At 30.3% G+C, this 72,089-nt stretch overlaps 5 protein-coding genes across 5 annotated transcripts; 1 reads left to right on the forward strand and 4 right to left on the reverse strand.

Annotated features, from left to right (window-relative positions):
* Positions 1-26,798: 26,798 nt before the first annotated feature.
* On the reverse strand, positions 26,799-28,109 carry ACET3X_007978 (uncharacterized protein). Its single transcript, XM_069454538.1, has 2 exons — positions 27,834-28,109; positions 26,799-27,773 (listed from the first exon to the last, which is right to left on the reverse strand). The coding sequence occupies exons 1-2, from the start codon at positions 28,045-28,047 to the stop codon at positions 26,860-26,862; spliced, it is 1,128 nt and encodes a 375-aa protein (XP_069303580.1). The 5' UTR covers positions 28,048-28,109; the 3' UTR covers positions 26,799-26,859.
* A 1,671-nt stretch (positions 28,110-29,780) lies between these two features.
* Positions 29,781-31,584, reverse strand: ACET3X_007979 (uncharacterized protein). The gene is made up of 2 exons (XM_069454649.1): positions 31,387-31,584; positions 29,781-31,331 (listed from the first exon to the last, which is right to left on the reverse strand). Exons 1-2 carry the CDS (start codon positions 31,574-31,576, stop codon positions 29,917-29,919), a joined length of 1,605 nt encoding a protein of 534 aa, XP_069303581.1. The 5' UTR covers positions 31,577-31,584; the 3' UTR covers positions 29,781-29,916.
* Positions 31,585-33,093: 1,509 nt separating this feature from the next.
* Positions 33,094-35,465, reverse strand: ACET3X_007980 (uncharacterized protein). Its single transcript, XM_069454760.1, has 6 exons — positions 35,242-35,465; positions 34,719-35,171; positions 34,286-34,663; positions 34,161-34,227; positions 33,564-34,111; positions 33,094-33,508 (listed from the first exon to the last, which is right to left on the reverse strand). The coding sequence occupies exons 1-6, from the start codon at positions 35,373-35,375 to the stop codon at positions 33,115-33,117; spliced, it is 1,974 nt and encodes a 657-aa protein (XP_069303582.1). The 5' UTR covers positions 35,376-35,465; the 3' UTR covers positions 33,094-33,114.
* Positions 35,466-40,631: 5,166 nt separating this feature from the next.
* On the reverse strand, positions 40,632-43,007 carry ACET3X_007981 (uncharacterized protein). Its single transcript, XM_069454871.1, has 9 exons — positions 42,738-43,007; positions 42,655-42,683; positions 42,397-42,600; positions 42,038-42,337; positions 41,669-41,989; positions 41,506-41,616; positions 41,279-41,439; positions 41,147-41,221; positions 40,632-41,069 (listed from the first exon to the last, which is right to left on the reverse strand). The coding sequence occupies exons 1-9, from the start codon at positions 42,967-42,969 to the stop codon at positions 40,982-40,984; spliced, it is 1,521 nt and encodes a 506-aa protein (XP_069303583.1). The 5' UTR covers positions 42,970-43,007; the 3' UTR covers positions 40,632-40,981.
* Positions 43,008-43,663: 656 nt separating this feature from the next.
* Positions 43,664-45,403, forward strand: ACET3X_007982 (uncharacterized protein). Its single transcript, XM_069454982.1, has 4 exons — positions 43,664-43,842; positions 43,892-44,416; positions 44,480-44,762; positions 44,810-45,403. Exons 1-4 carry the CDS (start codon positions 43,806-43,808, stop codon positions 45,231-45,233), a joined length of 1,269 nt encoding a protein of 422 aa, XP_069303584.1. The 5' UTR covers positions 43,664-43,805; the 3' UTR covers positions 45,234-45,403.
* The last annotated feature ends 26,686 nt before the right edge of the window (positions 45,404-72,089 follow it).

Raw genomic sequence — 72,089 nt, forward strand, 5'->3', positions numbered from 1 at the left:
TAGTAAAAAATATTAAGATAGGCTTTAGAGGTACTAGACTAATCTTATATAACTAAGAAGCTATTTTATTAAAGCTTAATATAAGGTTATAGATATTAGGCCTAGCTATTAATATATACTATCCTACACTATAATTAGTAGTTTACTAATTATATATACCTTTTTAGTTATATAGTATAGTAGTATAGGGCTACGTTCTAATAAAAGACTTTAGTACTATTATTACTAGTATAAGGTATATAGGAGGTATAGATACTATATAATATATATAAAATTAATATATAATCTATACTTATTTAATAAAGGATCTAAAACTATTAAAGGTCCTCTATAAGTTTATTAGATAAAAAGATTAAGTAGCTAAGTAAAGGTATATAATAGATTATAGATAATATAGTATTATTATAAAAGGGATAAGTATATATATAAAGTATAATTAATAACCTTATAGAGTATTAGTTAAGAATATATTAGTATATTTAAATAGAGGAGACCCTAATAGTTAGAGAAGTATAAGATATAATTACTAAGAGGGTAGATAGGGAGTATAATACTAGTAAAGGGCCTATAGGTAAGGTATATAGCGTAAGGTACTATAGATATTATAGTAAAAAAGGATATAACTCCTATACCTATAAGGTAGAAATAGATAATACTAAGGATAGTAATAAGTTTAAAGAATAAATTAGCTTACTAGGATTCTTAATAAGTACGTTACGTATTATAAGATAGTTACGCGTAGGTATTACGCTAGTTTAGTATTAGTAACTTACTTAGGGTAGTAACTTACTTATAAAATATATTATATCTTATCTCTAGTAGGTTTATAATACTATTATATATCTTTAGTATCTACTATTTATATTATACTATATATATACTAGTAGTACTAAATATAAGTATAAGCCTATAGCTACTTAGCTAGTACTTTATTTTAAAAAAGTTTTTAAAGATACTATAATAATAAAAAAAGTCTATAAAGGATAAAGTTAAGTACTACTAGTATAAGGTGTTAATATAAGATTAGTATAAGTAATAAGTTTACTTACTATACTAGCTACCTATCTATTATACTATAGTAGTTATACTTAGAATTTACTAGCACCTTTATAAATATATAGCTACTTAGTAGTATAGGAATTAAGAAAGGTAATTTATTTATTTCTTATACTAAAGGCTCTATTACGTAAGGCTACTTTTAATTTATTACTACTACTACTATATTCTACTCTTAGTTACCTTATAGACTAAAGGCTACTAGTTTTCTAAGTTAATACTACTTAGATTTATTTATAAAAGGTAGTTATAAGTAATAGTATTTACTTTATACTATAAGAGAATAGTAAAAGTTAGCTCTATATTCTAATAGTATACTAAAGAAAGTAATAAAAATAATTCTTACTATTCTTTTTATATATAAACTATAGGTTAAGAGTAAGTTCCTTATTAATAGTAATAATAAGAGAAGTAATTATATTAAGACCTTAGTACCCTTCTAGCTAAGCTATATCCTATATATTATACTTTACTAGTTATCTTATAAAGATTTTCTATAAGACTACTATATTTAAGTAATCCCTCTATATATAACTATTATATATATAGTATATATATATACTATCTTATTAATATAATTTTAATCTTTTACTATTTATCTAAGTTATAAGTTTATACCTTATACTATTTCTTTACTAAGTATTACTCTCCCCCTTAGGTCCTCTCTTTATACTTACTTTATCTACTATTCCTATTTTAATATTAGTATTATAGTCTTATTTAGGGGTTATTACTATACTTAAGTATCCCCCCTACTTTAGTTTAAAACCTATTTAAACCTTAGGAAGAAATTAGAAAAGGGCTTATTCTTACCTTATCTACGGGTATCTAGTACTACTTATACCTTCTTATAACTATAGTTATCCTTATAGTAGAATTAAAGGTAATCTAGAAAACTTATAAGGTTATATTTATAGTTAGGATTACCTTATTTATAAGTTAATACTACTTTCTACTTTACTTAAGTATTTAGGTTTACTTATATAAACTTATATTAATTTTTAATATTACTAATAAACTCTATATTAGATTTTACTTAAGAAATTATTACTATTAACTAAGCCTTAAAGGAGGCCTTATTACTATTAAAGCGTTTACTTATAAAGAGTAGTTTTTATTTCTTAGAATTTAGTTTAGGTTAGAATAAATTATAAAAAGTAAGCTTAAAAGATATAGTACTAAGTTAAGTTAGATTATAAGTAACTATATAAAGGGATTTAATTTCCTAAGTAAGGTTTTAGATTATTAGGTTTAGTAATACTAATATATATCCTTCTTACTCTATATACTTACCTAAGGTAGTATTATTATAACTTATATAAGGGAGTATTACTACCTAGAGGATACTAGGCCTAGTTAGGCCTAGCTCCTCTCTTAGCTCTCTCTCCTCTTACTATATTTTCCTCTCTTCCCTCTTCCTCTCTTTTAGAGGTTATCTACTATTCTCTATTCTAAATATAAGTTATATTTATAACTATCTTACCCTTCTATATATAATATCTACCTTATATAATAGTAAACCTTATAAGCTAAGAAGGCTTACTATAAGCTTTTAACTTAGATAAAAATAAGTAGTCCTTACTTACTCTTAGTTATTATATAGAAGAGTAGTCTTAGTAGCTAGCTCTTAGCTAAGTCTAGTACTTTTAGATAGTAAGAAACTAGGTTTCTTATTACTACTATAGGTTTAGATTTAAGACTCTATCTCTAGGAGATAGCTTACTATAAGATAGCTTTTTACTAACTAATAGCCTAGAGTATATAGCCTTTTACTATACTTACCTTAGAGTACTTTACTTAGAACCTTATATAAAGGAGTATAAACCTTAGATAGGACTTCCCCTCTAAAGAAGATAGTAGTTAAGAAGACTAATATTATAATTCTTTAGACTTACTTTATACTCTACCTAGAACCTTATATAATAAAGTATAACCTTATAGATAAGAACCTAACTCTAGAGAAGATAGTAATTAAGAGGACTAATATTATAATTTACTAGACTTACTTTAGGGACTAGTTTAGCCTATACCTAATAGCTAGTAACTAAGTTACTTAATAAGTAGTAAACTTTTACTACTACTATATAGAAACTCTTTCTACTATATTATTATTAAGTAATATAAAGGATCTTTCCTTAACGTAGGTTATAGGGTAAGAGACTATTAAGTAACTATATTAGAAGGTAATAATTAGTATAGGGCCCTAATTACGTAAACTAATATCCTACTAAGATAAGCTATCTAGGATAACTAAGGTAAGTAGGATAGTAAGCTATTATAACTATCTATAATTTATAAGATAGTAGTAATAGTAATAGATAAAGTAATAAGGATATAAGGATATAAAGGTTTTATTATTATACTTATTATAGTTAACTTAAATAGTTTATCTCTTATATAGATTATTAACTAGTTATTTTATTATTTATAGAATTAGTAGTAATTATTCTTTTAGTTATAATAATAACTCTTTTCTACTTAATTATTTTATATCCTACCTTATAGACTATTACTAATATCTATCTTACCTTAGTATAGACTAAGCTTAGAGAAGTATAGTAAACCCCTTATATAATATATATAGTTATAAAATTCTATATACTAAAGATTTCTCGTTTTCTTTTTACTATATATAACTTATTTACTTAACTTTACCTTTCCTTTAACTTAACTATACTAATAGTTAACTAAGATAATAAAGAGTCTAAGTAAGAATAAACTATAACTAAACCTAGGTCTAAGACCCCTTAATAACTTCCTTACTATCTTTTTATATACTTAGTTTTATATACCTTAAAAGCTACTAACTACTTAGAATTATACTTAACTAATATAAATAATAATATATTTAACCTTATAGCTAAAGACTTTAACTATAATAATATTATTACTTTATAAGAGGTATAACTAAGTTTTAGTATCTAATTTAGTAGTAGAAAAGTCTAGTAATATAATCCTAAAGCCTTACCCTTTATAATTAATAGTAAGAGCTTATTAGTAGTAGATAAAGTAGATAAAGCTAATATAACTATACTATTAATAAAATATAAACTTACTTTATTTACTTTAGTTAAAGTTTTAGTAACCCTATAAGTAAATAATAAGATAAAGAAGTAGTCTAACTAAGTAATAGCTTTTTTAGATTATAAATAAGTAAAAATATATAATAATCTTAACTTCTTCTAGCTAAAACTTAGTTTAGATAAATAAACTACTTTCTATTTCTTAGTTTAAGAGTTACTATCCTCTAACTACTTTACTAGTTTTAAGGCCCTTAATAAAGAAGCCTTTAGTAATCTAACTATAGCTATCTACTCTATATACTAGTATAATTATAAATTATAAATTAAAGTATATAAAGAGTAGTAAAGGGTATAAATATAACTTAAGGATAAAATTATAAAGAATAAAGAGACTAAGAACCTCTAGTAAATACTAGAATAAGAGTATATAAATTAGAATATATATACTAAGCTTATAGAAGAGTAAAGGTTATACTATACTAGCTATTAATAATAGTTTACTAATATTAAAAATAAGCTATATATAGCTTAGTATAATACCCTTCTTTAAAAAGATTAAGCTTAGGATACCTAGCTAAGCTTATATTAACTAGCTTATTAACTATCCCTAAACTAGCTTCTTTCTTCCCTTAACTATAATTAACTCTTATTAGTAAATAAGTTTAATTTATTTAGATACTAGTCTTATATCCTACTACTAATACTTATTAATAATAATATATTTTTTATAGCTAATAAGGAAGTAGTCCCTATTCTAGAACTTTTATAATTCTTTATTTTCTATAAGAGTATTTGTATTATTAAAAAATAACTAAAAAAAAATAAAAATTAACTATCCATCTACTTTTTATATACAAAAGTTAATAAAAAAGATAAAGTAATAATATAATTTAAATATAGGACTAATTAGTATTTTATAGTAAAGCTCTAACATCTATATATAAAAACTAAAGTTAAAATATTTTTACTAAAGGTAACTAAAAAAAGATACCTATTAAACCTTAAGAGGGTATAATAGGGATTACTAAATATTAGCTAGTAATATAATTATAATATATAATAAAGGGGAGAAAGAGGATATAGTATATTTACTATAACTAAAAGGAGGTTATGTAAAAACCTAGCTACTTCTAACCTTTACACTAATATTAACTTATAAGCTTTAATACTTTATATAATTATTTTATACTATATATAAATACTATAGTAATCCTTAATATATTATACTATAAGTATAATTATACCTTAGTAAAGGAGGTCTTACTTATACTATTTAATAATATAAAAGATCTAAGTATTATATATATTAGTAAGCTACCCCTAAAAGTCTTCTAAGAGTTAGAGGAGTATAAACCTAAGGTCCTTTAGTACTTTTACTATACTAAACCTAATAGAGGAGAGGGTAGAAAAGACTATAATAATAATCCTATAGAGGAAGGGGTTTAAGTTAATATTTATTATATATACTAATATATATTACTTTATTAAGCTTATTAGGTATAGCTACTTAATTATAGTAGCCTTAGGTATTAGTAAAGAGACTAAGGAGTAGCTATACTAATAAGTCTTAGAAAATAATAAGGTAGTTAAGGAGAGAGATCTAAGTATTATAAAGGGGGAGTTTAAATATATACTATATGGAGAGTAAAATAAGGTGTAGATAACTATACTACTAGTATTCTTTTAGCTAAAGTTAATTATCTAGTAGTAATAGTATTATAGATAGCTATATTTAAATAAGGCTATAACTATAACTATAAGGGTAGTAAAAGGCTCTAAAGTATATTAACTATACTTAGTATACTAGCTATATAGTTATTTAACTTATAAGTTATAGTTAGTAGTAATATAAGTATTATAAGGAAGAGATATAGTAAGGGTAAGAGTAAGAGTAGGAGTAAGAGTAGGAGTAGCTATAGAGGGTAGAAATAGTAAAGGATAATATATAAGTTAGAAAGTTATATCTTATCTCTAGTAGGTATAAAATACTATTATATATCTTTAGTATTTAGTATTTATAATATACTATATATATACTAGTAGTACTAAATATAAGCTTATATAAGCCTATAGTTACTTAGTTAGTACTTTATTTTAAAAAAAGTCTCTAAATATACTATAATAATAAAAAAAGTCTATAAAGGCTAAAGCTAACTAGAACTTCTATAAGGAGTAATAACTATTATTAACTTACTTTTATAGTTCTATAACTCTAAAGACTAAAATAGCCTTAAACTAGCTATTATTAAAAGTAGTACTTAATACTTATATAAATTTATTAGAAATATACTTTTATAGTAGTAAACTAATAGTAAGTATTACTAATATCTACTCTAGTATATCTAGTCTTATTTTTTATTAATAAGTAAAGAGGCTAAAGATACCTTAGTAAGAGGACTAATTAAAATAATAAATATACTAGTAAAAGATATAAGTATAATACTATTAAAAGATACTATAATAAATTATAGTAAAAGTATATTTCTTAAATACTTATTTTTACTATATATAGCTATATATAATTTAATAATAGATAGGTTAAAACTAAAGCCCTAAACTTTAAGTAGTTCTAAATAGTTATAGTAATATTAAGGAGAAGAGGAGTTAAAGTAAAAGAGGAGTTTTTTAGTTAATAACTATAGTTTATAGTTTACCTCTAGGCTTATAACTATAGTACTTAAGGCTATAAAAATATTTAAGTAACTACTAGCTCTTTAAATTTCTATTACTTAACTTTTACTTTAATACTCTATCCTAAAGCTTATTACTAAAGAGAAATACCTTCTTTAATACTATACGCCTTATAATATATAATTATATTATAAGTATTAAGTAGCTATTCCTAGAGTTATAGATAGTACTTAATATTAATACTAATATAGATATAAAGTACTAGTATACTAAGGATTAAATTAGCTTAAACTATAATAATCTTAAGCCTTATAGTATCTTAAGCCTTTTCCTAAATACCTACCTCTCCTCTCTTAACTTATTAGATAATACTACTAAGAACTAATATAAAATTCTCTTCTATATAGATAGCCTATTTACTATAACTCTTATTTACTTAAGTAGTATTACTTTACTAGCTAGTACTAAGATAAATATAGAAGTAAGGTTATCTATTACTATAGAGTAGAATATTTATATTAAGAAGCTAAGTAATATAATAATAACTAAAAGTATACTTATAATAAAGTAAGAGGTATATATTAAGATAGTTATAAGTAAAGACTATAATAGATAGCTATAGTAAGTCCTTAGCTAGCTTATTCTTATCTTATAATTATATTAAGTAGGTATAGCTAATAATTATATATATAGGGTAGGTATTAGTAAAGTAGTAGATAATTAATTTAATAATAATAATAATAATATAAGAGGCTTAGGATATAGTATAATAGGACTTAGGTATATAGTAGCTATAGAGGAGTTTAGGTAATAGTAATATATAGGCTTTATAGCTACTTAAAGGGAATTATAATTATAATTATAATTATAATTATAACTATAACTATTACTATAACTATAACTATAATTATAATAGTAGTAGTACTTATACTCTTAAAATATAATTACTATAATATAATAGAGCTTAATCTCTAGGTAGTATTAGTAGTAATTATAATAGTAGGGATATTAAGGTAGTATAAGGCGTAATATAAGGGATAGATAAAGAAGTATTATAAGTAAAAAGAGATTTCTAAATATACTAAGATAGTTTAGGCTTAGTTTTAAAATTTCTTAGTAATATAATATAAGATAATACTATAAACCTTATCCCTAAGGCCTAAAGGGGGTAAGAGGACTAATAAGCTTTATATATATTTATAAGATAGAAATTAAATACTTTATAGTACTTTTTAATAGTTAAGAAGACCTAAACTTCTTTATTATTAATAAAGCCTTTATAATAACTCTTACCTACCTACTTATACTAAAGGAATTTAAAATAGATAAAGAGGCCTAAGTATCCTTTAAAGTCTAATTTATATCCTTAGCTTAGAACTTAAATATTCCCTTTTAGTCTAGGAGAAGTTATATTTTCTAAAAGCTACTTATATACTATATCTAGAATATAGCTTTAATTAATTAAACTCTAGACTCTTAAGCCTTATATAATAAGATACTAATAGAAATTACTTAATATGTCTTAGAGTATAACTTTACTTAGCTTAAAGGCTTTATAGATCTAAAAGCTAACTAAAACTAATAAAGTAATATACTATACTTAAAAGGTTAATTTAGTACTAATAAAGGTACTAGAGCTCTTTATATAATAGGCTACCCTAAGGCTAATAACCTACTAAAGATAGATAATTTACTAAAAGCTAAAAAGCTATTAGCTTCTAAGGATCTAAGGACTTACTTTACTTATAGATTAGTAAACTACTTAGTTTATAATTACTTAAATAAACTTACTAATAAAAGCTTTACTAAAATTAAAGTAGAAACTATTACTTAATACTAGTTTTATACCTACTTAGATAATAGTTTTAACTTTCCTTTAGCTAAGGAATATAAGTTTAATAATACTAAATTAAAGCTTAATTTAGAAAACTAAAAACTCTAGGAGCTAAGCTACCCCTTAGAGTAGATAGATAGCTATAGCTAGAAGTGTTAGTAGACTCTTATATAAGTATTACTTTATAAGAATTTACTAAGCTTTTATAATAGGTCTCTACTTAAGAATCTTAAGTATTAACTTTAATATAAGATAAACTATCTAAATTTATATTTTATTCTTTTATTAGACGCTTCTATATAGTCTTATATATTTACTATATATTAGCTAATAATAGTACTAATTCTAATTTTATTTCCTAGAGATTTCTTTATTAAATCTACGCTTTTTAGCTAATTCCCTTTATTAAATATATTCTTGATAGTAGCTATAATAGTAAACTATTAGAATTTATTACTTAGCTTATTAAATTTATTCTATAGATAGATAATTATATTAAATAAATAATAGCCTGTATTATAAACTCTTCTAGGTTATTTAATTTAGTCCTTAGGTTTAAATAGTATAAACTCTATTACCGTTAGTTAAACTACTAAGATAGTATAATTAAGTTTATAAAAAATACTAATAACTAAACTACTAGCTTAAGAATAATTACTTATTATTTATTATAATAGCTATATAAATACTTAAGATAATAACTAAAGAGAAAAAACCCTTTATAATACTTACTATATTAGTACTATTAAATAGAATTTAGATATAATAACTATAAACCCTAAGGTAAGTAAATTAGATCTAGTATATAAAGGTCTAGATAATAAAGATATTCCTCCTAATATAGTATATCTAGAGAAACTAAAATAACTCCCTAAACCTAAAGTAGAAATTAAGAAGGTCTTACTTAAGGCTATTTAGATACTAGCTAAAAAGTATTAGATAGATCCTTACTTAATAATATAATACCTAAGAGAACTTACTTAATTCTAATATACTACTATAGAGAATAACTATAAAAAAATCTTTTTTAAGCCTTAAGATACTATATTAGAGGATATTCTTATACTAGAACTTTTTAAAGAATATATAAAGTTTATCCTTACCTTTAATAAAGTAGCTATATCTAAATTAGTTAACTATTTAGAGTATAACTATAAGATTAAATTAGAACTAGGGGCTATAATACTAAATTATAAGCCCTACCTATTCTTAGGTATCTAAGAAGAAGCTATTACTACTTATATTAAAGATATAGAAGAATATAAATATATTACCCTGTTTAAATTACCTATAAGGAATTTACTCCTTATTATTACTAAACTAGATAGGGGTTTATAGGTCTATATAGACTTTTATAACCTTAATAATACTACTATTAAAGATAGGTATCTAATTCTATTCTTCTATAAAACACTAGCTAAGCTAAATTAGGTAATAATCTTCTTTAAATTTAATATTATTTATATATTTTATTATATTAGAATAAAAGAGGATTCTTAGTAGCTTATAGCTTTTACTATATAGTATAAGATATATAAGTATAAAGTTATATTATATAGTCTTTATAATACTCTAGCTATATTTTAAAAAGTAATTAATAGTACCCTTATTAAATACTTTAATAAGTTCTATACTACTTACTTAGATAATATCTTAGTATACTCTAAGAATAAAAAGGACTATATTAAATAAGTTAAAAAGGTCCTCTAAAGACTTAAAGCCTAAGGATTTTATATTAACCTAAAGAAGTCTAAATTCTATAAAACCTACATTAAGTTCCTAGAGATAATTATTACTAGTTATAGTATAGAAATAGACCTAGCTAAAGTATCTACTATTAAGGAATAGGAGATACTAACTAATATAAAGGAACTACTTATATTCCTTAACTATACTAAATTCTACTAATAATTTATTAAAAATTACTTCACGATTAGCTTCCTCTTAGTAAAATATATTAAAGCTTATATAATACTTAGTAAAAAACCTAAGGGTAAGAGCTAAATAGTATATAAACTACTTATCTAGGATATAGAATATAAAGTAGCTTTTAATATACCTAAAGCTAGCTTCTTCCTTAGCCTTATCTTAATATACTTTAACCTTTCTAAACTTATCTATATCTTTTTAGACGCCTTAGCCTAGGCTATTAGAAGAGTTATAAAATAGATAAATATATAAGGTATACTTTAACTAATTACTTTCTTTTTAAAAAAGTACTTACTTATAGAATATAACTATTTAGCCTTAGCCTTTATAGACTTTTCTTTTATTATTATAGTATATTTAGGGGCTTTTTTAAGATAAAGTACTAACTAAGTAACTATAGGCTTATATAAGCTTATATTTAGTACTACTAGTATATAGATAGTATATTATAAATACTAAATACTAAAGATATATAATAATATTATATACTTACTAAAGATAAGACATAACCTTCTAACTTATACGCTATCTCCTACTATCCTCTACTATCCTTTACTATCCTTTACTATTTCTACCCTTTACTACTACTACTACCCCTTCTTAAGAATAATAAACTAGCTACCTATAGTATAGCTACTACTATCTAATAATTAGCTTTAGTTAGAGGAATATTAGTACTAGTATAGTTTATACCTTATTCTCTTATTCTTATAGTATTTCTTTAAATTCCCTCTCCTTAAGCTAAAGATACTAGTCTTTAAATACTTTTTTAATATTAATTACTTAGTTATATAGCTATCTCTTAGTCTCTTTACTCTACTTACTAAAGGTTAGGTAGGTAAGGTAGTTGAATAAAAGGAAATTAATAAAGTAGTAAGTATTAGTATAAATAATCTCTTTATACTTTATAACTCTCTTTAAATACTATATTCTAGTCTCCTTATAAGTTACTTTTATAATAATATTACTAAACTTAGACCTCTTAAGAAGGTATTAGCTAATAGATTTACTATTACTAAGGATTTAGAGTATTAGAGGTATTTACTCCTCTAGCTCTTTACTAACTACTAGATTTAGCTCTTAAATATATATAAGGCTTATATTATTTATTTTAATTAAGTTAAGGGGCTCCTTACCAGAGAGGGTATACTAGCCTAGCTAAATAGATATAATAAGTTACCTTAAGGGATATATATATTTATATATAATATAATCTAGTTAAATATAGTGCGATTTAGTTATATATAGTAGGATACTTTAAGTAAGTTAGTATTAGTATAAAGGTTAGAAGTAGCTAGGTTTTTATATAACCCTCTTTTAGTTATAGTTATATACTATATCCTCTCTCCTTTTTATAATATATTATAATTACGTCTCTAGCTAATACTAGTAATTCCTATTAGGCCTACTAAGGTTTAATAGGTATCTTTTTAGTTACCTTTAGTAAATTTTTTTTACTTTAGTTTTTATATATAGACGTTAGAGCTTTACTACTCTAAAACACTAATTAGTCTAGTATTTAAACTATATTATTACTTTATCTTCTTTCTTAACTTTTAAAACTAATAAGTAGAGGGATAATTACTTTTTACTTTTTTAAAGTTTTATTTTAATAATACCCCCTTACTTATTACGAAGTAAGCTTATAAGTAAAGTAATATATATACAGTTTAAAAATTAAAACTGTGAATAGGGGTCCTTTATTTTATCTAGCGTACATTTCCCCTTTTAGTGTCCTAATGTTCTACTAAAAATTAATCTTTCTTTAGCCTGTGCACTAGGCTAATACTAACTAATACCTACCTACCCCCTTTTTAGCCTAGTTACTACGTTACCTTCTTACTCTAAACTATAACTATTTATATACTTATTTTACCTATTATACCTCCTATAATACTACTACTTAAGTACTATAAGTATAGTAAAGTACTAAGCGCTATAATAGACGCGATTTAGTCTAGGAAATAGAAGTAAAACTATACTACTTACCTTCTACCTACACGTATATACTAACGTAATAATATATATATAACTTTAAAGCGTTAGAGCCTTATAATATATACCTTAGCCTCTACCTCTATTCTACTCTTACCCCTAATAGTAAATCTAGAAATTATATTACTTATACCTATCTACTTAAACCCTCTATTATTATTGCTTTATACCTAAACGCTTCTACCTATACCTCCTCTACTTTTATTTACTATAACTACGTCTATATCCTATCCTAATTTAATACTATAGCTTAATAGTATATTTAGAAGCGTAATATCTTTACTATTAGTTAACTCTATAGTAGCTAGTATAAGTAGTATAAGATATACGCCTATACTATCTATACCTATAAGGTCTATACCTAGTAATATAAGCTTATCTTATAGTACTACTTCTATCTTTATATCTTAGCTAGATTTAGAAATATAAGAGCGTAATAATAAGAGTAGTATTAGTAAAGGTATTAGCTAGGGTATTAGTCTTACTAAATTTAAATTATTAGAGCGCCTTATATATAATATACCTTAAATACTACTACCTATAAACTTAGAAGACTTAGTGTTCTTAGAAACTAATACTCTAATAAACTCTAAGAAGGTCTTAGTTACTAAGTTTTATTATAAGATTATAAAGAGTTATCTTAAGATATATAATACTTATAACTATACGTAGTTTAGGATAGATATTTTTAACTATAAATATTTAGCCTATTTAGAAGATTATATAAACTACTCTAGTATAGATAAGTTTATACTACTTTTTAGTTAACTTAATAATATTAATCCTAGGCCTATACTACTTAAGTTACTTACTCTAACTTATATTAAAGAGATACTTCTTATACGTATCTATATCTTTATAAAGGTTTACTAGTATTATAGTCTTTAATATAAGTACTATAGCTATATATATAACTTTATAGTTAATACTATAGAGGTCTTTAATTAACTACCTCTTCTTCTATCTTATCTTAATATTATTATTCTAAAACCTCTACCTTTAGTAGAGGATAATCCTAACGTAGTTAATTAATAATTCTAGAAGGACTATAAAGTCTAAAGAGTAATTATTATATAGTAGATATACTTTCTAAAGGATAACTACCTTAGTTGCTTTAATATTATTATTAATAAGTTTACGCTTAACGCTCTCCCTATTAATAATTATATTAATAACTAGTTTATAACTATTATCTAAGATCCTACTACCTAAGTTAACTAGACTATATAATCTTCTTCTATATTACTAATAAGTAACTAATATAATATAATAGAAAGGTATATATAAGAGTATAATTCTAGTCCTATAAGTAGCTATAGGGCCTCTATATAGGATAAGGTTAATAAAGATAAGGATCTTCTACCTAAGGTTATAGTAATTCCTAATATTATAGCTAATATTAGTAAGTTTAAAGTACTATAAGAGTAAATATAGTCTAATACTTAGGATATATTTTTATCTATAGGATTTATCTAATATATACTAATATTAGAGATTAATACTAAGGAAAAGTATCTATCTCTTACCTTCCTATCCTTATACCTAACTAGGTAGGTAGACTTTATATAGCCTTAACTATAGGAGATTAGCTATACCTTATATATTAAGCTTATAATCTACTATTAAGATAGAAGGTTTACTTACTACCTACGTTTCTAGTATACTATATTTAATACTTTAATACGCTACTAGTTAAGGGATAAGATAGGCTTTTTTATAAAGTATTAAGCTAGTAGTAACTAAATATTATTAGAGGATATCTAGGTAGCCTTTAATAGTAATAATAGAGGCTAGCGCCTTATAGACTTTATTATCTATTAGTTAGTAATAGTTTATAGGACTAGAGCCTTCTAGAATACTAAAGGAAATAAATTAGAAGTAATAGTAAGTAACTAATACTAACTAATACTATTACTAATACGTACTAATAGTATATAGGTCTACTAGTTAAAGGCTTTATATCTCTTTATTATACTCTCTACTATAGACTACTATTAGAATAACCTATTACGCTTTATACCCTAATATAAAGAGTAGAAGATAGTAATATCTATAAGATAAGCCTATCTAGTATAAGACTATATATAAGATAATCCTTATATTATTACTTATTACTTCTATTAGTAGTTTAAGTTATTTAAGAAGTATATTATTATTCTTAAGTTTAAGGTTACTAACTCTTAGGATTACTATAAGTAGTAGGCCTATAGTAGTACTTATAGTTATAGCCTCTACTATTATAATAGTATTCTTAACTTAGATAAAGAACTTAGTCTTAATAGTTCTATATTTAGTATTACTTATACTATAAGGTTCTAGGGGTACTATATTTTAGCTATATACCTAGACCCTAATCTATAGTCCTTACTTAATAAAGGGTTAGTCCTTATACTACTATTTAAGGAAATAAAGTAGATATTTAGAAAGTTATTATCTATCCTTACCTACTATAATAAGTACTTTTACCTTACGTTATACTATCTCTATAAAGATAAAACTACTAGTATAGAGGTTTACTACTTTAATATACCTTAGTCTATCTACTTAGAGCCTACCTTTAAATAACTACTAACTAAATTATTTTTATTCTTCTATACTATATATAATTATCCTTACCTTAATACCTATATATAACTATTACCTTTAGCTTAGTAGGCTAATACTAACGTCTAAGTTTATATAAGTATAGCTAGGGTTATATAGTATATAAGTATTTATACTATAAAAGGTAAGGTCTAGTCTTAATCCTTTAAAGATATTACCCTCTAAGTCTTACCTTATATTAAGCTAAATTATTCTCTACTTTCCTTTATATTATATATTATAAATAAGTTAATTAGTAAGTAAGATTATAGCGCTTAGGAGGTTATATATACGCTATTTAGTTTATTATTAATATATTACTCTTATACTATTATTAACGTTAACTACTACCTAGAAGATACTTAGTTAACTTTATATACTATCTATAGGGGTAATATAGAGAATCTAGACCTAAACTTAAAGAATATACTAACTATTATATAAGGTATATCTCTTTATATAAAGTATAAAGGTTAGCTAAGCTATATAGAGGACGTATATTATCTAGATTTCTTACTATACTTTATATATATTAGTAAAGATTATAAGCGCTAACTAAGAGCTAAGCCTTATATACTAAACTATATACTATAGTATAGCGCTATTATAGAGCTAGAAGAGTTTACTTAAGTAAAGTTAATATTATATTATTTATTTTAATATATCTAGGATATCTAAATCCTATATAGCTAAGTATTTAACTCTTATATAGCTACCTACTAGGCTTACTAGGAAGAATATAAATATAAGGAAAAGGACTTATATACTAATCCTAATCTTAGGGTTAAGGAAGAGGACCTTAATTTAGAGCCTATATAACCCCTAAATAAGTCCACTTTTAATAAGCTAGTAGGTAGGAGACTAGGCTTAGTAGAGGAATTAGTAGATAAGGATAGGATTAGTAAGTAACCTAGTAATAGGGTAAAAGACTAAGGTTCTACTAAATATATAGACTCCTTTAGGCTTAATATATAGACCTATTAACTAAATATAAAGAAGGACTACCTTATAGTAGGGCCTAATACTAGGCCTAATACTAGGCCTAATACTAGGCCTAATACTAAGCCTAATACTAGACCTAATACCCTAGCTAGTACCTTATAGGAGAAGTAGTATATACTATATAATTTAGTTATTAATTACTTCTAGGCTACTCTTAATAGCTACCTACTAGTATAGTTATTAGTTTAGTTAGATAGGTAAGGGGGTACTAAGAAGATATACTTAATTAAGTGCGTCTCTTATACCTTAGAGTACCTAGTATTATTAGCTAAGCTAGAGTCCCCTATTATATACTATACTCCTACTAGTAATACTACCTTCCTTATCTCTAGGTATACTATTAATACGCTCTTCTAAATACCTATAATATCTATATATAAGTAGTTAGATCTACTTAATACTACTAGGTAATAGTATATCTAAGTAGTATTTAAATATATTTACTACCTTATTATTAATAAGAAGTTAATAGTTAGTCTACCTATACTTAGCTTTATCTATAGCTATTATAGTTAGATTTAGCCTAGCTAGGCGTATATCTCCTTTACTAGTCTTAACGTTATTCTTTTAAGTAATTACTACTAGCTCCTACCTATTAGACGTTAGGCGCTATATAACTACTCCTTAAGGAAGGATCCTATTAAAGTTTATAGCTAATACTTATATTATATATTTAAGAGGACTATTATCTTAGACGCTATTATACGTTAATAGGGTATAGCGTAAGCCTAGTTTTATAATACTTTATAGTAACTTTAACTTAGCTATTCTACTTAGAATAATTAGGTATTATTTATAATATAATATAGGGTTAATCTCTTATATTCTAACTATACCTTATTTTAGGATACTATTTACTTATATAGCTACTACGTTAATATATCCTATATTAACTATAAAAGTATACGTAATTATAGTAGTTTAGTATTAGTTATATTAGCCTAATATAACTAAGCTATATAGGCCTCTATATCTATAGATAAAGCTAGTAATCTACTAAACTAACTCCCTTTATATATTAGCGTAAGAGTTATATTAATAACTAATATCTAGACTAAATAAGGACTAGTTAATAGTACTACTAGTATTATTAATAATATTCTATAAGATACTAGTATAGCTAATCTATAAGAGGAGATACCTAAGGCTATTTTTATTACTCTACTAGAATATACAAGTCTAAGCCTTTATATACGCGTTAATAGTTAGGCTATTATACCTATCTTTCCTATTTTATATAAGTTTTATTAGAATAAGATATCTTATTCTTAACTATTATTTCTATTATTACTTACTTAGGCTATTACTATTTATAAGTCTTAAGGTATAAGTCTTAGCTAAGTAGTAGTATAGTATAAAAGAGACTTTATCTTAGGTTTACTATACGTTACTATTTCTTAGGTTAAAAGTTTAGAGGGTCTAGTATTTAAGGAGCCTATATCCTTTAATTATTTATGTAGAAAGGAGGGTAAGGTAGTATAGTAGTAGAAGAAGGATAAAGAGTAGTAGGCTAAAGAAATTATTTCTTTATAAGAGATAAGCTTTTTTTAAGTTTATCCTTTATAGTAGGCCTAATACTAGCTATATTAATCCTCTATTATATCCCCTACATCTACTAACTTATTATAGTAGTTCTAAACACCCTATATTTAGTCTTCTCCCTCTCTATTAGAGTTATCCTTAGATTTCTTTTAGAATTTATAGTCCCTAAAGTTAAGCTCTTCTTTAACTACGTTAACGTCTAAGTCCTCTAGAATCTTAGTTAGTTTAACCTAATACTTAGCTAATACTCTACTTACTTAGCTTATCTATAATTTATTACTCTAGTATAGTTACGTTATTTATATTAATTACTTCTTCTTCCTCTTCTAAGTTCTAGTTAGTATTAAGGCTAGACTCTACTCTAGCTTATAAATTATCTATCTTTTATTAGTAATTATTAGCCTATACCTTCTATATAAACTTACTAAGATTAGGCTTAGGCTTATCCTCTATTAGTATATTATTATCCTTATTATCTATTACCTATATATTAGTTTATAAGCTAATACTTAGCTAATACTACTATACCTAGGCTATATCCTTACTTAAATTCTAGTCTTAGTTACTCTAACTTAAGCTAGTCGTTTATATTCTTAGGTAGCCCCCCTTTAGGCTCTCCTAATTCTAGTAGTATATATTTAGCTTCCTTACTATTAATACACCTATATAGAAACTTCTTACTAGAGAATACTTATTTATTAAATAGTAGAGGTAGGTAGTATAGGCTATACTAAGTAGTAAGGTAAAGGTAGCTATTTTCTTAAAAGTATCCTTATATCTATATAGTAATAACTATAGCTATAATAATCCTCTCCTAACGTTAGAAAAGTAGTATAAATAAGGGGATTAGTAGGCTAGTATTATTATTAATTTTAATTAAGGGCTTATAGCGTTTAATATAGTTCTAGTAGGCTTCCTTAATAAGGTTAACTTAATATTATTAGCTTTAGCTAATACTAGACTAATACTAGTATATCTAACGTACCTTATTATAGTAGGTAGGTAGCTTAGTATATAAAGAGCTTTCTAATAAATATAGGTAGGCTTAGGGAGTATAAGTTAGTATAACCTATATTATAGTAGGTAGTTATAAATATACTTTAAACTTAGCGCCTATTATCTACTTAGTATATACTCTAAAGTCTATATTATATAGTATATTAATCTTAGTAGTAGCGTTCTTAGCTATTTCTATCTAGAAATCTTTAATATATAACTAGTACTTAAAGTTATAGTCCTTATTATACTAGCTATTAATATAGTTAAGGTACACTCTAGCCTTATACTTAGGTATAACTATTACGTAGTATTAGTATAGGCTAATACCTACCTAATACTATACTTCTACTTAGCGTTATCTATGTCTCTTTCTATATCTAGTTCTTACTCTACTCCTATAAGGGTACTATTAGCTTCTATATAAACTACCCTTAATACTATATATATAATCTAATTAGGAGGTATTAGACTATCCTCTAGTTAGTAAATAGTTTCTTATTTTATAAAGTACTTATTCTTCTCTTTCTATATAGTAGTATTTCTAGTTTATACTCTACCCTTTTAGCTTAGGTACTTATTCTAACTAAACCTATAACCTTTTAGTAGGGCCTAATACCTACCTAATACTAATATACCTAATCTCTATAGTAATATTATTACTCTAGTAGTAGAAGCTATCTTTAAAACACTTTCTCTTAGTCTTATCTTTTTCTATATTTAGGGCGTTTTAGATAGTAAGCTTAAACTTTTTTAACTAGAATATTAATAAGGCCTAATTAATATAAGCCTATATTAGTTAGGGTAATATTATATACTTACCTTATTAGTAGTATTATTTAATAGGATCTCTATAAGCTTAATACCTATAGCCTTCTTATATTACTCTCTATTCTTAATAGTATATAGGTTTATAGAGTATATAGCCTTAGATAGATCTACTATAGTAGGTAGTTATAGTAGTATTAGTTTAGTATACCTAGTATTAGGCTCTATAGGTCTATAGGGCGTAAGTAGGGTATAAGAGGTAAGGAGGGAGTAGAGGAGACGTTATTAGTATAGGTAATATTAGCGTAGACTTACTATATTTAAGGCTTACTTTTAATCTAGGATAAGTATTCCTAATTAGCTATAATCTTACTATTATCTACGCTAGTAGGATTAGTAGTAAAGGTAAAGGTAAAGGTAAAGGTAAAGTTTAAATATATATTTTTTCTTCTATACTTTAATCCTCTTCCTCTTCTATCCTCTTCCTCTTATATCTATCTATTATTACCTAATACTATACTAATACTCTTATTAGTATATTATCTTACTTTCTACTTACTTATATACTATATAGTATTTATAATATCTATTAGCTTTAATATATTAAGTTTACCTTTACCTTTACTTTTACCTTTACCTTTACCTTCTACTCTTACTTATTATTATAGTTACCTAAAAGCGTTTACTATTAATATAGTATTATTTACTCTTATAGTTAACCTTTCTCTTACTTCTTACTTACCTCTTACACCTATAACCTAATAACCTTAATTACTACTACTATAATAATAATAATACTACTACTACTTCTCTTAATATAGTTAACTATACGTATTAGCTAGTATTAGCTAGTATTAGTCTATATCTTATACTTACTTAGGGTTTAGTACTACTTATCCTCTACCTAGTATAACTAACCCTAAGGGTACTTAAGGTTATCCTACTATCGCCTATAAACCCCCTCCCCTATTATCTTAATAATAAGCGCGTATATTCCTAACTACTACCTCTTACTTATTAATCTAGGTACCCTACTTAGTTTACCTACTTTAAGTTCCTTAATAGTATAGCTACCTAGTATTACTTTAGATACTCTACCTACTACTACTCCTACTAGTAGCGCTAGTAGTAGTAGTTAGGATCTAACTTATATAGTTATTAATGGCTATATTTATAAGAGTACTAGTAAGACTTTATATATATAGCCTAAAGTTAAGATCTAATACAACTATAAGGTAGAATAGGTTCTAGTCTTCTATAGTAATATAATAGGACCTAGGAAAATTACTTAATAGGGTTAGTCTAATACTACCTAATACTAACTAATACCTTACTTTACTAATAGTATTATATAGCCTATATAGTAGAGGAGATCTAGCACTACTAGTAATATTAGGGTTAGGTACTACTAAAGCTTATTATCCTATACTATATTAAAGAGTTTATAGCTATAGAGGTTAAGGCTCTATTCCCTAGCTACCTAAATCTACCTAGTAGGATAAGTATATCTACCTTTACTACTATTTATAAGGCTACTAAGGAAATATACCTTTAGCTCTAGGTTAGTATATATGTAGTTATAGTATTAACTTAGTATTAGATTAACTTTCTTAGCTATAAAGGTTATAGTTAATTATTAGGGTACTATTATTACTACTCTTAAGGATATAGCTAATACCTTTAAAGTAGCTAGGTTACTAAACGCCTACCTAAAGCTCTTAGAAAACTATATCTTCTAATTTCCTTAGGTTATTATAGGGCGTTATAGGTCCTTAGGTTTATAATATATAGTTCTTATAGGTATCTATACTATCTACTTTTAGTCTTATAGTCTAGCTCTTAGTTAGTAATAAGAATAAAAAAGATATTTTACAGCTTTAAATAATCTAGCTCGCTTCGTATTACTATTTTATTTTTTTTAAAATAGAAGGTTTATAGAAAATAAAAAATTATAGAATACAACTATAATATCTATAACTTAGAGCTAATAGGTATTATTTAAGTATTTAAGGAATAAGAACCTAAACTTATAAGCTTTAAATACTAAATATATATAATCTCTAATTATAAGAATTTAGAGATATTTATAACTACTAAGGTGCTTACCTATTACTAAGCCTATTAGTTACTATTCTTATCTTAGTTTAACTTTAAAATTATCTACTAACTAGGTGCCTCTAACTTTAAAGTAGACGCCCTTAGTAGAAGGCTATAAGATATTCTAGATAACCTTAAAAACCTTTACTATACTTAGAAATCTATTATTCTAGGTCTTAAGAACTTATCCCTAAGTATATAGCTAGCTATAGTAATAGTACTTTAAGCTTTAACTTTAGCTTCTAGTTACTATTCTAACTACTTTTACTTAGAATAAGAATATATCCTTAGAATAATAGTAACTAATATAGAGGATAATAATAATAGGGCTAAAGAGATAACTAAATTACTTCTACCTAATAGAGTTACTAATCCCTTACTTCTCCTTTATAAAGAAAATTTATAACTAATAGAGGAACTACTTAATTAAGTTTATACTAATAATAAAATAACTATAAGCGCTTTTAAAGCTATTAATATATACTAGACTAAGCTTTCTAAGTAGTTTTATAAATATAGATTTTACTTTAGTACTACTAATATCTCTTTAGTTAGAGATAGTCTAAGCTACTACTTATTTATTAATAAAATAAGGCTCTATATCTTTATAAATACTTACCTCTACTACTATATTTTTAACCTCTACTATAACTATAAGATTATAGGTTATAAAAGCCTATATTTAATACTATATTTAATATATAACTGTTACTACTAGCTAAAGATAAGCTAGTCTATTACTAAATACTATAATACTTATATAGTTTATACCTAAATAAAATTACTATAAGATAGTAAATATAAATACTTTAGACTATTACCTCTACCTTACTAACGCTAGTCTAACCTTATAGTAGACTTTATTTAAGACTTACCCCCCTCTAAACTAAATAGAAGAGAATTCTATAATATCTTAGAAGTAGTAGACTATCTTACTAAAAAGTACTATTTTTACCTAATATATAGAAAGACTATAGTAAAAGCTTTATACTACTTTATAGATATCTTTAAGTACTATAGACTCCCTCTTAGTATTATTTTAGACTATAGTATTAATTTTATTACCCCCCTTTAGAATTACGTTTATAAATATATTTATATAAAGTAAATCTTATTAACTACTTATTATATAAAAATAGATAACTAAATAGAATATATTAACTAATCTCTAAAAACCTAATTATACAAGTATATTAACTATAAATAAGAAAACTAAGTAGCTTAGCTTTATATAGCTAAATTCTAAGTTAATAATACTATTAATACTAGTACTAGTATAACCTTATTCTTTACTAACCTAAAATACTATCTAAGAAGTAGTATTTACTTATATAAGAATATAGAAGTAAATTTACTAAGACTAGTAAAGGATTAAGTAATCTATACTTAAGAGATAATAAACTTATACTTAGATTTAGTTATATACTTTAAAAAATAGCTCTAATAAGCTAGTTAAGAATAATTAGATTAAGTAAATACTATATAATATATAATTCTATACTATAGTCTAATTAATAAAGTTTAGATATCTACTATTAATTAAGGTATACTATAAAACTCTAAGAAGTTTACTAATTACTAAGTAAGACCTTTTAAAGTTAAGTAAATTATTTATAATAGATAAGTATATAAACTTAACCTCCCTAAGAAAATAATTAAGAATAAGACTTTTCTTATCTTTTACTCTAAGCTTCTCTAGCTAGTAGCTACTAAAGCCTTTCTAAACTAAGTACTTACTAGACTACTCTTAGTAGAAGTTATAATAAGTAATAGAGATACTTATACTAAGTAGCTAATAAATAAGTCTATTAATATAACCTCTTTATAAACTAGTAAAGTTAAAAGAAAATAAGTATATAAAATTAAATAGATTAACTATCTAAAGCTAACTTAGTATAAAGCTAGTAACTATCTTAACTATTATAATACTAAATTATTCTATTAGAAATACCCTAATAAGCTAAAACCCTTAGGACTTACTATACTAAATAATTAGAGACTACTCTTTAAAGATACTAGTAATCGCCTTAATAAATACCTTAGTAATAATAAGGTAATAGTATAAGCTACTAGTTTAGCCTAATAGCTTAGCTATTCTATAGGTATAGTATATACCTAACCTATAGTAACTAGTTAAATTAAACGTCCCTTATATAGTTTAGGAATACTAATTAGCTTAGTTTTTATATCCTAGAGTTAAGGTAGTAGGAAATAGCTTAAAGATATACTTTTTTATATAAGAAACTATATAGATATATATAGCCTTATATAAACTATACCTAGTTTTTAAAAAGTATAAGGTCTAGTAGTTTTTATACTTTTAGTATACTTTTTTAACTTTAAATTACTTTCTCTTCTTTATACTAGCTAGAGGACTAGCTAAATCTCTTTTTTTAGGGGGGGTACGTATAAGGGAGTATTACTACGTAGAGGATACTAGGCTTAGTTAGGCCTAGCTCTATTCTTAGCTCTCTCTCCTCTTATTATATCTTCCTCCTTTTCTTCTTCCTCTCTTCTAGAGGTTGTCTACTATTCTCTATTCTAAATATAAGCTACCTTTGCAACTAGCTCACCCTTCTATATATAATATTTACCTTATACTTATATAATATCTAATTATAAAGTTATATAAGTAGTTTATATTATTTATAGTAAGTAGAGAGGGGTTAACTAAAGGTATATAATTATTATAGAAGAGTAAGAGGGGAAGCCTCTATATATATATTTATTCTCTATCTATACCTACTTTAGGTTCTTAGATAGGTAAGGCCTTATCTATAAGACTATCCTAACTCTAGAGCTATTCTAACTCTAAGGCTAACTAGCTAAGGCTCCTACCTAGGCCTCTACCTATTATAAAATCTACTATTAAGAAGTAGTATAAAAAAAAACCTAACTTAATCCTTAAAAACTTTTTAATTATAGTAATCTTTTTGCTAAAATCTATATATATTATATAATAGATATAGGGGTATAGAGGGGTAATATAAAAAAAAGTAATTTTAAAAGTTACTCTTTTTAACACTTTATATCTCTAGAACTAGAGTAGCTAAAAAGAAAATTAATAAAGTTTTAGTAAGAAAAAAGCTAGGTCTATAATCTAGTAAGCTAAGATATTAGCTTAGTAAGTACTCTAGTACTAGTAAAAGGTAGTAAAACTAGGGGTTAAAAAAAGATACTAGATAATCTAATATATTTTTTTAATAGTTATAGTAAATTCTCTCTAGATCTAGTATAGTTTAATATAGACTACTAACTATAATATACTTAGATATAGGGAGATTCTATTAAGTAAATAAAAAGTTATAAAGAAAGGTAGTTTTTAACACTTTTTAAGCTTAACTAATTATATTAGCTAGCTAGTACTTAGTATACTATCCCTAAGCATCTATTACTACTTTATATCTCTTAGGTAAAGATAAAATATAATTATCTATAGCTTCTTATAGTATTAAATCCTACTCTTCTAGTATAGCTTAGAAAAAAGCTTCTATACTCTTCTCGCTAGTACCTAAGCCTAAAGATACTCTAGGTCTTTTATTTAGAGCGTTCTTTTATAACCTCTAAACGTTTTCTATAGGATTTAAATTAGGGCTATAGGAAGGATACTTAAAGAAAGTAATCTTATTCTTAGTAAACTAAGATAAAACCTATTTAGTTTTATAAATTTTAGTGTTATCTTACTAAAGTTTCTAACCTAGATAGAATAGACTATTAGCTTTTTAAATAAAAAAAGCTTTTTAAAAATATTATAAAATAAAAAAGTTACTTATATAAAGTATAAATATAAGTATATATAACTTACCCCTTTTAATAGTAGGTTTTACTATAGGTATTAGAACTTTTCTAATATACCTAGTATTAGTAAAGCTAGTAGTAATTTTAAGTATCTTTATTACTACTAGCTTAGACCTACTACCTATTTAAATTACTTCCTAAATAGAAATACTAATATTATAGCTTATATCTTAGTTAGTATAATAGCTAAAATTATTTTAAAATACTAGAGAAATACTAGATTTTTTATAAAATATTTTAGCCTATTAGGGTTTCTTTTAAACTTACCTCTATTAGTTATAGAAACTAAATCCTTACTAACCCTTTTATTATAGCGTTTTCTACTATATTCTATTCTAGCTCTATACCCTTAATATATAGTAGACCTATCTAAAAATATAACTTTATTAAAGTTTATATTTTTAATATTTTTAACCTTCTCCTTAGTATATAATAAGTAATTTTTAACTTTTTTAGTATTTAAAAGCTACTTTTTCTTAGAAGTATTAATAGAGTAGTTCTCTTCTCTTAGTAAGTGTTATAGGCTTCTAGTAGAAAGATCTAAACTATTTACTTCTAAAATATACTTATTTTTTTCTTAGGACTTCTAGTTAAGTCTCTAGTAATAATACTTTTAGTTCTTTTAGTAATCTTAAAAGAAGAGCCTAGTTTAGGGCTTATAGTAGCTAGAGGTATATTATTTTTTCTTTTAATATAAGAAATAGTATTATTAATACTCTTAGAAGGTGTTTCTAATAAAGTACTTATAGAAGTAATAGAGCTATTCTCTAATAAAAGAGTAGAGACTTTTTCTTTAAATTTTAAAAGTTTTAGAGATATATAAGATAATAGAGAAGAGATAATCTAAGAGTAGAAAGAGAAGACTATATAGAAAAATACTATTAGATTATTACGTAATTTTAGTATACTTTTTTAGCGTCTTTTTTATATATCTCTAAATAAAAAAATAATTAACCTAATAATTATAGCTAAAATTCTACTAACGTAATACTTATATAAGTAAGTTTTTTATATAATCTTTTAAAAAATTTTATACTACTATTAAAAAGTTATACTAGATTCTATAACTACTCTTTTTTAACTCTCTCTTTATCTCTATTTATCGCTCGACTAGTGCTTACTAAGCAAGTACTTTAGCCTTCTATATTATAGAGCTAGTTTTTTTCTTTCTAAAACTCTCAAAATCTCCTTTCTAGCTACTCTAGTTCTAGAGATATAAAGCGTTAAAAAGAGTAACTTTTAAAATTACTCTTTTTTTTATGTCACCCCTCTGTATATTAATATACTATAAATCTTATAATAATAGCTTTTATAGGTAGCTTAATTACCTTATCTTTTTTGTCGTCTGATCTTGTTAGGGTAGCTCGTTGACTGAACTAGCTCGTTTGGTGCGCACGGACTGTAGGTGCTATAGCTGTTAAGTTATTACGCGTTAAAGGGTGGGTGCTGTTTATGGCGATCGGGCGTCGCGCGACTCCGGCCATTGCGCGCACGGACACAGTATCATCCATGTTACAATAGCGATAGAACAGGTTGATACGCTGCTCCATAGTAACAAAGCATTACATCCATCAGGGCGAGGTCTCGACATTGACATAACGTCCCCTAAGCTACCTTAACCCAATCGCCAATCGCCACTCCCTTTTCCTTAGCTGCTTCTCTCCTCGACATGGATGCAGGATCGAAGTAGGGCCGTTCACCACACGACACAGCTCGCGTCCCCACCCGCTCTCCAATACCAGCAAAATCGTACGTTGGGTTATGGAGTGTAGAACGATTATCCCAGATAGCCATGTCGTTGACTTGGTTCCATCGAAACCTTACCTGGAGATCATGGTTGTCTTTGATAATGTTCTTAATGTACGATAGAAGCATGTCAGATTCCTCAGGCGTAATTTCGTTGAAGTAACCACCTCCTCCACCAGCGGCATAGAGACTCTTCCAGCCTGTCACTGGGTTAGTGCGAACGGCGGGATGAGTAGCGATGATTTCCTCGCCCACGTTTTCCGGGCTTCCGCGCGGCCCGCTGAAGATGGAGGCGCCATTTGCTTTTGCCGTAGCAATGAAATCTGCAAGGTGGAAGGTGAAGCGGAGCGTTTCGAGGAACCTTTGCATTGGCTCAGAGATGCGGTCGTACATTTCATAACCGGAAGCCCAGACTGTGTCTCCGCCCATGGGGGGAACCGTGGTCAGACGTAAAGAGGTATAATCTGATGGCACGTTTTCCCATTGGCAGTCAGAGTGCCAAAGGTCAGAAGACTGCTTCTTATGGGAGCGCGTCGTATCCACCTTGCTCGTTGTGAAGAGTTGCTTGAAAACACCAGAGTTGATCGTCGTAACCTCCTTATCTTCTTGGGGTTGGCCGGCGACTTTGGCCCCAGTGTTTAGGACAGGGTGGATATGCAAGCCTGAGGAGGCAGGTTTGCCCGAAAGCTCGCCTAAGCGTTGAATAAACTGCTTTTGAAGTTCGGCGGTGAGGTTGTCTTGCTTCCGCAGGAAAACAACACCACGCGCAGAGACTAAAGATATAGGTGGTTAGCACTGGGTATATGTACTCTCAACTGAAGACCGAAACATACTAATATAGGCCAATTCTTTCAGAAGCTCATCAGCATTAGGACTTTCCATCAACTCCACTACATTAAGGGTGGGATACTCGCGTCCGATGACGGGAGTCAGATCAGTGTGCTCGAAACGATCAAGGGCACCAGACGGCTCTAGTGGGTTATTCATGAGCTGACTCTTAACTCCAGATGGAGTGTTGATGGGATAATCGACTGGGACGGGCGCCATATTGTTAGGCTGATGTTCGATGAGTAAGTCTTAACAATGAAGTAGAAGGTAGATAGCGGTAGTGACAAGTAAGCTTTGGTAGCCTGTGTCTCTGATATATGGGCCTTTAGATGCACCGAGCAGATGTCAGACGCTGCCGCAAATGCACTCTCGGCCCGAGCGCCGGTCCATTACACTGCTTGGGCAAGGCCACAGTTCCCCCAGCAACATGCACTATCTACTAAGTGTCACTCGGCCCAATCATCATATACTTTCTCTCGGCCGAATACCTTTCTTAGAACTAGCAGACCTTTGTCGGCCCGAGAGGGAACAGCCGTATATTCATGAATCATCCCATTGGGGAAAAAGTAGTGATTTGAACTGCCGGCCCGAGAGAATACAATTGTGTTTTTAAGACCCATTCAATGGGGAAGGACGTGGTCCTCGCACTTCTTCCACAATATGTTCTGGGTTCCCCAATCTACCAAGTGATAAAATGTCTGTCCATGCGCTGTGTGGGGTTGCACTTATCACAGGCGCCGCCGCAGGTTAGTTATGAACCCCAGCAAAACACGACTAGATTATGCAGTTACCTAATGTATCCAAGGGATTGGGAGAGGCACTGCAATTGCATTTGTAGAAGCGGGCTGCAGACGCCTTTGTTTAGGCGATATTAATGAAGAGGGGTTGGCGCAAACACGAGATCAGCTGCTCGGAATTGCCCCCGAAGCCGAAATGCTTACACTTCGTCTCGACGTCGGGGATGAGGAGTCTGTTTTGAAGTCCGTGAACAAGACGGTCGCCAAGTTTGGCCGACTCGACTACGCATGCAACGTAGCTGGTATCGAGCTGGGCAATATGCCCATTCAAGACATGAGACCGGAGGATTTCGACAGAATCGTGCAGGTAAATGCATACGGGGTCAGTAGAATCATTGTACTATGTTTCGAATGCCCCAAACCTGCTAATTCTTTATTTTCACACAGACCTTTCTCTGCCATCGCGCCCAGATCCGGCAGATGCTTAAGCAAGACCCGAACTCCGGAGGCATTCGGGGAAGCATTGTATCTGTTTCATCTCTTGCTGGCTTGAACGCTTCGCCTGGGCTCTCGGCGTACTGCAGTACGAAGCATGCCATTATCGCCATGGTTAAAACGGACGCGTTAGACTATGGGCCACACGGTATCCGTGTCAATGCAATATGCCCCGGTCCGACTGAGACAGAAGCCTTCTCAGTCTTAGTGAATGATCACCAGAAAGCCACCATGAGCCAAGCCATTCCCATGCGAAGGGTGGGTACTTCCAAAGATATGGGTCATGCAATTGTATTTCTCTCTTCCCATTGCGCTTCATACATTCATGGAGTAGCATTGAATGTCGATGGTGGCTCTTTTATTCGAAAACTTTACTTTAACAAGGACACGTGGTAGTGAATGTTTGCTACGCCGGGAGAAGTGCTGCGGAAAAGACTTGCAAAGAGCGGGAATGATCATGTAATACCAGCTTACTGTCACGTGTCTGCTCGTCTATTTCGCAAAGATATTAAGCATAATATCTGCGCATTTTGTACAATACAGTAGTATCCTGTTCTTGCTTCGGTTAATCAAATTAGGTGACTCTGCTTCTTAATCATTGGATTGCGATGATTCAACGCCGGCTTTGGTTCGTCACGAGAATGAGAAGCCAAATACAGCACTCTACTAGGCAGAGTCGCTCGTGGACCCATCAGTGCAACTCATGAGAAATGATAGAACCCGCAATTAATGGTTTTTATTAGGCTGTTGACATTTGACCATGTAGGACGAGCTACTTCGACCGCTTAGTCATGAAAACTCCGACGACAGACGTTGACAGAGATGCCCCGTCAAGACCCCACCATTCAAATTTCGGTTATAGTTTATTCTTCTTCCAATTACCATCGGCTTCAAGCCGCTGGTTCGATGACAGTTCCCATTCCTTCCTGATAAGAGCAGTTCTATTGTTGGACCTAGGTAAAATCTCGCACGCAAAAGCAAGTGGGTGGCCTGCTGCGGAATCAGCTATCGCATCACGATCGACTGGTATTTCTTGACCGTTGGCTGTAGTGGCAGGGCGAATGTCAAATGCCCATAAGATCCTGGCCATGGCAATCAACAGATTGTTGGTCGCAACGTGTATGCCAGGGCACATTCTTCTTCCCGAGCCAAAACCGTAACCACCGCGCTCTCTTGGCGTGGCAGCGAACTGAGAGGCAAAAATAGATGTATCCTGGACCTGGCGCTCGGGTATAAAGTCTCGTGGGTTGGGGAAATCCTGCTCCTGGTGATTGGCGGCCCAAACGCCGAGGATGACTGTACTGCCTTTCGGGATGCGGAAGCCGCGATAGTAGTCTTCTCGTGACGTTGCGTGCGGAACCGCTCCGTTAAGCCCTACAGGAAGCCATCGGAGGGTTTCTTTGGCCACTGCGTTGAGGTAGGGGAGCCCTGCAAGATGCCCCTGTGAAGGTAGAGTATCTGGCCCCACAACGGCATCAAGCTCCTGTTGTGCTTTCTTCTGTGCTTCGGGAAAAAGCAGCATTGCCTTGAAAAATGTCTGCAATGTGTAAATCGAAGTATCGGCACCGGCTTCAAAAGACACCCCAGCAATGTAGGCAGCCGCGTGGTTTGTGAGGAGCTCACCATCCGCGGTTCCTCTCCATTTCTCCTGAGAAGCGGCAATTTCGCGAGCGAAGCAGGTTGGAGAACCGTTTATTGCCTTGTTGTAATATTTGTAGAATACGGCACGTTCGCTTTCATAGGCTTGAACTGCCTCCCGTGCGAGAGTGTTCCACTGACGGGGAATGATGTCAAGTATAGGCCTCACTGCAGGAAACATGTCCAGAAGCTGAGATTTTCCAACAAGACGTACAAACCCGTGAGAGTTTCCCATTAGCTCTTTGGTCTCTTGACTTTCTGTCTCTGGGAGGCGAAAGCCATAGGTAATGCTTGCAGAAATGCTCCCTATGGTTCTGCTGATGTGTTCAATGAAGCTGCTTGGCTTTTCCAGCAAATCAACGCAGAGCTTTAATGTCTCGAGTTCTTGGTATGGTATGTACTTTTGTACAGTGTTCGTATTGAGAGCGGCGTGGTAAAGCTTTCGCTCTAGACGCAGCACGTCATCGTAACCCCGCATTACTGTACGGGAATTTTCGAAAAGATGTCGAACGTAAGTATTAGGACGGTCGGCATAGTTGGCGCCCTTGACATCAAGCAAGTCATGCATGACAGTTCCATCTGCAAGGACAATAACAGTCTTCTGCCCGAGGATCAGAGAGTAGATGGGGCCATCTGATCACTTGTTAATCACCGTCGACCTCGTTCTAGATAGATTGACTCGACTTACATTCTTTGGCCCATAGTTGATACTGCTCATGAGACTTTTTCTTTGGCATCTGATGCAGGTTACCAAGAAGCGGCAAGGTCGGTGGACCTGGTGGTAAGTCGCTTGCCCGGCTTCCTATACGAAATACCCATACCAGGATAAGTGCGCTGGCTACAAATGAAATTGCAAAAAGGCTGGCACTGAACTGCATAGCTGCTAGCTGCAAGAATTATATACAGGCTGTTGTAACGGGTTCAGGTCTCTATATAGTATGAAGCATTCCTTCAATTCCAGCATCTGTGCGGATGTTGACGGAAACCTACACCCTCTTCCCCGGCTCGGTTTCGCAGCGTAGACTCATCCATTTTCAACCACCCATTCCCTGCAAGCCTTGTTGAAAGTGTTTGCGCTATCGAACAAGGCCTTGTCTAGTAGCGTTGTTCTCTTGCAAGAAAGACGCATTGTAAAGCCGAGTCGGGGCGGGGGGGTGTATCCCACCATTGAAAGTCCGAGCGACCGTCGGCCCGAGAGAAAAACCACTCCAATCATGCACAGAACTCTGGAGATTTACCGAAACGAATCAAGAAAATCAAGAATAAACGTCTTGGTTCTCACACTGACATCTTCAATTCGGAGCACTGGAAGAATAAGCTACGACATTGCAGTATGGCCAGAAAATACTCAGGAGTAGCATTTCTCACTAACGCCGACCAAGGTAAAAGTCAAATCGATATTATAGCCTTACCGGAGCTGACAGGAAAATGTTAGATATTGGGCGTACAATTGGCGAAACACTCATCGAGTCAGGCTGCAGACGAATCATTCTAAGTGGGAAGTCGTTGTTTGCCTTACATTCTACGCGAGAACACCTGCTCAATCAATACCCAGAAGTCGACGTCCGAATATGCAAGTGTACGGCAGATACATTTCCCAGTGTAGAAAAAGCTATTCTGGACGCCGCAGCATTCTATGGAACTTTCAATTATGTGATCAATTGTCAATCTCTATCCCGAGCTAGCGCAAGACCTACAGCCGAGACAACATTGAACGACTTCCAAGAATTTCTGGACATTTCTTCCCGAGAGGTATTACAGTTTCCAGCTTTTTCTAGAGAGAAGGATATCTCACTAACCATGCCACAGCTATGGATGTTTTGTAAAGCCCAAATATCGTATTTCACGTCCGACCCTACCTGCCGAGCATCTATCGTAAACATAATCCCATATGGAAACATCGGAACTCATGCTGGTCATCCCTTTCAGGCAATAAGCTCGTATAGTGCTGTGGGCATGACGAAGTCGGTAGCCCAAGACTTACTGTTTTCGCACAGAATTCGTTTGAACGCGGTATGTCCAGGGCTCACCAACAGTGCAGTCGACATGGCTCTACCAAGCGCCGAGAAATTAAAAAGGGGTGATGGAATGGGTCGACTCATCGATGTTCATGAAGTGGCAAACGTTGCAGTGTTCATGGTTGGGGAGAATGCATCGGCAATACATGGTGTGGTCTTACCAGTGGATGCAGGAAGATGCCTAGTGCACAACTGAAAGGCTGTAACAGCATATACTATGAGCCGACAAATAGTTAGCAAAGCAGATGCCCAATTTGGGAGCATTACCGAGGCAGCAATGAGAGCAATCTAATGACCCAACGTTGCAGACCTCACAGGAATCACATATCGAACGTTTAGGTCACACATTAGTTGAAAAAGATGTGTAAATATAAAAACCCGGACGATCTTTCGATACGCTAATTCTCTATATCTCCAGACAAGGACGGTAGATTCAGCCAATCTGCCATAGCGACTGGGTTGTCAAGTCCAGAGAACATAGCGAGGAGATCCGGATCTGCGAAATCACCCATAGATGACTCACACCCCTGAGAAACGTATGCGTTTATCGTGACTGGTGAATGAAGCTGCATACACTCCAATTTCGAAGCAAACACAAGTCCCTTTTGCTCGAAAACCCAAGAAAATAGCCGGAGCATCTCTCTAATTTGCGGCCATCTGTGTTCGACTTGTGTAAGATATGAGATGCTATTAACCACTGCTTCCTCGCAGATAACCTTCTCAGGGATAGAGAGGTTTATGGCACTTAGCAACTCGACAGAGAAAGCAATGTTCATAGCGACCGCAAAGGACCTATAGAGATTGAGACGTCAGCCAATATTACGCATATGTATTCGAGATAATTTACATTGCAAGCGGCATATACTCGCATAATCTGTGCAACACAACTCTTCTAACCGACAGGTCGAAATCAAGAATTGCATTGCTAAAGTGGGAACGTGTTCCACCATCGTCATCACCAGCAAGAGTTGTATTCTTCCAAAGAGCGCGTCGAATTTGGCACTCGAATGTCGCATACCATGTAAGGGGAATTAACGTCCATAACCCTTCGGTAGACCAGCATGTAACGGATTGCGGCCACAAGAGTGTTGGAAAAGTACGTCGCCAGGCCAGCATCGATTCCAATGCTTGTCTAATCTGGGCTTGATTCACCTCGGAAGGGTTCCTCGAGAGAATCGACAAGTAGAATCCTTTGATTTTCAAAGCGAGGTCGAACATCTGGAGTGCAAAGTGGGCATGGCGGGGATTGGTATCAGGTAAGATGCCTCTAAGGCCTGGGGGGATAAGTGTCAGATCCTCGGACAAGTCATCTTCGGTCAGGTCAGGTATGTCGTAGTGCAGTGGAATTTGCGAGCTGTTCACTTGACCCAGGGTACAAAGTGTTGCGTCTCGGACCTTGACAGTTAGTGGCACTTTATGCACCGTGGTCCGCTTCGCTACGTACCAATAGTACGCACCAAATCCGCTTCAAGAGCTTGTAGGTTCGAGGTTCGAGGTCTCTCTGGAGATTTCTAGGAGCTATGTCAATATCGCAACTCCTTCACTCAGGACAGGAAAATTGACTTATACCTTTGGTGCATTCCCATATTCGTAGCAATGCGAAGCGCATTCGAAAACCAGTAGCGGTAGTCTTTGTTGCTACGAGGCGAGGTGTAAGAGAAACCAAGGAGTAGACATCCCTGTAGCAGGTCTAGTTGGTTTTTCTCACAATCAAAGTTGTATAGCAGTAAAGCACGATCATAGAATGCTTCTCGGGCTTCTTGGTGCGTTGAATAGCCAGCACGATGGATCAAGTGGTCGTTAACAAACGAAGCGGCGTATGACAGAAGCGCCTGCATCACGAACGAAGAATGCTGTTCTCGATGATATCGCATTAAGAAGTCGTAGCGGTCTAGGATGGGTGCGTATGGAAAGGCATAAACGAAGTATGCACGAAGGAACTCGACACTATCATTCATATGTCAGCATAGCAGATATTTTAGTGGTAGAACAGGCCCTTTACCAGATGCTGTGCGGAGGCATAGTGAAAGCACTCTTGCTCCACAAGTATCTAGTATCGTCGTCAGCGAGATCTGACATCTCGTAATCCAGTCGCGTGAGTGGAGTTTCCGCGGCGTTGTTAGGTACACGATAATCTACGTGCACAACGGGATTGACCTCGTCCTGACCTGAGACGACTTGGCCTAGAATACTGGCAAAACCTAGGCAATTTTGATACTCAATGGCGATCAAGCCTTCTCTCGTAGTCGACGTGACAAGTTTGCCCTGGCGAGGCGTTGGAGCGAGTACGCATGCCTCTTGTAGTACGTTCTCGTCAGGATCTACGATCCCGTCTACATTCTCTTGTTGTATGGCAGCTGTGCCCTCGGATAGGACATCTTCCGGTAATTGAGGATAGCTCAGTGACGCTGTGTTCCGCTGGGTGTTCGGTTGGCGCTGGGTCCGGCGAAAAATTCTGCAATGGCCATATTAGCACAGCGAGATCTTTTTGCGATTGTGATTATTGATTTCTGCTCTCTACTTACTTCCGCTTTACTCGGGGGGGTACAGCACAATCACTAGCTCTACCACTCTCGGCACAACGGGAACAGGGTACATTCTGGAACACATCGCAGCGCATCTTCCGCTCGCGACATAGCGAACATGCTGCGCTTCTCATGTTCTTCAGCTGTGGGCTTCGATTTGGTTTGTCCGTAGGGATAGAATTTCCTGAGCAGAGGGGGAATGCAAATGGAACAACACTAAAATTGAGAGCAGTAGTGTGACAGAAACTGCCGACGTCCACCTTATACCAAGCAGCATACCCCGTAAGGCTAGGGTATAGTACTGGGGCAACAGACTGTCCAATCACGGGTTGCAGGTATAAGTGGCCATCTTATCAACGAAAATGACTATTCGAAAGTTGTATCTAACATACGCAACGCCATACAATTACCCAGGTAACCTCCCTCCCTGTGCGGCGAACAACCCAGTGGGCCGAGACCAGCCAATGAAAACGCACGGATAACCGACATCCCAACCTGACGCATTGTCTCATTGGACAGCTTCGGCCCACCGGGTTAATCTCCGCACAGGGAGGGAGGTTAAGTTATATAACTAGAGAAAGGCGCAGAATTAGTTCACCTAGTGAGCGGGCCTAAGGACTAGATAAGGTCGGAGTTGCGTTGTTTGATCCCTCGTAGAGCTACCAGATCTCAGCATGCTAGGTAGTCTACGGGGATAGACACGGAATATCGCGGATAGTAATTAGGCTCTCACGTAAGCTGACGTTTAGGAAACGTCACACAGAGTTCTTTCTAGAGGATCTACCTTTGCGAATGCGGGTTCGGCCCGAACGCGGGTTCGGCCGGAACGCTGGAACCAGAATAAGCCAATGCAGCCTAGGCAACATCTGTGCATGATTACGCGTTCATGCACGATTCGTCCTATGGATTGTAAATAATTAGAAACATTCTGACAACCCCGCATGGGTCTCTATGTCATTATCCGGTAGACGAATATTTGGGGGTAAATGTTTCGAAGATCCGACGGACAATTTATCTTCAGTAATGCAGGGCACCAATAAAACTACATGGCTTGTGGTCCATCTACCTACTTAGAAGGATCGCGTTAAAGATTACCCGATACTTGCAGGAGCATTGCAGCTCAATGAAGCGTCTCGTCGCAGATCGAGCGCCTCCGTGATCCTTATCGTTGATGACGTCATACGATGACCTTTATTATACCTTGTTTGGAATGCCACAATCAGTACAGCACATACTCTCTCCCGATTTTTGAAATCTACGACATCCGCCCTCAACTATACGACACACCTCAAGGCTACCACTCTAAATATTTACGTCCCGATACTTCAGACGAAGACACCAACTCGCTGGTCCCGATGCTGCAGCATGAGTCCGAGAAGAATAGTCGACTTCGAACATCCTGTGACTTGTGTATTCAGTCCAAAGCTAGATGCAGCAAAGACAAGCCATCTTGTCGCCGTTGCGCTAGAAGGGGCCATCAATGTGTTTACGGCGTCGCTCGTCGTGCGGGCCGACCAAGGAAATGCTCTCAGGCAAGCAATAGAGGCCCAGGAGTAGACGATCAACATAAAAAACCCGAGCCGCCGGGCCCTCTTGATTGGACAATGTCAACACCGGCTTGTCTATGTCAACAATATTTAAGCAGCTTCCGGGGGTTAGATGAGAGCGACACCAACCTTGTCCTCGCAGATACAGTAACCATAGCCCAAACTGAAGAAGTCATACCGTCACCGAAGCTGGACTCTGGTGTTCAGAGAGAAAGGTTCTTTGAACCGGCGTTACTGCGCAGCAACACTCTCACTCCGATCGACAGTACGATCGACAGGAGCTTCGACTATCTTTCTGATACGTTTCAAGAAGGAATTGAAGAGTTCATGGCTGGCTACTACGCTTCCACGCCAGATGGGGGAACTGGGCACGGCTCATCGATGGAGATGGTTACAACCCCGACCAACACACCACCTTTACAGACAGATTCTGCGTCCCTAAGATCCAATATGGGTCAAGAGAACGACGAGCAGCACCCAGCTGGGAGGCCAAATGAAACGACTCTGTTCTTCTCTGACATAGAGAGAGCGTTCCCCGAAAGACTCAAATCTCTACAACTAGACAGCATAGTCGGTTTCATCATTAGTAACGGCCAGAGCGATTCAGAAGTTGCCGTATGTCCGGCCAATCGTCTTCACAACAGTTGTCTCTGTTTCCATTCCGCAGCTATAAATAAGCTCCTGATTCTCGTCTCCCATCCAGCGTTGAATCCACGAAGCAGTCGTCTCTCATTAGATATTGTGCTCCTCTTTGAGAGCTTCATTTACGAAATCCACGAAAGTTTTCTAGAGTGTCGAGTTTGTCGCATGAAGTCCTCACATTCTCGGGCGTTTCTATTTGTATTCACAGATTGGATTACAGAGATATTAAGAAATATTGTCCAGGGTTTCCCTTCTAGAGAAGAAGTTCGAGACGTGTCTTCTGTTGGGCTTGGTAGTGTGGAAGATAGCTCTATAATTCGTATCGGACGGCTAGACCTGGACGGCCACCTCCAAGAATTATGCATACGAAGCTTGATTAAGCTCCGACTAAGTAGGCTACTTTTGATTATCGACAAGATAACCAAACACGATGATGAAAGGAGAGGAGCAGTATTTCAGCAACCTATACGTATCATGATGCAAGGAATCCATCACAGGATAGAGTCAGTCCTAGGCATGGTGGAGCTATAAATAGGGCTTCCTTAGTATGCGATAAGCAGTTAACATACTGATATTATAACAAACAGAATAAGATTACTATCAAGGTTGACAGTGCGTCTCCAGTATTAGAGAGATGGAGATTCGACATTTCTACCATGTAATGCCGGCCAAAGTGTAGCCAACGCTATTGATCACAGGCTTCTAAAGCCACTCGTTATTAAGAATATATCTACAGTGTTTGTTCAACAATACTGCTTTCTCCACTGTCATATCTAAAAAGATAAGAATGTTAGTCTAAGTTTCACAGAAAATGCATATTGAGTTTTAAGCCACGAACATTATGGCCTGCCTCGAATATATTCTCTCTAGGCTTGGGGCAGTTAGAACACTATCAAAGACGGTAACAGACTAATTGGGCTGTGGTAGCTCGTGCTAATCAGTAAGGGAAGCAGAATATAATGATTGTAGAAGGCCCTTGTGCGCATTGATTATAGATCTCTCTGAGCCTATTTACTACCTAGCTTCTTAACACGTGTTAGCTGGCGATAGCTCAGTAATAAATGCAGCTAGATACAACAGAGATTCACTATTAGAAAATACTATCCAGACACGAGGAAATTTACAGTCGACTTCAAGTTGATCGAAGTAGGCACCTTGTCTACTCGTAGAGTAGTTGTTTTCTTTTAGCAACTATGCGAAACCGTTTCTTATAGTGTTGGATTCATCAGGCCCAGCCAAGGCCCGAACGCTCTATACTCCTCATCCTTTTCATATCTATATAGCAAAAGTAGTTTACAAGTTAATCGAAATCGTACCCTGACTCGAAATATAGCAGAGTACCTTGGGCACTCATAAAGATCCATGAATGTAGAATTACTAGATGATGTGCCATGCGCCTTCTTTTGTACAAGAGCGCATCGTCTAATTGATATGCTACAGAATCACAAGCCCACCAGTAGAGTTACCCTGGGTACTTCTATGCTCCCATGCCTGCTACAAAGGCCCAGATGCTAATAAGAACATTCTCCAATTCTTCTATTTCCAAAGAGTCTCGTTCCGCATGCCCAGCAAGGTCACTCCCGTTTCTAGAGTGATAGAACCATCCCTTCAAGTCTGCGATAGTTTTTCCAAGCTGAATGACTGAAGACTTTATAACGATTCTTGCAATCACATCGCCATCTTCCTCCTGAAGTGTATGTCTTCCAATGCTAATAGCATTCCTGAGGCAAACAAGGCCCGACCTATTAAGATCCCGCTCTAGGCTAGATTGAGGACACTCCCTATCGAAATATGTGGCCTTTGCTGCGTTGAACATAACGAGAAGCCTACTCGTAGTCTCAAGAATGCCGAGAATCGCCGTACTGTCTGATAACAATCGCTCACGCACTTCGTGCTTGCCAAGGACATTATTCACACATAAGTGATATCGCAGTATTTGTTCAAGCGTGAATGAACCTAGTGTAGGAATGTCTGGCAATCCTCCCTGGGGCCGGGCTTCGGCACTATCTGTGTTCGTAGCCAGATCATAAATGACAGCTGAGTTGAGATCCTAGAGATTCTTTAGTATTCTTCCTAGAATTTGGCCAGATGGATCCTACCATAATGGGTTAATCGAGCTAGCTGCTTAAGATATTATAGTAATTCGATCTCAATAATAGTCCTTTCGTCATCCATAAGGTTGAGATCAATTGAGGCTATAATAACGGAACAAAGGGAAAATCACTCATCATATAGAAGAAGCTGCACAGTAGTAAAGTCCCTCTCTGTGCGACGGGAAACTCTGTATGCCGGAAACAATCAATAAAAAAGCATGGATAGCAACTTTCCCGACACGGTGCTGTGTCTGATTGGCTGTTTCCGGCACACGGGGTTTTCCGGCACATAGGAAGGAAATTTAATACACAAGTACCCTGTATATTGTGGAGATCTACGTTTCAAAAAGACCTAAATATCGTATCTTACTATATTAGGATAAATGTCAGAGGCTTAGATCGAATTCTACAGCGAGACGACCGGACGTACTACCTATGCTGGTATTTCGGCGCCGCTACGGTGCTACTACGGCCTCTCACAATCCTTCTTCGGTCCTTGACTTGATATGCACTGTGTTAGAACATCTTGGTAACCGTCTCCTGCCCGTAACCGAGAAACGCCCTTCAGCGCAGCGCGCGACATGACTGTCGTTGCGACCACAACCACCGTAGTTTGATTTTCACAAGATGAAGGGCGATGGAGAAAGATCTGAAGAACAAGAATAGAAGTCGATAAATGAATGTGGTGAGGGTTGGTTTCGATTAAAGTTGGATTCATCTCCCGGGGGGGCCACCTTTCGCTTACGGGCGACGGACGGTACGCACACGATAGCAACGCATGCAGGCTTCCGTTGTGGAGCGTCGGGATATGGGGTCCTATCCAAGTCTGCTAGAACAGAAAAACGCTCATTGCGCTAGCCCGCTCACACTCCCCTCCTGCACCTCATGCTGACCCCTAGGTGCACTCCCCCAATCAATTGCGCGTAGAAATATGTTAGGGATTGCGTGTAGAAAGAATTAAAGGATTGAACTGCAGACTTGTCAACAATCAAGCCAATCAAGCCGATCTAACCTAATATGGTAGTTCACTAACTCGCGGATGTTAAGATCCTACTAAATGTAGTTAGATCGGCTTGATTGGCTTGATTGTTGACAAGTCTGTTGAACTGAGGTTCTATTGTATGTTGCTATGAACAGTTTATATAGTAGGAAAGCCGTGAGGTGTACTAGATAGTACAGCAGTGGAGACGTGAAACTGTGATGCGTGATACAAGAGGAAAGACTCCAAAACCGTGACAAAATACTATCACAATTAGCACCTGCATCGCTTCCCAGCTGGTGGTCGATTTGATAGCTTTTTCGGGTGCAGAACCAGTCAAAACACAAAGAATGTTGAGCTTGAAATGCTCTCGAGACAATCTCAACGATTATCGAGATTTGGGAACTATCGTTTCATCCTCTATCCGTTGCCGTCGTGGAGCGCTCATTTCCTTCTGACTCTATTTGCTTATTGCCCTTCTAATTCTCAGCGGGCTTGCAGAAGCACCGCAAGTTAGGTCCCGGGAAAATCGCAACACCGCCGTCAATCCAATCGAAATCGGAATCCCTAGAAATAAACACACGTTAGTAGTCTGGCAGTAATAGTATGCGAGAACGGTTGCATATAAAGAACAAGTTACTCACTTCGTACCATCTAGGGACAAGTCGTAGCATCGAAACAGGGTCGCGAATGCGAGGTAAAGTTCACACCATGCAAGACTGTGACCCAGAATGTTAGTAATGAATTATTTTAGTTTGAGTACTGCAGAAACTTACTTAATGCCTAGACAGCTGCGAGGGCCTTTGGAAAATGGAACGAAGTACTTGTCAAGAGCGGCTGCATCTTTGGCGAGCCAGCGCTCTGGCTCAAACTTCGTAGGATTTTCGAACGCATCCTTGTGTTTCATGGAGAACAGTGTACCCATGCTAACAATTGTCTGTGTTATTCAATTCAGCGCATATCCTTTGGCGGCACATTGTGACTGGTTGCGAGAGTGACTGACATTACCAGGTATGAATTTGCCAGCAACCCAGCCGCCTTGGGGAGGTAACATGCGCGAAAACTCAGATGTTGTAGTCGGCGCAATTCGTAAAGATTCTTTGATAACTGCAGTCTGTGAAAACGTTACTAATGGGTGGATAAACATAGACGGTGATGACACTCACTAGATAAGGAAGTTTTTCGAGGATCTTTGAGCGAGGACGGTCCTCCAGATTGGGCCAGGCTTGCCTGAGCTCTGCTTTCAGACGCTGACACTTCTCTGGGTTGCGCAGTAGCCGATATGTTCCTATCGTCATCGTTGTGCCCGTGGTATCTGTGCCCGCAATGAGAAGGGAAATCGCCTCTTCGATCAGACTTCCATGAGATGGCAAAGGGCGTCCATTGTAATTCTCCGGGCTGAGAAGTGAACGATAAATGATTGGATGTCGATACTCGTTGGGATCTTCGAGCTGCGCAGTGATGCTGTCGATCTGCTTAGCAAACGTCTGCGCATCGTAAGTAAAGTAGCTTTAGGCAGAAACGTTTTTACATACTTTTCTCAGTTCGGCAAATGCGATGCCCTTGGGAAACAGCCTCAGTGACAACCACTGTGGGAGGCTTAAGATTGTCTTGCGAATAAGAGCAAAATGTTTGAAAGCCATGAAATAGGTCGCCATAGCTTCCATGGCTTCGAGCACAGGGCTATGAAAGTCATCATTGCTAAAGCAGTCAACTGACTTTCCAAAGCACGTTGATGTAATTGTCTCAAGACCGAGACAGCGGAATCCCGAAGAAAGATCCGAGGACTGCCCGGCCCTGTTTTGCTTGGTAAGGACACTGCAGAATTTCTCAATCTAGCATAACAATGTTTAGAAGCGAAATGTAGAGGGAGAGAGGGAGAGAGAGTATTTACATTTTCCTGGATCATCCATTCTCGGTCCAAGACGGAGCTTTTGGTGAAGAACGGATGTAGAATGTCTTTGCGGACTTTGTTGTCCTCATATTTGACAAAGGTAACAGTAGAACCGTCGCCGCCAAGCAGTGCGTACATGTACGGATCTTTGTCCCAACGTTTTCGGTAGATCTCTTCATACATGGAGGGATGGTTGAAATGTAGCTAGAATAGTTTAGTAGCTTTTCTCACGAGAAAGGCAATCCCCACATAACACACCCTGTTGGGGCCAATCCTTATGATGTCGCCTGGTGTAGGTTTAGTCAACCACCCTGGTGCGATAAAGTTTGCGGGAAGCCTACCATACTGTTCGTGCAGACGCTCACAAATGTGGTGCATGGACCGGCCCATGATGACCTGCTGATATGCAGACCACCAGGTGGAAGACGCAGCTAAGGGTGGGCCAGGAAACGCAGAGAGGGGATGGAAGAAGACATTGCGGATGGCATCGATGGCTACGACAAAAATTGCGGTGAATACCACCAGCACAACAAAAGTTGAGTACCTCTCGACGCCCTCGACGGGAGCGAACATGCTGCTCAAAGAATAGAGGGTGATGAGTTTCAATACTTGTTCCACAGAATCAAAGAAGAGAGGGATGTAATCAAGACCGTGCAGTTTGTTGAGAAATTTAAAGTAGTTGATACTACATAAAGTCCACTGGCTCCTTGAATTGTGCAGGTAATTTCTTTTCGAAGATATGCCCCGACTCATGATCTTCTACTTACTTTTCATGTGAATAATAATCGAAAAAAAGCTTATCAATAACTCAACAGATAATTGTGGGCTAGATAATGGTCGTTGCTATTAATGAAATTAATATTCTAGGTTGGAAAATACCCCGCGGTGTAGTGTGTTTAAAATGCACCGGTAATCTACCGATGCTGCCGGATGTTATGGATGCGGACCGGAGATGCCACGTTAGCGTAAGGAGCCTCGACGACGTGTCACTTAAAGTATGACATCGTAGTAAATAGCAGAAGAATGGGCCTAATAAAGCTATCTTGGGCTCTAAAAGTGTTAGTGTACTACTTTACTAATTCGCTAAGTATATTAGCGTAAATTCATTATCTTAATATTATACCGTGGACTCGAATGCTGCAGATAGCGGGGGAGCACATAAATCTACCTGGACTATACCACATTCGAACTACTGGGTGCTTGGCAAAAACACCTGCGTTTAGGTCATCATACCGCCTTACCCAACAGCATTGTGCTTGCAGTGTTGCATTAATACGCTGATTAAATTAGGACCACATTTCAACATCATGCCGAATGGCAATTTACACATAATCAAAATCTATATCAGGGCGGGCCCATCCTGATCTTCTTAGTTTCTCCAAGGCTATGCACTACCACGACGCTGCATCATGACTACTTACTCTCTTAAATTCGTTGACGTGAACGGTGAGCGTCCTAGAAGATTCTACCTTCATGTGGTCTTTAACAATCTTAGACAATATCGCGGCGCCAAAAGACGCGTTATGGCTCTGTCCGCTGCGCTTCGCCTACGACTGGCTTCACGATGCGACGCCTGGATACCCCACCCCGTCACCACTAGACTATAGTTTAGAGCTACTTTTAACCCCACCGGGCTCACCCGGCGACGGTGTCAAGAATATTAACGCAGCTTCAACAACACACGTCATTACATCATGCGACAACGCAAACGGCTTTGACATCCACCCCTTGCAAGCTGGCCTACCGTGGCCTACCAGCCTCGCAAAAGTCAGACAGAGTCGACACTGGCGTGCTGGCATGCGCATCTCTAATGAACTCCTGGAGCTTTTCTCCACTGACGCGACAATTACGCAAGCAGTAAGGAAAAACGGGGTTTCTCTTGCTCGCATAGCATCAAAGGAGCTACTGGTCGAGGCAGATGACCGCTTTGCGAAGTTTGCTACGTACCTCTTCCCCGAGGCCAATGAGCAGCGGATGCGGTTGTTGGCGGCTGCGATAGTGTATGTTATCATCTTCGATGGTAAGCAGAATCGCCGCTTATTTTTGTGAATTATGCTGATATATAGAATTTTCCACGATTCAGATTCGTGGGAGATGCATAGCGAAGACAAGCTCGATGTGGTTCGAGAGGATTTTGTCAAGCGGCTCGAAGGTCAAATTGAGGAAGCCACTGAGCAGAAAACACCCTTGCAAGCACTTATAGATTACACTGTTCAGGGACTTAAAGATGAAGACAAAATCTCGGGTGATGGCGGCCAGGAAGTGATTGATCGCCTGATCGACTTCTGCTACCATGTGCCTCCTCAGAAGACGTTCGACAACCTGGGCGACTATCTCAGCTATCGTCGCATCGATGCCGCCGTGCCGTGAGTGTCCCCTCTTTTTGTTGCTACACCTCTCACGCGAGTTGCAGGTACATCCTCGCATGTCTCAAATTTTCGCTGGGTTCGAGCGTACGCATCGAGAATCCGAAGCTTGAGCGCTTCCTTCGGTTAGTGAGCGATCAAATTTCGTTGTCCAACGATCTCGCATCATACGACAAGGAAAAGCAGGCTTACGACTGTGGTAAAGCGTGCTACATGATCAACGCTGTCGAGGTCGTGCAACGCCTTCTTGTGCTCCCGTCTTCGGGCGCAGCGAAGTCAATCACATATTTGATGCAGCTTGATGTTGAGTCTGAAATCAAGACAGAGCTAGAAAGATTAGTTGCCAGTAGAGAGCTCTCTACAGAGGAGCTACAATTCGTCGATGCCGTGATGGTCATGACTGCAGGTAACGTCTTTTACTCTGTTATATCGCCAAGATACGGGGGACAAGGAGCCAAGTTGGAGCTATAGTCAGATGGGAAATTGTTGCAGAATCAACTGTTGGAAGGACGGTGTACCAAGGCATGATGCTATCAGGTTGGTGGATGTGTGTACTGCTGGTCTCGACCCTCCGATCAAGAGTGTAGTTCAGAGCTGGGGTGGTGATGAGCCTGAGACGAACCATTTGTAGCAAAAACGACGCATCAGAACTGTGAGCCGCTTAGTGATCATGTGCAACCTGTTTGGTCGTGCGAAGGATATAGCATCGCGAACAATATTCTCAGGGTGTTGAACTGCGCTCAAATCCTCCTTACTGGGAATTCAGTTCGTTGTCATTTGTACGTATACCGACGAATAAAAGAAGTAGTTAAATGAGGTATCAATCTGAACGAAAGCATATGTCAGCCGGTCTTCCACCCGAAGAACACCTCATCCGTCCTAAACTATTGCGTATATACCGTATCTATCGATTCTATCTTTACTCTAGTCCTTAACTCTAATAAGCCCGTATGTATAATTATAGTGCCGTTATAGATGTAAAATATATTATCTATTATAAACACACTTCCTTCTCTATCTCTTAATATTATCCCCCCCGGGCCTTAGGGATAAGGCCTATAGTATTATCTTAACGTGTTTTATAAGCGAGCTAGTAACCTAAGCGAGTTAGTAACGCTAAACTAGCGCACTACCTGCACGCAATAATTACGTAATATCTTAATAACTATAAACCTAAAAGATATTTACTAAAGCTAATATATAGTTTACTATCTTAAATATATAAGTATAACGTATCTTAAGCCTTAATTTAGCTACAGTAATATATAATATCCTTTAAAGTACTCTTTTTAATTAATATATAAGAAAGTATATATAATATAACTATAAAGTAAACTTAAAGCACCTAATAAAACTAGAAGAGGACACTATAGTTTAGAGGGTTCTTAAGTAGTTTATATAAGGTCTTATACCCTTAAGGTCTATTATATAAGAAATAGTAAATAAACTCCTCTAATTATAATATAGTAACTCTATTAGTAAGAATTAAGTTAATAACTTTATTAAGTAGACTCCTAAGCTCTAAAAGTACTAGAGCTAACTATATAACTATTAGTAAGCTACTTATAAAGAACTTATAGCTATCTAGTAATAGTTTAACTTAATATAAGAGATAAAACTAAAATAAGAGAGTATAGATAGTAATATCTATAACTTTAATAAGATTAAGTTTATAATAAGTATAATTTTATTATAGATAATAATTACTAGCTTAGGAGTAGCTAAAAGAAAGAAGATAATTTATTTAAGTAACTATAAGTAAGTTATTATTATTTAAGGTATTAGGGCTATAGGTTACTTACTCCTACTTTTTATTATCTTTATAAGTAGTATACTTATTAATATTTAGTTATAAGACTTACTATATAATTAAATCCTAAAAATAAACCTTAATAGTTAGATAAATAACTAGCTTACTTTTATTTAGTTAGACTACTTTATTAAGTATATAAGATTAAGCGCTATAGGTATATACTAATTACTTATAGTTAATAAGTATAAGAGCTATACCTTACTTAAATTCTAGGATTATTATAAGGAGAAGAATATTATCCTTTACTATATACCTCTATATTTATTACACCTACTATAGCCTCTTAATATTAGTTACTTTACACTACTAAAGCGTAGGTATAGTAACTAAATCTTATCTTTAGTATATAACTATATTACTTTTATTAATAAAGAATCCTTCCTCTAAATATTTAAGCTAGCTTTTGAATAATATTAAATAGTAAAGTATATTAAGGTAAACTTTAGAGGTACTAGACTAGTCCTATATAACTTATAAGCTATTCTATTAAAGTTTAATATAAGGTTATAGATATTAGGCCTAGCTATTAATATATACTATCCTACACTATAATTAGTAGTTTACTAATTATATATACCTTTTTAGTTATATAGTATAGTAGTATAGGGCTACGTTCTAATAAAAGACTCTAGTATTATTATTATTAATATAAGGTATATAAAAGGTACAGATACTATATAATATATATAAGATTAAGGTATAAGCTATGCTTATTTAATAAAGGATATAAAACTATTATAGGTCCTCTATAAGCTTATTAGATAAAAAGATTAGGTAGCTAAGTAAAGGCGTATAGTAGATTATATATAATATAGTATTATTATAGGAGGGATAGGTATATATATAAAGTATAATTTATAACCTTATAGAGTATTAGTTAAGAATATATTAGTATATTTAAATAGAGGAGACCCTAATAGTTAGAGAAGTATAAGACTTAATTACTAAAAGGGTAGGTAAGAAGTATAATACTAGTAAAGGGCCTATAGGTAAGGTATATAGCGTAAGGTACTATAGATATTATAGTAAAAAAGGATATAACTCCTATATCTATAAGGTAGAAATAGATAATACTAAGGATAGTAATAAGTCTAAAGAATAAATTAGTTTACTAACATTCTTAATAAGTATATTACGTGTTATAAGATAGTTATATATAGGTAGTATACTAGTTTAGCGTTACTAACTTACCTAGGTTACTAGTTTACTAATAAAATATATTAAGTTAACCTCTATTAAGTTAGTTTCCTACTTTTAGGGCTATAGAAATTAGTATAAGTTAATTTAAATATAATTAGTTAATTAAGAGATACTTACTAATAGTTTAGGTTAAGATAAATTAACTATTATAAGTTTTATAAAGTATAGTAAGTATTTATATATATAGCTTTTATACTCTAAGTAAGTTTTAATTAAGTTCTAAGTAAGCTCTAGTATAAGTCTAAGTAGGTTTAGATAACTATTCTAACTCTAGAGCTATTCTAACTCTAAGGTTAACTAGCTAAGGCTCTTACCTAGGCCTCTACTTATTATATATTATATATAGCTATAAATAAAGATAATAAATATAATTTAGAAAATAAGTAGTAAGTATAATAAATAAGGAATTATACTTACTTACTACTAATACTTTAATATTAACTATAGTTAATATACTTAGAAGTACTACTTAATTAATTACTAGCTCTACTAGAGTAAGGTATATATAAGAGTTAGTATAGTTAAACCTAATAGTTAGTCTTAAGGAGTATAGTATACTCTATATAAAGTAAGATATATATAAATAAATATACTAGATAAATAAAGCCTTTTTAGTAGATACTAGTAGACTAAAAGACTTAGAAGGGTCTTTAGAATTAGACTAGTTCTTAACTATATATAAACTTAATTACTAAAGGATATACTAATATTAAATACCTAACTCTTTATATTATAATAACTTATATATAATATATAAGCTAGTTAAGAAGAATATCTAACTTATTAATATACTTAGATAAGACGTACCTATAGAGTTTAGTTAAGAAGACTAGAAAGTAAAAGTAATTAAAAAGTAATATCTTTATCTTAGTATTAGAAATCCTAATCTAAGCTTATATAATAGTTATAAGAATATAGCCTTATACTACTATACTTTATAACTAAAAAGGTATATATAATTAGTAAACTACTAATTATAGTATAGTATAGTATATATTAATAGCTAAGCTTAGTAATATCCTCTATCTTTATAGTATATACCTTTAGGCGTACCTATAATAAATAAGTAAGTAATACTAAACCCTTTAGTAGTTTATAATTTTTTATTTTCTATAAGTAAGGGGGTATTATTAATATAAAACTTTAAAAAAGTAAAAAGTAGCTATCCCTCTAATTATTAGTTATAAAAGTTAATAAAAAAAGATAAGGTAATAACGCGATTTAAACGCTAAACTAATTAGTATTTTTAGGTAGTAAAGCTCTAACGTCTATACATAAAAACTATAGTTTTAAAAATTTACTAAAAGTAACTAAAAAAGATACCTATTAGAAACCTTAGTAGAGGTCTAATAGGGATTACTAGCTATTATTAACTAGTAACGTAATTATAATATATTATAAAGAGGAGGATATAGTATATTTACTATAACTAAGAAGGGTTATATAAAAACTTAGCTACTTCTAACCTTTATACTAATAATAACTTACTCTAAGTATCCTACTATATATAATTAAATTATACTATATATAAATACCTATAGTATATATAAATACTTATAGTATATATAAATATATATATTTCCTCTTTATCCTTATCTAGGAGGTCTTTTAGCCTAGCCTAAAAACCCTAACTAGATAGGTACTAATTAATATATCTATAAGTATATAATATACTTACTTTATATATACTTAGGAGCTACTTAGAGTAGTCCTTAATAAGTTAGATAAGTAATTACTTAAGTTCTACTTCCTATTCTAGAATAGAAAGGCCTCTTAGGTTAATATCTCTAGTATTAATAATATTATTATAGAGGTAGCTATTAGGTAGAGGAGGATATAGATAGGGAGGAAGGTAAAGGAGCTAGTATATATAGCTTATATAGATAGCTACTATAGCTATAAGCTCCTTATATTTAGCTACTTTATTATTCTTTTATAAAGTACCTTTAGCTAAGAAACTAAGAACTAGCTATACTAGTAGATAAAGGATATTAAAAGAGTATTAGAGGAGTAATATCTTAGGCTTAAGGAGAGGGAGTTTAAAGAAATACTATAAGGATAAGAGAATAAGGCGTAGATAGTACTAGTACTAATATTCCTCTAACTAAAGCTAATTATTAGATAATAGTAGCTATATTATAGGTAGCTAGTTAGTTATTCTTAGGAAGAGGTAGTAGAGGTAGTAGTAATTATAAAAGGTAGCTATAAAGGTTATAAAGGGTAGATATAGTAAAGGATAGTAAAAGATAGTAGGGGATAGTATATAAGTTAGAAGGTTACTATAAATTATCTTATCTCTAGTAGGTGTATAATACTATTATATATCTTTAGTATCTAGTATTTATAATATATAACGTATATACTAGCTATACTAAATATAAGTATAAGCCTATAGTTACTTAGTTAGTACTTTATCTTAAAAAAGTCTCTAAACGTACTATAATAATAAAAAAAAAGTCTATAAAGGCTAAAGTTAAATAAGAGAAAGTATAAAGAGGCTCTTTCTCTAACCTTATAGTATAACTTACTAAAGAAGCTAAATAATAATAGCTTAATTATATACTTTAAGTACTAGAAGAAGGGGTACTATACTAATAAGTACTAAAATAGTAACCTAAATAAATTACTTATTAATATTAATTAAGTAAGAAAAGGGTAAACCTTTCTAAAAATCTAAGATTAGTAAGGTAGTTATAAATTAATATCTTACTAAGTATAAAGCGTATATATAGTGTATAAGTAGAATTTAGTTAAGAAAAATAATTTAAAGTTATTCTTAATCCTTATATAGATATTAGTATAATTAGTTAAATTACTACTATAGAAATAAGTATAAAGACTATAAAGAATATAAAGCTCTTAAGATTAGGATAAATAAGTTTAAAATATTAAGGTACTTACGTAGTACATATATTCTAGGTATACTTATTAGATAATAATAGTATAGAATACCTTACTTAAGTAACTATATATAGGGTAGATAAAGAGGGACTTCTTCTTCTCTTAAGGAATCTTTTTCTAGAATAAGAGTATATTTCTATTAATTATAAGTACTAAATATAGTACTAAGGATTTACTAAAGCTAATATCTAGTTCGTAAGTATATAGACTTTCTAAAAAAAGTAAAAAGAATTCTAGTTTTAGTTACCTCTTAGAAACTCTCTAATCTACTAATACTTTCTTAGACTATAATATATATATATATAATATCTATATAGCGTAGGAACTATATATCCCTAACACTTTATTAGAATATATAGATATATTTAATAATATAAAGGCTATAACTCTTCTAAGTTATAAGAGTTTAGATTATATAATTCTTATCTAACTTAGTAAAGAGCTACTATATAGACTACTCTATATACTCTCTTTATATAAGCTTTAGCTACTCTATAAATATATAAAAGAGGCTCTTTATAAGGGATAGATCTAATATAGTACTAGCTCTATAAGCTTACTAATTATCTTTATACTAAAGAAAGATAGTATACTTTACCTTTATATAGATTATAGAAGTCTAAATATAATTACTATAAAAGATTATTACTTACTCCTACCTATTAGAGAGATACGAGATTACTTTTTAAGTATATAATACTATTTAATCCTTAATCTTAAGGACGCCTATTATTATATATAAATAAAATTAAGAGATAAATAGAAAATAGCTTTTTAAACTTAATAAAGTTATTTTAAGTATTTAGTTATACTTTTTAAGCTAACTAATACTTAAGTTAGCTTCTAGGCCTATATTAATAAAGCGTTAAGTATATATCTAAACTATATTTATATAGTCTACTTTAATAATATTCTTATCTATACTTATAATAATAATCTTAAGCTATACTAGTATAAAGTATATACTATACTTTAGTCCCTTAGGGAAGCTAAACTTTATATATACTTAAAGAAGTATACCTTTATAGCTACTAAAGTTTATTTCTTAAGATTTATTATTAAAAGGAGTAGTATTTACGCTAATTCTATATATATAGAGATAGTACTTAATTATTATATAGGGGTTTACTATACTTCTCTAAGCTTAGTTTATACTAAGGTAAGATAGATATTAGTAATAGTCTATAAGGTAGCGTATAGAATAATTAAGTAGATAAAAGTTATTAATATAACTAAAGGATAATAATACTAATTCTATAAATAATAAAATAACTAGTTAATAATTTATATAAGAAATAAACTATTTAAGTTAACTATAATAAGTATAATAATAAGATCTAATATATTCTTATACCTATTACTATAGGTTTTAATATCCCCCCTTAAGCCTTAGGGATAGGGCCTATAGTATTATCTTATATTATATTACTAAGAGATTTTAAAACTAAGCTTAAACTATCCTATTTTATTTACTAGTCTCTTTTTACTTATAATACCTCTTTATCTATCCCTTATATTACACCTAGCTATACTACCTTAATATCTCTACTATTATAATTACACCTAATACTATTTAGAGATTAAGCTTTATTATATTATAGTAATTATATTCTAAGAGTATAAGTACTACTACTATTATAATTATAGTTATAGTTATAATTTTAATTCCCTTTAAGTAGTAATAAAGTTTATATATTAGTACTATTAACTAAACTCCTTTATAGTTACTATATACCTAAGTCCTATTACGCTATATCCTAAGCCTCCTTTATTATTATTATTATTATTATTATTATTATTATTATTGTTATTATTATTATTATTATTATTATTATTATTATTGTTATTATTATTATTATTATTATTATTATTATTATTATTATTATTATTATTATTATTATTATTATTATTATTATTATTAAATTAATTATCTACTACCCTATTAATACCTACCTTATATATATAATTATTAGCTATCCCTACTTAATATAATTATAAGATAGGGATAAGCTAGCTAAGGACCTACTATAGCTATCTATTATAGTCTCTACTTATAACTATCTTAATATATACCTCTTACTCTATTATAAGTATACCCTTAGCTACTATTATATTACTTAGCTTCTTAATATAAACCTTTTACTCTATAGTAATAGATAACCTTACTTCTATATTTATCTTAGTACTAGCTAGTAAAGTAATACTACCTAGGTAGATAAGAGTTATAGTAAATAGGCTATCTATATAGAAGAGAATTTTATATTAGTCCTTAGTAGTATTATCTAATAAGTTAATAGAGGAGAGGTAGGTCTCTAAGAAGGGGCTTAAGATACTATAAAGCTTAAGATTATTATAGTTTAAGCTAATTTAATCCTTAGTATACTAGTACTTTACGTCTATATTAATATTAAGTATAGTTTATAACTCTAGGAATAGCTACTTAACACTCTTAACGTAGTTATATATTATAAAGTATATAGTATTAAAGAAGGTATTTCTCTTTAGTATATTAAATTAGAAGTTAAGAAATAGAAATTTAAAGAGCTAGTAGTTACTTAAATATTTCTATAGCCTTAAGTACTATAGTTATAACCTTAGAGGTAAGCTATAAACTATAGTTATTAACTAAAAAACTCCTCTTCTACTTTAACTCCTTTTCTACTTTAACGTTACTATAATTTTCTAGAACTACTTAAAGTTTAGGGCTTTAGCTTTAACCTATCTATTATTAAACTATATATAACTATATATAGTAAAAATAAGTATTTAAGAAATATACCTTTTCTATAATCTATTATAGTATCTTTTAATAGTATTATACTTATATCTTTTATTAGTATATTTATTATTTAAATAAAGTATTATAAGTTTTAAATTCTATTTATTATCTTTCTAAATATCTTTTTTATATCTTACTTTATATAGTTATTAATAATACTAAGAAAGTCCTCTCTTATAATTAGATTAAATCTCTTTAGCTCTACTTCTAAAAACCTAAGTATACTAGTTTTACCCTTAGACCTTTACTTTTATTATTTATAATTTACTTTAATAATAAGTTTTTAAACTTTTAGGTTAACTCTAAGAGGTTACTTAATCTTCTTCTTAAGTTTAAGACTATTAGTATATACTTTTATTTATCTAGCTCTATAAAGTATATTATTATTAATTCTAATATTAAGGCTTTAATACTAAGTATCTATTAGGGTGCTATTATAATTAGTAATATTAATAACCCTAACTATATTAGTTATACGTATAGCTACTATAACTCTAACTATTATACTAAAGTCTATAATACTTATGTTATTATTTATATATTAATAGTATTATAAAGTAATAAGGAGGATCTCTCCTTAACGTAGGTTATATAGTAAGAGACTATTAAGTAACTATATAAGAAAGTAATAATTAGTATAAGGCCCTAGTTATATAAACTAATATCTTACTAAGATAAGCTATCTAGGATAGTTAAGGTAGATAGGATAGTAGGCTATTATAACTATCTATAACTTATAAGATAGTAGTAATAATAATAGATAAGGTAATAAAGATATAAGGATAGAAAGGTTTTATTATTATACTTATTATAGTTAACTTAAATAGTTTATTTCTTTTACAAATTATTAACTAGTTATTCTATTATTTATAGAATTAGTATTATTTATCTCTTAGTTATAATAATAACTCTTTTCTACTTAATTATTCTATATACTACTTTACAGACTATCGCCTAATCCTATCTTACCTTAGAAAGGACTGAGCTTAGAGAAGTATAGCAAACCCTTATATAATACTTTAACTACCTTAAATATTAGTAGATATTTAACTAATAGAATTACCTAATTAAGATTTAGTAATAATATCCTATAGAACTACTTAGAATAATATAGCCTAGGGTTTAGGACTCTTAATATAAGAGCTATATAATAATAAAATACTTTATATATTTAACTCTAAGGTAGAGGATAGCCTAAGTATTAGAGAACTTAGGAATCTTAAGTAACTAGCCTATATCTAAGCTTAGTAGATAGCTAGAATATAAGATATAATTAATTAGCTTATAAGTTAGCTAATAGCTATACCTAATAAAAGATCCCCTACTATTAAGAAGCCTAAGATAGTAGCGCTTAAGAAATATAATAGAGGATAAGAGGAGTTATATATATTCCTTACTTAAGTTAATCTTTATTATAAATTTAATAAAGTACTAAGTAACTAAGATAAGATCTTTATAGTAAGTATATACTTAAAAAGATAAGCCTTAAACTAAATATAACTTTATATAAATAACTACTTACTAGATATAGAATACTAGGGAACTAGAGAGGAAACTAAAGCTATATTTACTAGTTAGAGTAAATTTAAGTAAGAGATAAAATATATCTTTAGAGAAGTAAACGCTAAGAACTAAGTAGAGAAGAAAATTACTTTCTTAAAGTAAACTAAGTCTATATCTATATATATAATAGAGTTTAAGTAACTATAGGTATAGATTAATTAAGATAATATAATACTTTAAATAGTATTTAAAGTAAGCCTAAAAGAAAATATTAAGAATAGTTTTATATACTATAATAAGCCTAGAATACTATAAGCTCTAATTAAGCTAGCTATATATAGATAACTATAATTTTTTATTTTCTGTAAGTAGGGGGGTATTATTAAAATAGAACTTTAAAAAAGTAAAAAGTAGCTGTCCCTCTACTTACTAGTTATAAAAGTTAATAAAAAAGATAAAGTAATAACGCAGTTCGAACGCTAGACTAATTAGTGTTTTAGGGTAGTGAAGCTCTGACGTCTATGCGCGAAAACTAAAGTTAAAAAAATTTACTAAAGGTAACTAAAAAGACACCTATTAAACCTTAGTAGGCCTAATAGGGATTACTAGTATTAGCTAGTAATACAATTATAATATATTATAAAGGGAGGATATAGTATCTTTACTATAATTAAGCTTACCTAGAATTTTATACGTTTCTATAAAAGCCTAGCTACTTCTAACCTTTATACTAATACTAACTTATAAGCTTTAATCCCTTTAAGACTTTTAAGACTTACCTTATATATAAACTACTATATATATAATATATTTCCTCTTTATCCTTATCTAGGATATCTTCTAGCCTAGCCTAAAAACCTTAGCTAGATGGGTACTAATTAATATATCTATAAATATATAATATACCTACCTTATATATACTTAGGAGCTACCTAGAGTAGTCCTTAATAAGTTAGATAAGTAATTACCTAAGTTCTACTACCTCTTATAGACTAAGATAGTAGATAATATTAATATTATTAATACCTCTAATATTAGTAATATTAAAGTAGAGGAGATAGTAAAGAAGAGTAGAATATAGATACTAAAGGACGTAGAGGAGGTTATCTATAAGGCCTAGATTAATAATACTAGTAGTAGTAAAGTCCTTATAGTTAGCTATCTTACTATCCTAGTATTAGGAAAGGGATTAAGCTAGGAGACTAAGACCTAGCTATAATAGTAAATAGGTAACGTTAGGAGGGTAATTAATAATTAATATCCTAGGCTTAAGGAGAGGGAATTTAAATAGATACTATAGGGATAAGAGAATAAGGCGTAGATAGTACTAGTACTAATATTCCTCTAACTAAAGCTAATTATTAGATAGTAGTAGCTATACTATAGGTAGCTAGTTAGTTATTCTTAAGAAGGGGTAGTAGAGGTAGTAGTAGTAGAGGTAGTAGTAGTTATAAAGGGCGGCTGCGAAGGTTATAAAGGGCGGAAATAGTAGAGGATAGTAGAGAATAGTAGAGGATAGTAGAGGATAGTAGAGGATAGTGTGTATATTAGAAGGTTACTGCAAAAACTACTAGGTTAACTAACGTACTAATAAGAGCCTCTAGCGTCTAAGAAAATATATTACGTTAAGGTAGAATTACTAGGTGTAATATCTAACTAGGACTAAGGTATTAATAGCTTACTACTTATCTCTAGTAAGCGTCTAATACTACTATATATCTTTAGTATCTAGTATTTATAATATACTATATATATATTAGTAGTACTAAATATAGGTATAAGCCTATAGTTACCTAGTTAGCGCTTTATCTTAAAAAAAGTCTCTAAACGTACTATAATAATAAAAAAAGTCTATAAAGGCTAAAGCTAAATAGATAACTACTTATAGGAATAGTCTTAGTAGAAAGGATAATTTTAGCTAATAATAGCTAATACTAAGAAGTAGTATAATAAGTATAATAAAGATAGTAATACTATTATAACTAGTAAGGTATAAGAAAAGGCTAAAGAAAAAAAGACCTAAAGATAAAGATAAGATACTCTCTCTAAGGAAGAACGCTAGAAGTGTTATAATAATAAAGTATATCTTAGGTGTAGTAAAATAGGAAATTTTACCTAAGACTATAGGGAAGAATAGGTAAAATAGGTAGCTATTAAGATCTAAATAATTAGATAGGGTACGCCTTACCTAACTCTAGTAGAATTAGATAATAACCTAAGTAACTTAGACCTCTATAATAAGGTATACTAAGTAATTAATAAGAAATTTATAATAATTTAGTAGCCTAAGGTATTAGTTAAAGAAGAATTAAAGAATAATAACTAAAAGATTAAGGGTTAAGATATATTAAACTAACTAGTTAATAACTAATACTAGATTTATAGTAGTAATATATACTATATTAATAACTATAATATTTAAGGATAAGTTATTATTACTAGTAAGAATACTAAGGATATTAGTTACTAAGTAGTATACTAATAACCTTACTTTAAAGACCTATTAACTAAGGTTAAGGACTAAGAAGCTTCTAAAGTAGAAGATATAAAGGATTATAAAGAGTTATATTAGTATAACTATAAGATTAATTATAAGTTCTATAAGTAAGATAAGGAGGAATATAAGATAAATTAAGATTAGTATTATTATATAAACCTCTAAGTAGATAAATATCTAGTAGATAACTACTATTTATATAAACTAAAGAAAGTAGAGATCTACTATAAACTCCTATAGACGTAATAAAGGAATAGATATAAGTTCTATTAAGATTAACTTAATAAGGTATAATAGGTAGACGACTACTACTATACTACGTTATTATTAAATATCTATAAGGTTATAGATTACCTAATATATAAGGCTAAGAAGGCCTAACTAAGAAAGAGGATTACTAAGGGGGAGATCCTTTATTAGAATATCTACTAGAGCTTCTATTATAATAATAGGTGCTTAACACACTATAGCTTAAAGAATAATATAGGCTATTTCCCTAAGTATAAGAGAGAGAAGTAGTTAAAAAACTAGGACACTACTAAGGATAGGGTCTTACTAGTAAGGGCGCGCCTAAAATAACCCTTAGGAAGGTATAGGATACTAATAGTTAGGTAAAGTAGTTACTTATAACTATATCTATATAGGGATAGAATATTAAGGCGCTTATAGATAGTAGGGCTATATAGATAATAATCTTACCCTAAGTAGTAGAGAAGTATAGAGTACCCTACTAGATTAAGAAGAATCTAGTACTAGTAGTGCTAGCTAACAAAAAGCTTATAGAATATAGAAATAGTATAATATAGATAGAAACTAAATTAATAAAGCTATAGATAGCTAGTATAGAGTACTAAATAAATATTAATATTATAGATCTAGGAGGACTAGATATATTAATAGGTTATAATTAGCTAGATACCTATAACCCTACTATTAACTAGTAAAAATAGATAATACTTAGAAGAGAACTTATATATAAGGTTACTAGAGTATATAGAAGAGTAAGCCTAAAGGACTAGAGCTTAACCTAGGATAGGAGGTTTAGTAAGATCTTACCTTATAAGATTAGGAGAATCTATAAGAAGGACCCTTAGAGAGTAAGAGTTATCTAGATAAGATAAGTTATAACTATAAAGGAAGGATACTTACTATTAGAGATACTAAAAGAGTATTAAACTAATAAGTTTAGAGAACTCTTTAAGGAAAATAAAGCTATAGATCTAGTAGACTATTAGGATTAGGATTATAAGATTATCCTTAATAAAGGGGTAAAGCTAAGCCTAGGACTAATATACCCTATGTTACCTAAGTATAATACTAAGCTAAGGGATTATATCTAGAAGAATCTAAAGAAAGGATTTATCTAACTAGGATTAGGCCTAATAGCCTTACTTATCTTATTTATAAAGAAGCCTAATAAGAAGTAGTAACTATATATTAACTTTTATAGGTTAAATAGTATTACTTAGAAGAACTAATATCCCTTACTACTAATAACTAAGCTTATAGATTAACTTTAAGGAGCTAAGTAGTTTATAAAGTTTAATATTTAGGAAGGATTATACTAAATTAGGATTAAGGAAGGATATAAATAGATAATAGCTTTTAAGATAAAATATAGACTATTTAAATATATAGTAATACCTTTTAGGTTAATAAATGCCCTAGTAATATTTTAGTTAGTTATTAATAATATACTCTATAAGTACTTTAGAATCTTTATTATGGCGTATATTAATAATATACTAGTTTATACTAGTAGGATACTAGAAGAATATATAGAGTATATTAAGAAAGTACTAAGGAAGCTTAAGGAATATAAGCTATACCTATAGCTAGGGAAGTATAAATTCTATATAAAGGAAATATAATACCTAGGCTTTATAATACTTATAGAGGGAGTAAAGATAAATTTAAAAAAGATAGTAGCTATATAGGAGTAGCTAACGCCTAAAATAGTTAAGGATATATAATCTTTCCTAGGATTTACTAACTACTACTAAAAGTTTATTAAGGATTACTTAAAAATTATAATACCCCTCTCTAAGATTATAAAGAAGGAGGTTAGTTTTAATAGAATAAAGAATATTAAGAGGCTTTTAATTAAATTAAGTAGATATTCCTTAAGGCACCTATACTAGAGATATATAACCTAAAATAGGAGACGTAAGTTAAGACTAATATATTAGACTATATACTTAGAGCTATATTATTATAGTAGTACCTAGATAAGAAGTAGAGACTAGTATTCTACTACTTAAGAAAGTTCTCTAGAGTAGAACTTAACTATAATATTTATAATAAGGAGCTACTAGGAGTAGTTAATACCTTTAAATAGTAGGAAGTCTATTTACTAAAACTACTATACTAGATTAAGGTTTTTACTAATTACTAGAACTTAGTAGGTTTTATAATAATAAAGAAACTTAATTAATAATAAGTTTAATAAGCTAAGGTACTAGCTTAGTTTAACTTTAAGATAACTTACTATACTAAAATATTTAATAAAGTAGTAGATACCCTAAGTAAGAAATCTAAGTTATATAAAGAAAGTTATAAGGAACTATATAATACTATATTTAAGAAGATACTTAATAGTACCCTATATTATAACTAGCTAGAACTAGCTAAGGTAGCTAAGGTAGCTAAGTAGGTAGAAACTCTTTAGTAGTAGTAGTAGTAGAGAGTAGCTAACTAGTAGTTTAAGCCTAAAGAAAATTACTTTAAAAAATTATTATAAGATAAATAAGAGTACTAAGATATAATTTAAAGTAATTAAATATATATATACTACTATATATAAGATTAAATCTTATTAAGGAACTATATAAGTCCCTAGAGTATAGATATATATTACTAAAAGAAATAGTTAAATGTTTAGTAAAGGTGTTTATAATACTATACTTATAAGTAAAGGTATAGGACGTCCTAAGTAACTATTTAGCTTATTACTAGAATAAGCCTAAGAGATATAAGCTTTATAGCCTATTATAACCCCTACTACTACTAATAAGACTATAGAGTAGTATAATAATAAACTTTATAGTAAAGCTCCTAAAATTATTAGAACTAGGATCTAAAAGATTATATAATATAATCTTAGTTATTATATATTAATATATAAAAAGAGTAAAGTTTATACTTATAGAAGAAACTATTATAGTAGAGGAATACGCGTATAAGGTTAGTAAGGTACTAGTATTAAAGTATAGGATACCTAAAAAGTTTATTACTAACTATAATAAACTATTTACTTCTAAGTATTAGAATATATTCCTAGTAAAATTAAGTATAAAGAAAAAGCTATTAACTAGCTTCTACCCTAAAATAAATAGTTAGATAGAATAAATAAACTAGATATTAGAATAGTATTTAAGGATATATACTAATAAGTTATAAGATAACTAAGTTAAACTCTTACTAATAGTATAATTAGCTTATAATAGTACTAAGTTTATAATAACTAAGTACTTACTATACTACGTAAACTATAGATATAAGCTAGTTACTTACTAAGATCTAAAGGATATAGAAAGTATTATAGTAGGTATAAATAATAAAGCTTACTTAATATAAGAGCTATATATAGAATTAAGTAAGAATATAGTTTATAGGAACCTTATAATAGCTAAAGTAGCTAATAAGTAAAGGATTAAGGGACTAACCTTTAAGAAAGAGGATAAAGTTTTCTTATTATAATAGAACTTAAAAACTAAGTAACTAAGTAAGAAACTAGATAGCCTCTAAGTAGGACTATTTAAGGTTCTAAAGGAAATAAGTAATATAAATTAAAAACTCTAACTCCTATTAGGTATATATATTTACTTTATCTTTTATAAGAACCTCTTAGAAAGAGTACTTCTAGATACTAAACTAGCTACTAATATAGAGCTTAAAGATAATAAGTATAAAGTTAAAGAAATTAAGGATTTATAGAAAATTAGTTATTAGTAGAAATACTTAGTTAAGTAGCTAAGATAGCTTAAGAGCTAAAATACTTAGGAACTAAAAGAAAATTTAATAAACTATAAGTTATAAGTATATAAATACTATTAAAGATACTTAGAGAAAGGAGGATTAAGTCCTTAAGAAAAGAAAAGAATTTAGAAAAAAAATTAAAAGAAGTATTATCTTATAACTAGCTTAAGTTAGTTAATAGTCTAGATAATAATAGTTTAGTTAACTAAAAGTCTATACTAAGAGTAGAGTTCCCCTTAGTTTACTTTTTTATATAATCTTAAAGATTTAGAATAGTAAGATCTTAATTAGTAAATACTTACTCTTACGCCTTAGCTTTTAGAAGCTCTAGCTTACTTTAAGCTAGCTAAGCTTCTAGCTATATAACTTTTAGATACTTTATATACTTCTTATACTAAACTTTCTATTATTCTTCTTTAGAAATAAATAGGCTATACTTAGCCTTTACTAAAATATTACTAGTATAATAACCTAATTTAGTATTTATAAAGTAATAAAAGTTTTTTTCTTTATAATACTTATAATAAAAAAATATCTCTAAACCTTACTCTTTTATATAATTAGTATAAGTATAATACTTAGTAGTTAAGCTTTAGAGATAAGAATAGTAGAAAGATAAAACCTTAGGTATAGTTAGGAGAGGTAAGGAAAAAGAAGAAGAGAGGATATAATACTATAGGAATACCTAATCCTATACCTTTACTACTAGACTAGGTATAAAGAAATAATAATCTAAGGTATTAAGATAATATACCTAAGAGAGAGGATAATATTATAAATAATAAAAGTTAAATCCTCCTTATATAAAGAAAGCTATAGATAAAGAAATAAAAGTTAAGTATAAAGTATATTAAGTTATATAATAGGCTATTATACTAAGGCCTAATATTTAGGATAGTAGAAGACTTTAAGATAGTAATACTATTATAACTATTTATAATAGAAGGGATAGAAAAGATAGTAGAACTTAAAGTAATAAGTATAAGAATATATTAAATCTTATTATTATACTTATTATAGTTAACTTAAATAGTTTATCTCTTATATAAATTATTAACTAGTTATTCTATTATTTATAGAATTAGTATTATTATTCTTTTAGTTATAATAATAACTCTTTTCTACTTAATTATTTTATATACTACCTTATAGACTATTACCTAAGCTTATCTTACCTTAGTATAAACTAAGCTTAGAGAAGTATAGTAAACCCCTATATAGGAGTAGAATTATAAGTATCTTTATTATTATTTTACTTAAAGAGCTAGGTAATAGTAGCCTAATTAGTAATACTTACTTATTCTTACCCTAAGATAGTACTAGTAATAATTAAAGAAAGCTTTATATAATAGCGCTAAGATAGGTAAAGTAGAGGGGAATCTAAAATATTATAGTCTATTACTAAAGCGTTCTTAGGTAGTAGTAGAGGAGACTAGTTATTTATATTAAAGTCTAAATCTATAATATCTTAATTAGTAATCTTATAGCTATTATCCTCTTAGCCTTATAGAGTATTATTTAGATCTTAAGTAAGTAAAGTAGAATAATATATAGAGGAATATAAATAAGAATTAGACTTACTATTAGAGCCTAATACTAAAGCCCTCTTAATTATAATAATATTAGTAGCTAGAACTAAGGATAAGGAAAGGAAAAGTAATATAAGGTAAGAATTAATATATAACTAAATACTAAGCGCGCTATAACCTATAGTAGTAGTAGGTTAAGTAAGTAGGGTATTATTATAAAGAGGAGTAGATATTATTATAAAGTATATATAGATAGTAAGGATATAAAGAAAGAGGTAGAGAATAAAGAGTAGAGTAAGTTTAAAGTAGTAAAGAAGAGTAGAACAAAGAGATAAGGGTAGTAAAGAATAGATAAGCTAGTATTATTATTATAGAAAAGACTCTAACTATTTACTATCTAAAGACCTACTATAACTAAGGTAATAGACCTACTTTTAAGGTAAGAGATAGTATAATACTAAAGTAATAGTAAGGTATATTATAAGAAATAAGAAATTTAAAAATATACTTAGGATATAAGAGATAATCTAGACTATATAGTATAAGGAACTAGAAGTATATACTAAAATATAATATAAGTTTAGAGCGCTTAACCTAAATAAAGAATAAACCTAACTAGATAGTTAGTAGAACTTAACTACCTAAGAGAGAACTATATCTAATTACCTTAGATATAGCTTAGAAAACATAGGATATCTAAAGAACTCTACTAAAATATACTTAGAATAAAAAGAAATAAATTTATAATCCTAAGAACTACCCTATAAAGTTTAGGAACTAGAATTAAGAAAGATAGAACTATAGCTTAAAAATAAATATCTATTAAGTAGCTATTACTAATCTCTAAGGTTAAAAACTTATTATAAATATAGAATTACTTAGCCCTTTAGTCTACTATATTCCTAAATACTCTTTAGAAACTAGGTTTTTATAAAAATAAAAGAAGATAGATAGGACCTTTAATTTCTTAAGGGAGTAAGTAGTATAAATACTTTATAATAAAGAAGATTAAAAGTAATACTAATATCTTAAATAGGATAAAGAAGTAAAATAAGATAATTAGATATAGATTTCTATAAGAACTATAGCTAAAAGCTTATTAGGATAGTAGTAATATAACTAGTTGACTACTTACTACTAAAACCTAGAGAAGTATATAATAAAGACTAGAAACTAGTACTATTACTACTAGACTTAGTAATAGAAGTATCTTTAACTATAGTAATAGGCTTAATAATAGGAACCTTAAGCTAAAGAGTAGAATTAATTAACTTTATATAATAATAAAGACTTTTAATATTAATAAGATATTAGCTACTAAGAAGATCTTTATAAGGAGAGGCCTTTTTATACTTTTTAACCTACTCCTTTAGAGCCTTAATAGTTAGCTTATAAGGAAAGTACTAAACTAAATAAGCTTTAGAAGAAGCTAGAGAAGCTAGAGTAAAAAACTTCTTATAAAGAGCCTTCTTCTTTATTAGTAATAGTATTACTAGCTTTTAAGTAGTAGTATACTTTATAGGAGTGAGTATCTTATAAGTAGCCTTCTTAGCTTTAGCCTTTATAGACTTTTTTTATTATTATAGCACGTTTAGAGACTTTTTTTAAGATAAAGTGCTAACTAGGTGACTATAGGCTTATACCTATATTTAGCACTACTAGTACATACGTAGTATATTATAAATACTAGATACTAAAGATATATAATAGTATTATACGCCTACTAGAGATGAGATATAACCTTCTAACTTACACGCTATCCTTTACTATTTCTACCCTCTATAGCTAGTCCTACTCCTACTCCTACTATATCCCTTCCTTATAATATCTATATTACTACTAACTATAACCTCCTCTTACTACCTTTATAGTTATAGTTATAGCCTTATTTAAATATAGCTATCTATAATACTATTACTACTAGATAATTAACTTTAGCTAGAGGAATACTAGTAGTATAGCTATCTATACCTTATTTTACTCTCCTTATAGTATATATTTAAACTCCCTCTTTATAATACTTAGATCCTTCTCCTTAACTACCTTATTAATATCTAGGATTTATTAGTATAGCTACTTCTTAGTCTCTTTACTAACGCCTAAAGCTACTATAGCTAAGTAGCTATACCTAATAAGCTTAATAAGGTAACGCGTATTAGTATATATAATAAATATTAACTTAAACCCCTTCCTCCTTAAGAGTATTATTATAGTCTCCTTTACCCTCTCCTCTATTATAATATAGCTAACCTTAGTCTCTCTTATAAGGTCCTTATTAGGTTTAGTATAGTAAAAGTACTAAAGGACCTTAGGTTTACGCTCCTCTAACTCCTAGAAGACTTTTAGGGGTAGTTTACTAATATATATAATACTTAGATCTTTTATATTATTAAATAGTATAAGTAGGACCTCCCCTACTAGGGTGTAATTATTCTTATAGTATAATATATTAAGGATTATAGTATTTATATATAGTATAAAATAATAGTATATAGTATTAAAGCTTATAAGTTAGTATTAGTATAAAGGTTAGAAGTAGCTAAGTTTTTATATAACCTCCTCTTAGTTATAGTAAATATACTATATCCTTTCTCCCCTTTATAATATATTATAATTATATTACTAGCTAATAGCTAGTAATCCCTATTTTACCCACCTAAGGTTTAATAGGTATCTTTTTTTAGTTACCTTTAGTAAAAATATTTTAACTTTAGTTTTCGCGTACAGACGTTAGAGCTTTACTATAAAACGCTAATTAGTCCTATATTTAAACCGCGTTATTACTTTATCTTTTTTATTAACTTTTATAACTAATAAGTAGAGGGATAGCTACTTTTTATTTTTTTAAAGTTATATTTTAATAATACCCCTATACTTATAGAAAATAAAAAAATTATACTTAGGTTTTTTTATCTTTAGCTTTTTCTTATACCTTACTAGTTATAATAGTATTACGATCTGTCTTATACTGTTTATATTATATCTTTATATTTAGTAAGTTAGTTTAGAAGTATTTCTTTTAATTATTTTATTCCTAAAGCTTATTATCTATATATATAGCTAGCTTAATTAGAGTATATAGAATTCTAAGCTTATTATAGTATATAAGTCTATTCTTAAAATTTTCTTTTAGGCTTATTTTAAATACTATTTAAAGTACTATATTATCTTAGTTAATCTATTCTTATAGTTACTTAAACTCTACTATATATACTAATACTAATATAGTTTACCTTAAGTAAGTAATCTTCTTCTTTACTTAGTTCTAAGTATTTACTTCTTTAAAGATATATCTTATCTTTTATTTAAACTCTTTCTAACTTATAAATAAAGTATAAGTTCCTTCTTTAGTACTTATATAATTTATATCTACTAGATAGTTATTTTTATAAAGTTATATCTAGTTAGAGGCTTTATCCTTTAGGTATATACTAGCTATAAGGATTTTTTCTTAGTTATTAGGTACCTTACTATACTTATAATATAGGTTAATATTACTAAGGAATACTTATAGCTTTTCTTACTCTCTACTATATTTCTTTAGTAATACTATCTTAGGTTTCTTAGTACAAATATATAATTTATTAAGTATAGCTATTAGCTAGCTTATAAGCTAATTAATTATATTCTATATCTTAGCTATCTACTAAGCCTAAATAAAAGCTTATTACTTAAGATTTTATAGCTCTTTATTACTAGGGTTCTCTTCTAAGTCTAAGTTAAATACGTTAAGTATCTTATTATTAGCTAGTGTAACTACTAGTATTAAGGGTCCCTAATACTAAGCCTTATTATTCTATACTACTCTTAGGGATACTATATTAAATCTTAATTAATTAGTTCTATTAGTTAAAATATCTACTAATATCTAGGGTCGTTAAAGTATTATATAAGGGTTTACTATACTTCTCTAAGCTTAGTTTATACTAAGGTAAGATAGATATTAGTAATAGTCTATACGGTAGTATAGAGAATAATTAAGTAGAGAAAAGTTATTATTATAACTAAAGAATAAATAATACTAATTTTATAGATAATAAAATAACTAGTTAATAATCTATATAAGAGATAAACTATTTAAGTTAACTATAATAAGTATAATAATAAGATCTAATATATTCTTATACTTATTACCTTAGGTCCTACTATCCTTACTATCTTATCTACTATAAATAGTTATAATAACGCTACTATCCTAAGATACTCTACTATCTTAGATATTAGATCTTAGTATAATAGTATATTATATAACTTAGTATACCTTATACTTAGCCTTCTTTCTTTTATTAGTAGCTTTCCTTATATAAGGAGGATTTAACCTTTATTACTTATAATATCTACCCCTACACCTACTAACCTAGTAGATATTATTTAAACTATACTTTCTACTATTATTAATACTTACTACTTAAGATTTATCTTTAGTCTTGTTAGGGATTAAGTTATAAAGCTTTAAGTACCTCCTCTATTTTATTCTTTTATATTTATTACTATAGAGTTTAGTAAGTTAAACCTTCCTTTCTAGGTTTACCTAAATATTATTCTAATATTCTAATACTATAGTTAAGAATAACTCTAATAAAGAAATTACTTTAGTATAGCTAGTAGGCTTCCTTAATGTACTTCTAGTTACTCTACCTTACTAGTTATTTTCTTAGTCTTATCCTTTATACTACTTTTCTTCTTTCTCTTAATAATACTACTCTTTCTACTTACCTAATAAGCCTTTAGCTCTTTATTATTACTAGTACTTATTATAGGGTAATAAGGAGTTACTTCCTTTTAACATAGGTTATATAAAGGAAGACTATTAGGTAGATATAATAGAAGGATATAGACTTAGTATAGAGCCTAGGATTATATATTAGGAATAGTATCCTACTAAGACTAAGCTTCTAGGAGGCTAGTAAAGATTAGGAGGCTATAGCTCTCCTAGACCTCCCTCTTAGAAGGGAGGATAAAGAGGATAAGAATAGATTATAATAGGTATAAAGGATATATAGATTTTATTATTATACTTATTATAGTTAACTTAAATAGTTTATCTCTTATATAAATTATTAACTAGTTATTTTATTACTTATAGAATTAGTATTATAATTCTCTTAGTTATAATAATAACTCTTTTCTATTTAATTATTCTATATACTTCCTTATAGACTATTACCTACGCTTATCTTACCTTATTATAAACTAAGTTAAGAGAAGTATAGTAAACCCTTATATAGTATTACTATTAGTAAGTTCTTTTAGTTATCTAGTAGTTAAAAGTACTATATCTTTAAGCCTTACCTAGTAGCTTTAATCTACTAGTATCTAGAGTTTATCTATACTTATACTAATACTTATAGAGCTAACTCTAAGTTTAGTAGTATTATAAAGATATATAGTAATTATAAAAAGGGCTTAAAGTCTAAACCTTTTAGTACCTATACTCCTATCATTATTAATAATCTCTTATTTCTAAATAGGACTTATATAAACTACTATACCCTAAGTACTAAGGCGTTCTATTTTATAACTTATAAGTACATAATTCTCTTTTTAATACCCTCCTCCCTTATTCTATATAATAATTACTAACTTTATATATACTAGGTTATTCTAATATATATAGTAATATATCCTCTATATCTACTATTTCTATACCCTCCCTATCCTATATATTACCTTTACTCCTCCCTTATACTACTTACCTTACTAATTTTACTACTAAGCCTCTAAATACTGTTAAGTTATACTATAAAGGGAGTATAGCCTAGGTAACTTTAATAGCTAAAGATACTAATCCTAATAATACTAAGTTTAATCCTAAGAAGTATATTAGTTATCTTAACCTTAATATTAAGCTTATAAGTAATTAATAGAAAGACCTCTAAGTAAAGGATCTTTAGTACTAGATTAATAAGCTAAATACTAGTAAGACCTCTTTATTATCTAAGTTACTAGTTAAGGTTAACTATAAGATACCTTCTCTTTATAAGTATATTACCTCCTAAGCTCTAGTAATACTATTACTAATAAAGAAGAAGGCCTTATATAAGAAGTCTTCTATTCTAGTACCTAAGGCTTCTTCTAAAGGTTATTTAGTTTAGCGCTTAACCTATAAGCTAACTATTAAGGCTTTTAAGAAGTTAGGGGTTCTTACTAAAAGAAGTATTTTTAATAATAATAATTCTAAGGATATTTATTATTTTATTCTTAGTAAGAGTAAAGAGTCTAATAAGACTTTACTATCTAAGAAGGCTAAGTATAATTAATTTACTATTACTAGTATTAGTCTTATTCTATATAGTACTATAACTAATTATAATAAATATAAAATCTCCTCTTAAATCTCTTTTCTATACTTAAAAAAGTAAACTTAAACTTAGTCTATAGGTTTCTTAGTAAGCTTCCTTTACTATCTTCTTTTCCTCCCCCCCTTTATTCTTCTATATAATAGTAATAGTTTAATAGTAATATTAATACTATATTTATACTTTAGTAGTAGTTAGTTCCTTTAACTTAGAGGACTAGTATTTAATAGTTATTTTATAATTAGATAAGAACGCCTAATAGTTATTTAGGTTAAACCTTAACTTCTATTATAGTATAACTACTATTATATAGCTTAGTTTAGATTCTACCCCTATAATATTTTTATATTCTTATTAATTAATATTTTAGATTTCTTAGGGTTAGTATAAATAAGAACTATATCTCTTACTAGTAACTAGTTTATTACTTAGTTCTAGAATATCTTAGGTATACTATAGTTTCTTAGTTTTAAGATTATCCTTATTACTAGAGAAGTTACTACCTATATTAACTTAATTATCTATAGTCTATTCTTATTAAGTATAGAGTTAAGAGTTAATTTCTTCTAAATTAATAATTATATATTAGTAAAAGATCTTTAGTTAATTACTAAGTATATAACTATAGAATTTAGTACTATCTAATTCCTCTAGTTAGTACTATCCTTTTTTACTAGTATTCTTAATATAAAATAGATCTTTTAACTTAAGAAGAAACTTTATAAGTATTAATCTATTACTATTATAGAATAAGTCTTAAAGTAGTACTAAGTTACTAATTAAAAGGTACTTAAACCTAAGTACCTTAGAGTTATTAAAATAGTCTTTATTCTTATAGCGTAATTAGATAGTCTAATTAATAGTTTCTTAGAATTACTTATCTCTTCTATTAAATTACCTAGCTCTTATAGTAAGGAGTATTACTATATTATAAACTTCTTCCTATAGTAGTATTTACTATATAGGTATTAATAGCTTAATTAAAAGTATATATTATTAACTATATACTAGGAACGCTAGAGTTTTATTTATAGTATACTTAATAGTTATTTAATCTACCTAAAAGATATTTAGTAGGTTATCTACTTAGTTCTTTAGAAGCTTCTTTAGGGTAGCTACTATAAGAGTATAACCTTATTTAATTAGACCCTAACCTTAGGGGTAGTATATATTAGAGGTAACTTAATTAATCCTTTATTAGCTTTAGAGGTCCTTAATAAGTCCCTTATTCTCTAGGCTACTATTTATTAATATTTTAAGTAATAATCCTTATTAGTAAAAGATATTATACTAAAGGAACTTTAGTATACTTTTTAAGTTATTCTTAGCTAGTACTTTAGCCTCTACCTATTATAAGATATAATTATATACTACTACTAAGAACGTCTTACTATTACGCCTAGGTAGTATATATATAATATTAATAGTAATCTATTTAAATAAGATATTAGGTAGCTCTATTAGCTATAACTCCTTCTATACTATTACTAATACGTATAATTAGTACTTAATATAAGATAAGATATACTTCTTAACTTACTTATATTATCCTCTTTAGTAGTACCTTACTTAAACTTTACTCTACGTTCTTACCTTACCTTAGTAGCTAGACTTATTATAGAGTAACTTAATAACCTTTAGCTAATCTTTTAGGATATTTATAATAGTACGTAAAGGTCTTCTACTTATAAGTGTTATAAATAGATAGTATTTTTTAACTATTATTTAAAGAGCTTTTTTCTTAAACTTATAGAACTTAGCTAGGGAGAGGTATTCGAGGCGCTAATAGAATAGGAGCTAAGCTATAATAGCTTATAACTTTCTATTATAACCTTCTACTTATAGTTATTTATTAAATAAAAGGTCTTTATTATAGATACTATACTAGAGTACTAGTACTTCCTTAAATATAAGCTAAACTAAATTTAGGTGCGTATTAATAAAGTCTTTTATATCTTCTTCTAGCTCTTCTAGTAGTTCCTAACCTTTTAGCTCTAGTATTCTAAAAAGTATATTAGCTATAATATTCCTCTTACCTATAATATAAATAAAATTAAAGTTTTATATATTAAGAAGGGCTAGCTATTATATAATTAAGGCTCTTAGTAAATTAGTAGTACTATATTATAACTATCTAATAACCCCTCTAGGCCTTAGGGATAGGGCTTATAGTATTATCTTATATTATATTACTAAGAAATTTTAAAACTAAGCCTAAACTATCTTAGTATATTTAGAAGTCTCTTTTTACCTATAATACCTCTCTATCTATCCCTTATATTATGCTAGATTAAGAAGCTCTATCGTATTATAGTAATTATATTTTAAGAGCGTAAGTACTACTACTATTATAATTATAGTTATAGTTATAGTTATAATTAAAATTATAATAATAATTATAATTCCCTTTAAGCGGCTATAAAGCCTATATATTAGTAGTACTATCGCCTAAACTCCTCTATAGCTACTATACACCTAATAGGTCCTATTACGCTGTATCCTAAGCCTCCCGCATTATCATTATTATTATTAAATTAATTATCTACTACCCTATTAATACTTACCCTACGCGCGCGATTATTAGCTATACCTACTTAATATAATTATAAGATAGGGATAAGCTAGCTAAGGACCGACTATAGCTATCTATTATAGTCCCTACTTATAACTATCTTAATATACGCTTCTTACTCTATTATAAGTATACCCCTAGCTACTATTATATTACTTAGCTTCTTAATATAAATATTCTACTCTATAGTAATAGATAACCTTACTTCTATATTTATCCTAGTATTAGCTAGTAAAGTAATATTACCTAGGTAAAT

The sequence above is a fragment of the Alternaria dauci genome, chromosome 8 (assembly GCF_042100115.1).
Source record: "Alternaria dauci strain A2016 chromosome 8, whole genome shotgun sequence".
Lineage (NCBI taxonomy): Eukaryota > Fungi > Ascomycota > Dothideomycetes > Pleosporales > Pleosporaceae > Alternaria > Alternaria dauci.

What these genes read in the sequence shown, in the direction of transcription:
- ACET3X_007978 (XM_069454538.1), bottom strand. Translation starts at nt 28,047, where the DNA reads ATGGCGCCCGTCCCAGTCGATTATCCCATCAACACTCCATCTGGAGTT. An exon ending in GAAAGAATTGGCCTATATTA is followed by an intron (nt 27,774 to 27,833) that starts GTATGTTTCGGT and finishes CTATATCTTTAG; the next exon opens with TCTCTGCGCGTGGTGTTGTT.
- ACET3X_007979 (XM_069454649.1), bottom strand. Translation starts at nt 31,576, where the DNA reads ATGCAGTTCAGTGCCAGCCTTTTTGCAATTTCATTTGTAGCCAGCGCA. An exon ending in TCAACTATGGGCCAAAGAAT is followed by an intron (nt 31,332 to 31,386) that starts GTAAGTCGAGTC and finishes ACAAGTGATCAG; the next exon opens with ATGGCCCCATCTACTCTCTG.
- ACET3X_007980 (XM_069454760.1), bottom strand. Translation starts at nt 35,375, where the DNA reads ATGAGAAGCGCAGCATGTTCGCTATGTCGCGAGCGGAAGATGCGCTGC. An exon ending in CCCCCCCGAGTAAAGCGGAA is followed by an intron (nt 35,172 to 35,241) that starts GTAAGTAGAGAG and finishes TGGCCATTGCAG; the next exon opens with AATTTTTCGCCGGACCCAGC. An exon ending in GAGTATATGCCGCTTGCAAT is followed by an intron (nt 33,509 to 33,563) that starts GTAAATTATCTC and finishes CAATCTCTATAG; the next exon opens with GTCCTTTGCGGTCGCTATGA.
- ACET3X_007981 (XM_069454871.1), bottom strand. Translation starts at nt 42,969, where the DNA reads ATGTTCGCTCCCGTCGAGGGCGTCGAGAGGTACTCAACTTTTGTTGTG. An exon ending in CATTTGCCGAACTGAGAAAA is followed by an intron (nt 41,990 to 42,037) that starts GTATGTAAAAAC and finishes TACGATGCGCAG; the next exon opens with ACGTTTGCTAAGCAGATCGA. An exon ending in CGCAGCTGTCTAGGCATTAA is followed by an intron (nt 41,222 to 41,278) that starts GTAAGTTTCTGC and finishes TCTGGGTCACAG; the next exon opens with TCTTGCATGGTGTGAACTTT.
- ACET3X_007982 (XM_069454982.1), top strand. Translation starts at nt 43,806, where the DNA reads ATGACTACTTACTCTCTTAAATTCGTTGACGTGAACG. An exon ending in TAAATTCGTTGACGTGAACG is followed by an intron (nt 43,843 to 43,891) that starts GTGAGCGTCCTA and finishes TAACAATCTTAG; the next exon opens with ACAATATCGCGGCGCCAAAA. An exon ending in GTATGTTATCATCTTCGATG is followed by an intron (nt 44,417 to 44,479) that starts GTAAGCAGAATC and finishes TCCACGATTCAG; the next exon opens with ATTCGTGGGAGATGCATAGC.